A 71,221-nucleotide genomic window follows, 5' to 3' on the forward strand; every position below is an offset into this window, starting at 1 on the left:
ACAATTCAGAAACTTGCAGAGTTATAAAGGACAACTATCATCCAAAAATCTGTTGAGGGAAGGCAACCAGGAGGACTTGAAAGCCAGGCAGAATTCCAGGAAACAGGCTGCAAGAGGTAGATTGGAATCGCCTTTAAAGCACATGAAAATCGGGAGAACTGCCACAATGATGCACTTGGCCAAAGAGGGCGTATGCGTGTTTTCCAGAACATATTGAGGAAAAAACGCATACACGCTTTGTGGCCAACCAAGCAAGCGGGAAATGCAAATACGCACTAAAAAGAAGTCTCACTTCCCACCGGTCAAAAGGGATATCCAAAAAAATTGTAAAAACCAAAAAAGCAGGACAGGCCGAGGAGAACAGGGAGCCTTCTAATGCAGATGGGAGGGAGGAAAATTGCCAGCAGCCACTCCGGAGAAGTGCATGGTGTTTCCCAAAAACAACTAAACAACTCAGCTACAGAGCCTAGGGCACTTTCACTCATGGACGTATACCTTGGGAAACCTGAAAATCAACAAGACACAGCCACCCCAAAGTTAAGGGCTGCTCTGTTTACAAGCACCTCGGCTTCAGAACACCTCAAATATCGCGGGAAAGACAAACATGGATAAAGAAGTTGTGGTACTTTCGTACGATGGAATATCCCTCAGCCATGAAATCAATGTCATAAGGCCAGTAGCAACATAAAGGGTGGATTTAAGTGTGATGATTCTAAGTGAAATATGTCACACAGAAAAAGAAACTTATCCGAAGATATCACTTATGAAGGGAATGTAAAAAGGCTACACATGAACTGAAGTAGAAAACAGAACAGAGTCTCACATTTAGAAAACACTCCTATGCCTGCTCAAGGGGAAAGGTGAGGTGGAGTGATGCATAAAACCAGAGTTTGATATTAGCACACAAACCATTCCATAAACCAAATATGTAATAGACAAGACTTACTCCTTGATCACTGAACTGGACTAAACACGCCCTATTCCGCACAGAGGAATATATCTGACTAGTAAGAATCTTAAAACCTATGTACTGATATGTCTCCATAAGGGAATCAAGTGTGCCTAGAGCGGCATAACCACAGCAGTGAAAATCAGCTCAACCCCATTATAAAAATAAATTTCAAAAACAAAACACAAAACCAGCGATATTCTTACACAGTTCGTTCAGGGGCTCTGATGCAACCTGGATTGACCCCATCTACACCCACACCTGGATGAGACAGAAGGTTGGGCATTTGGGGCTGAGAGGATTGGTGAGGCTGGGTGAGCAAATGTACACCTTTAAAGCAATAATGTGTGCCACCCATGCCATGGGTCCCTACTCTCCAGGTTTAAGGGAATCTTAGTAGAATTAAAACATGCATTCGAAACCCACAGGATGGGACACCATGTGATCGGGAAAGATTTCTAAAATGCTCCTCAATTTTCCTCTCCTGGTGCTCGGGTTCGACACTCCAGTTGCTTTACTCTCAATCTCCCAACTTGGGGAGTCAGTGCCATTAAACTCCTGTTTCGCAGAGTTTGCAAGTTGTGCGGAGAATGAAAGGGAAGTGGGGGAACCAATGAGAGCCAAGCTGTAGGCATTTGGACGGGCAAAAGTCACCCTAATTTCCCATCACGAAGAAGAATTAACCAAAGTCTCAGCTTGCTGCCCCGGAACCAGACTAGGGCCTGAAGTGATCCTACGCTTTTGCGGCCAGCTCACAAAACTGTGTGTTGACAAATGGAGCTGAGGGAGCACAACAATTCAGAAACATGCAGAGTTCTAAAGGACAACTATCATCCAGTAATCTGTTGAGGGAAGGCAACCAGGAGGACTTGAAAGCGAGGCAAAATTCCAGGAAACACACTTCAAGATGTAGAATGGAATCGCCTTTAAAGCACATGAAAATCGGGAGAACTGCCACAATGATGCACTTGGACAAAGAGGGCGTATGCGTGTTTTCCAGAACATATTGAGGAAAAAACGCATACACGCTTTGTGGCCAACTAAGCAAGCGGGCAATGCAAGTACGCACTAAAAAGTAGTCTCACTTCCCACCGCTCAAAAGGGACATCCAAAAAATTGTAAAAACCAGAAAAGCAGGACAGGCCGTGGAGAACAGGAAGCCTTCTTATGCACATGGGAGGGAGGAATATTGCCAGCAGCCACTCCGGAGAAGTGCATGGTGTTTCCCAAAAACAACTAAACAACTCAGCTACAGAGCCTAGGGCACTTTCACTCATGGACGTATACCTTGGGAAACCTGAAAATCAAACACACACAGCCACCCCAAATTTAACGGCTGCACTGTTTACAAGCACCTCGACTTCAGAACACCTCAAATATCGCAGAAAAGACAAAAATGGATAAAGAAGTTGAGGTACTTTCGTACGATGGAATATCCCTCAGCCATGAAATCAATGTCATAAGGCCAGTAGCAGCATAATGGGTGGATTTAGGTACGATGATTCTAAGTCAAATAAGTCACACAGAAAAAGAAACTTATCCTAAGATATCACTTATGAAGGGAATGTAAAAAGGCTACACATGAACTAAAGTAGAAAACAGAACAGAGTCTCACATTTAGAAAACACTCCTATGCCTGCTGAAGGGGAAAGGTGAGGTGGGTTGATGCATAAAATCAGAGTTTGATATTAGCACAGGTCCCATTCCATAAACCAAATTGTAATAGACAAGACCTACTCCTTGATCAGTGAACTGGACTCAACACCCCCTATTCCGCACAGAGGAATATATCTGACTAGTAAGAATCTTAAAACCTATGTACTGATATGTCTCCGTAAGGGATTCAAGTGTGCCTAGAGCGGCATAAACACGGCAGTGAAAATCATCTCAAACCCATTAAAAAATAAATTTCAAAAACAAATCAGGGGCTTCCCTGGTGGCGCAGTGGTTAAGAGTCCGCCTGCCGATGCAGGGGACACGGGTTCGTGCCCCGGTCTGGGAAGATCCCACATGCCGCGGAGCGGTTGGTCCCGTGAGCCATGGCCGTTGAGCCTGCGCATCCAGAGCCTGTGCTCCGCAACGGGAGAGGCCACAACAGTGAGAGGCCCACGTACAGCAAAAAAAAAAAAAAAAAAAAAATCACAAAAACAGTGTAATTCTTACACAATTCGTTCAGGGGCTCTGATGCAACCTGGATTGACCCCATCTACACCCACACCTGGATGAGACAAAAGGCTGGGCACTTGGGGCTGAGAGGATTGGTGAGGTTGGGTGAGCAAATGTACACCTTTAAAGCAATAATGCTTGCCACCCATGCCATGGGGCCCTACTCTGCACTTTTAAGGGAATGTTAGTACAGTTAAATCATGCATGGGAAACCCACAGGATGCGACACCTTGTGATGGGGAAAGATTTCTTAAACGCTCCTCAGTTTTCCTCTCCTGGTGCTCGGGTTCGACATTCCAGGCGCTTTACTCTCAATCTCCCAACTTGGGGAGTCAGTGCCTTTAACCTCCTGTTTCTCACACTTTGCAACTTGTGTGGAGGATGAAAGGGAAGAGGAGGAACCAATGACAGCCAAGCTGTAGGCATTTGGACGGGCACATGTCACTCTCGTTTCCCGGCAGGAAGAAGAATTAACCAAAGTCTCAGCCTGCCACCCTGGAACCAGAATAGGGCCTGAAGCAATCCTGTGGTTTTGCAGCCAGCTCACAAAAATGTGTGTTGACAAATGGAGCTCATGGGCACAACAATTCAGAAACTTGCAGAGTTATAAAGGACAACTATCATCCAAAAATCTGTTGAGGGAAGGCAACCAGGAGGACTTGAAAGCAAGGAAGAATTCCAGGAAACAGACTTCAAGAGGTAGATTGGAATCGCCTTTAAAGCACATGAAAATAGGCAGGACTCGAGATTCAAGATGGCGGAAGAGTAAGACGCGGAGATCACCTTCCTCCCCACAGATACACCAGAAATACAGCTACACATGGAACAACTCCTACAGAACACCTACTGAACGGGACAGAAGACCTCAGACCTCCCAAAAGGCAGGAAACTCCCCACGTACCTGGGTAGGGCCAAGCGGAGAGATTCCCGCACAGAGGATCGGTGCCGACTGGCACTCACCAGCCCAAGAGGCTTGTCTGCTCGCCTGCTGGGGCGGGCGCCACTGGAAGCTGACGCTCAGGCTTCGGTCAGAGCACAGGGAGAGGACTGGGGCTGGCGGTGAGAACTCAGCCTGAAGGGGGCTAATGCGCCACAGCTAGCCGGGAGGGAGTCCAGGAAAACTCCGGAGCAGCCGAAGAGCCAAGAGACTTTTTCTTCCCTCTTGGTTTCCTCGTGCGCGAGGAGAGGGGATTAAGAGCGCTGCTTAAAGGAGCTCCAGAGACGGGCGCGAGCCGGGCTAAAAGCAGGGACCCCAGAGACGGGCGTGGGACGCTGGGGCTGCTGCTGCCGCCGCCGCCAACAGGCCTGTGTGCGAGCGCAGGTCACTGTCCACACCGCGCTTCTGGGAGCCTGTGCAGGCCGCCATTGCCGGGGTCCCGGGATCCAGGGAAGTCTTCCCTGGGAGAACGCACGGCGCACCTCGGGCTGGTGCAACGTCACACCGGCCTCTGCTGCTGCAGGCTCGCCCCGCACCCCGTGCCCCTCCCTCCCCCCCGGACTGAGTGAGCCAGAGTCCCTGAAGCGGCTGCTCCTTTAACCCTGTCGTGTCTGAGCGAAGAACAGATGCCCTCCGGCGACCTACACGCAGAGGCGGGGCCAAATCCAAAGCTGAGACCCGGGAGCTGTGAGAACAAAGAGAAAGGGAAATCTCTCCCAGCAGCCTCAGAAGCAGCGGATTAAAGCTCCACAATCAACTTGATGTACCCTGCATCTGTGGAATACATGAATAGACAACAAATCATCCCAAATTGAGGAGCCAGGAGTCAGTGCTGTGCCTCTGAGGTGGGAGAGCCAACTTCAGGACACGGGTCCACAAGAGACCTCCCAGCTCCACATAATATCAAACGGCGAAAATCTTCCAGAGATCTCCATCTCAACACCAACACTCAGCTTCACTCAACGACCAGCAAGCCACAGTGCTGGACAGCCTATGCCAAACAACTAGCAAGACAGGCACACAAGCCCACCCATTAGCAGAGAGGTGGCCTAAAATCATAAAAAGTCCACAGACACCCCAAAACACACCACCAGACGTGGACCTGCCCACCAGAAAGACAAGATCCAGCCTCATCCACCAGAACACAGGCACTAGTCCCCTTCACCAGGAAGCCTACACAACCCACTAAACCAACCTTAGCCACTGGGGACAGACACCAAAAACAACGGGAACTACGAACCTGCAGCCTGCAAAAAGGAGACCCCAAACACAATAACATAAGCAAAATGAGAAGACAGAAAAACACACAGCAGGAGAAGGAGCAAGATAAAAACCCACCAGACCTAACAAATGAAGAGGTAATAGGCAGTCTACCTGAAAAAGAATTCAGAATAATGATGGTAAAGATGATCCAAGATTCTATTTCCAAGATCCAAAATCTTGGAAATAGAATAGACAAAATGCAAGAAACAGTTAACAAGGACCTAGAAGAACTAAAGGTGAATCAAGCATCGATTAAAAACACAATAAATGAAATAAAAAATACTCTAGATGGGATCAATGGCAGAATAACTGAGGCAGAAGAACGGATAAGTGAGGTGGAAGATAAAATAGTGGAAATAACTGCTGCAGACCAAAATAAAGAAAAAAGAATGAAAAGAACAGAGGACAGTCTCAGAGACCTCTGGGACAACATTAAACGCACCAACATTCGAATTATAGGGGTTCCAGAAGAAGAAGAGAAAAGGAAAGGGACTGAAAAAATATTTGAAGAGATTATAGTTGAAAACTTCCCTAATATGGGAAAGGAAATAGTTAGTCAAGTCCAGGAGGCACAGAGAGTCCCACATAGAATAAATCCAAGGAGAAATACGCCAAGACACATATTAATCAAACTGTCAAAAATTAAACACAAAGAAATCATATTAAAAGCAGCAAGGCAAAAACAACAAATAACACACAAGGGAATCCCCATCAGGATAACAGCTGATCTCTCAGCAGAAACTCTACAAGCCAGAAGGGAGTGGCAGGACATAATTAAAGTGATGAAGGAGAAAAACCTGCAACCAAGATTACTCTACCCAGCAAGGATGTCATTCAGATTTGATGGAGAAATTAAAACGTTTACAGACAAGCAAAAGCTCAGAGAGTTCAGCACCACCAAACCAGCTTTACAACAAATGCTAAAGGAACTTCTCTAGGCAAGAAACACAACAGAAGGAAAAGACCTACAATAACGAACCCAAAACAATTAAGAAAATGGGAATAGGAACATACATATCGATAATTACCTTCAATGTAAATGGACTAAATGCTCCCACCAAAAGACACAGATTGGCTGAATGGATACAAAAATAAGACCCATATATATGCTGTCTACAAGAGACCCACTTCAGACCTAGAGACACATACAGACTGAAAGTAAGGGGATGGAAAGAGATATTCCATGCAAATGGAAACCAAAAGAAAGCTGGAGTAGCAATTCTCATATAAGACAATATAGACTTTAAAATAAAGACCACTAGAAGAGACAAAGAAGGACACTACATAATGATCAAGGGATCGATCCAAGAAGAAGATATAACAATTGTAAATATTTATGCACCAAACATAGGAGCATCTCAATACATAAGGCAAATACTAACAGCCATAAAAGGAGAAATCGACAGTAACACAATCATAGTAGGGGACTTTAACACCCCACTTTCACCAATGGACAGATCATCCAAAATGAAAATAAATAAGGAAACACAAACTTTAAATTATACATTAAACAAGATGGACTTAATTGATATTTATAGGACATTCCATTCAAAAACAACAGAATACACATTTTTCTCAAGTGCTCATGGAACATTCTACAGGATAGAGCATATCTTGGGTCACAAATCAAGCCTTGCTAAATTTAAGAAAATTGAAATTGTATCAAGTATCTTTTCCGACCACAATGCTATGAGACTAGATATCAATTACAGGAAAAGAGCTGTAAAAAATACAAACACATGGAGGCTAAACAATACACTACTTAATAACGAAGTAATCACTGAAGAAATCAAAGAGGAAATTAAAAAATACCTAGAAACAAATGACAATGGAGACACGAAGACCTAAAACCGATGGGATGCAGCAAAAGCAGTTCTAAGAGGGAAGTTTATAGCAATACAATCCCACCTTAAGAAAGAGGAAACATCTCGAATAAACAACCTAACCTGGCACCTAAAGCAATTAGAGAAAGAAGAACAAAAACATCCCAAAGTTAGCAGAAGGAAAGAAATCATAAAAATCAGATCTGAAATAAATGAAAAAGAAATGAAGGAAATGATAGCAAAGGTCAATAAAACTAAAAGCTGGTTCTTTGAGAAGATAAACAAAATTGATAAACCATTAGCCAGACTCATCAAGAAAAAAAGGGAGAAGACTCAAATCAATAGAATTAGAAATGAAAAAGGAGAAGTAACAACTGACACTGCAGAAATACAGAAGATCGTGAGAGATTACTACAAGCAACTCTATGCCAATAAAATGGACAACCTGGAAGAAATGGACAAATTCTTAGAAATGCACAACCTGCCAAGACTGAATCAGGAAGAAATAGAAAATATTAACAGACCAATCACAAGCACTGAAATTGAAACTGTGATTAAAAATCTTCCAACAAACAAAAGCCCAGGACCAGATGGCTTCACAGGCGAATTCTATCAAGCATTTAGAGAAGAGCTAACACCTATCCTTCTCAAACTCTTCCAAAATATAGCAGAGGGAGGAACACTCCCAAACTCATTCTACGAGGCCACCATCACCTTGATACCAAAACCAGACAAGGATGTCACAAAGAAAGAAAACTACAGGCCAATATCACTGATGAACATAGATGCAAAAATCCTCAACAAAATACTAGCAAACAGAATCCAACAGCACATTAAAAGGATCATACACCATGATCAAGTGGGGTTTATTCCAGGAATGCAAGGATTCTTCAATATATGCAAATCAATCAACGTGATACACCATATTAACAAATTGAAGGAGAAAAACCATATGATCATCTCAATAGATGCAGAGAAAGCTTTCGACAAAATTCAACACCCATTTATGATAAAAACCCTGCAGAAAGTAGGCATAGAGGGAACTTTCCTCAACATAATAAAGGCCATATATGACAAACCCACAGCCAGCATCATCCTCAATGGTGAAAAACTGAAACCATTTCGACTAAGATCAGGAACAAGACAAGGTTGCCCACTCTCACCACTCTTATTCAACATAGTTTTGGAAGTTTTAGCCACAGCAATCAGAGAAGAAAAGGAAATAAAAGGAATCCAAATCGGAAAAGAAGTGAAGCTGTCACTGTTTGCAGATGACATGATACTATACATAGAGAATCCTAAAGATGCTACCAGAAAACTACTAGAGCTAATCAATGAATTTGGTAAAGTAGCAGGATACAAAATTAATGCACAGAAATCTCTGGCATTCCCATATACTAACGATGAAAAATCTGAAAGTGAAATCAAGGAAACACTCCCATTTACCATTGCAACAAAAAGAATAAAATATCTAGGAATAAACCTACCTAAGGAGACAAAAGACCTGTATGCAGAAAATTATAAGACACTGATGAAAGAAATTAAAGATGATACAAATAGATGGAGAGATGTACCATGTTCTTGGATTGGAAGAATCAACATTGTGAAAATGACTCTACTACCCAAAGCAATCTACAGATTCAATGCAATCCCTATCAAACTACCACTGGCATTTTTCACAGAACTAGAACAAAAAATTTCACAATTTGTATGGAAACACAAAAGACCCCGAATAGCCAAAGCAATCTTGAGAACGAAAAATGGAGCTGGAGGAATCAGGCTCCCTGACTTCAGACTATACTAGAAAGCTACAGTAATCAAGACAGTGTGGTACTGGCACAAAAACAGAAAGATAGATCAATGGAACAGGATAGAAAGCCCAGAGATAAACCCAAGCACATATGGTCACCTTATCTTTGATAAAGGAGGCAGGAATATACAGTGGAGAAAGGACCGTCTCTTCAATAAGTGGTGCTGGGAAAACTGGATAGGGACATGTAAAAGTATGGGATTAGATCACTTCCTAGCACCATACACAAAAATAAGCTTCAAAATGGATTAAAGACCTAAATGTAAGGCCAGACACGATCAAACTCTTAGAGGAAAACATAGGCAGAACACTCTATGACATAAATCACAGCAAGATCCTTTTTGACCCACCTCCTAGAGAAATGGAAATAAAGACAGAAATAAACACATGGGACCTAATGAAACTTCAAAGCTTTTGCACAGCAAAGGAAACCATAAACAAGACCAAAAGACAACCCTCAGAATGGGAGAAAATATTTACAAATGAAGCACGTGACAAAGGATTAATCTCCAAAATTTATAAGCAGCTCATGCAGCTCAATAACAAAAAAACAAACAACCCAATCCAAAAATGGGCAGAATACCTAAATAGACATTTCTCCACAGAAGATATACAGATTGCCAACAAACACATGAAAGGATGCTCAACATCTTTAGTCATTAGAGAAATGCAAATCAAAACTACAATGAGATATCATCTCACACCAGTCAGAATGGCCATCATCAAAAAATCTAGAAACAATAAATGCTGGAGAGGGTGTGCGAAAAAGGGAACACTCCTGCACTGCTGGTGGGAATGTGAATTGGTACATCCGCTATGGAGAACGGTATGGAGGTTCCTTTAAAAACTACAAATAGAACTACCATATGACCCAGCAATCCCACTACTGGGCATATACCCTGAGAAAACCATAATTCAAAAAGAGACATGTACCAAAATGTTCATAGCAGCCCTATTTACAATAGCCCGGAGATGGAAAAAACCTAAGTGTCCATCATTGGATGAATGGATAAAGAAGATGTGGCACATATATACAATGGAATATTACTCAGCCATAAAAAGAAACGAAATTGAGCTATCTGTAATGAAGTGGATGGACCTAGAGTCTGTCATACAGAGTGAAGCAAGTCAGAAAGAGAAAGACAAATACTGTATGCTGACACATATATATGGAATTTAAGAAAAAAAAATGTCATGAAGAACATAGGGGTAAGACAGGAATAAAGACACAGATCTACTAGAGAATGGACTTGAGGATATGGGGAAGGGGAAGGGGAAGCTGTGACAAAGCGGAAGAGCAGCATGGACATATATACACTACCAAACGTAAGGTAGATAGCTAGTGGGAAGCAGCCGCATAGCACAGGGAGATCAGCTCGGTGCTTTGTGACCGTCTGGAGGGGTGGGATAGGGAGGGCGGGAGGGAGATGCAAAAGGGAGGGGATATGGGAACATATGTATATGTATAACTGATTAAATTTGTTAAATTAAAAAAATATTTAAAAAATATTATGACATAGTATGAGTGTGTTTCGTGTTTGGTAATTGCAATCATTGTTGCTTTTGTTGTGGTCATCCATTTACAATGCTTGGTGTCAGTTTATTTATCTCTTGTAAAAATAAAACACTGTGTGTGTGTGTGTGTGTGTGTGTGAAAAAATAAAAATACAAAATAAATTTTTAAAAGTTATAAATATGTTGAAGAATTTAAAAAACAAACAAACAAACACAATGAGCATGGAACTCGAAGATATATAAAAATATCAATTGGAATCCTGGAGCTAAAAATTATAATATCAGAAATGAAAAATTCATTGGAAGGGTTAAATAACAAATTAGCAGAAGGAAAAACCAGGGATCTTGAAAAACAACAATAGAAACTATCCAACTGAAACACACTAGAAAAAAAAGGCTAAAGGAAAAAAAAAACCCCAATTTTTAAAGTGGGCAAAAGACTTGAATAGACATTTCTCCAGTGATGTACAAATGGCCAATAAGTACAAGAAAAGATGCTCAGCATCACTAACCATGAGGGAACTGCAAATCACAATGACAAGAAGATACTGTCTCACACACATTAAGCATGGATACTATCAGGGGGAAAAAAAGAAATAACAAGTATAGACGAGGATGCAGAGAAATTGGAAGCCTTGCACACTGTTGGTAGGTGTGTAAAATGGTGCAGCTGCTATGGAAACAGTATGAAAGTTCCTTTAAATATTAAAAATAGGATTATCATAGGATCCAGCAATTCCTTTAGGAATTTAAATCAGGGACTCATATATATATATATATATATATATATATATATATATATATATATATATCTTTGATATATATGTTCCAGTGATCCCACTCCTGGGCATATATCTGGACAAAACTATAATCCAAAAAGATACATGCACCCCAATGTTCATAGCAGCACTATTTACAACATGGATGGACCTAGAGATTATCATACTAAGTGAAGTAAGTCAGGCAGAGAAAGACAAATATCATATGATATCGCTTATAAAGGGAATCTAAAAAAATGACACAAATGAACTTATTTACAAAACAGAAGTAGACTCACAGACATAGAAAACAATATTAAGGTTACCAAGGGGAAAAGGGGGAGGGATAAATTAGGAGTTTAGGATTCAAATATACACACTACTATATATAAAATAAATAACCAACAAGGACTTACTGTACAACACAGGGAAGTATACTCAATATCTTGTAATAGCCTATAATAGAAAAGAATCTAAAAGAGAAAAAAATATATATATATATACAGATCACTTTGCTGTACACCTGAAACTAACACAACATGGTAAATCAACTGTATTTCAATAAAAATATTTTTAAATAAAAATTGAAAAAAATTCTAAGTTTTCTGTTTAGTGTATTTTACCACAATTTAAGAAAAATAAAATGGTTAAAAAATAATGGAGAGGCTCTCAGGAAAGTATGGGATAATAACAAGTTGTTAATATTCATAATATTCATATCATCAGAGTCCCAGAATAGAGAAGAAGAAATAAAGACTTTTCAGACATACCAAAGCTGAAAGAATTCATCACTAACAAACCCAGAGTAAAAGAAGTGTTAAAAGAAGTCCTCCAGGCAGAAGGAAATTGATACCTGATGATACCTGATGAAAATATGAGATCATAAATAATAAATATGTAATATTTTTCTTTCTATTTAAATGTCTTTAAAAGGTAAGTGACTAGCTTATACAAAAGTAATGACAATATATTGTGGGGTTTATGATACATACAAATAAAATGAATGACAACAATAGCATAAAGGCTGAGAGGGAAGAATGGAGGTAAACGGTTGTAAGGTTTTTGTATTATACATGAAGTGGTGTATTTATCAGTTTAATGTAGACCACTATGAGTTAAAGATGTATACCATAAACCCTAAACTCAGAAAACAAAGAGATGCACAGCAATAATAACCAGAACAATAATAACGAGAACTGGCAAAGGACTCATATCCAAAATATATAAAGAACTACAAATAAATAAGAAAAAGGTAGTACTAAGAAGCAAAAGACATGAAATCCAAATGGACCATTGTAAAAATGTGCTCAAACTCAACATTAATTAAGGAAAAGCTAGCGAAAATCATAAAGAGATGCCACTACAAACCAACTAGAATGGCTAAATTTAAAAATTAAAACTGACAACAAGTGTCGGCGAAGATGTGGGGCACAGGGAGCTAGTTGTACTGCTGTGGAGCGCAAAATGATACAAATAATGAAAAAGATAGTTGGTACCGTCTACAAAGTTGAAGATACATATACTACGACCTAATAGTGTCACTCCTAGACACATAACTTAGAGAAGAGGGCACATGTACAGCAAGAAACATATAAAAGCAAGCTTGTAGCAGCAAAAGTTGGAAACTGATAACAACTCAAGCTTCCATCAACAGTAGATGGACAAGTGAACTATGCTGTATCACACAGAAGACTATGCAGCAATGAAAATGAGTGAAGTATAGGTCTTCACAGCAGTACACATTAATCTCACAAAAGATGCGGAGCAAAAGAATATATGTGTGATGAATTTATTTAAGTAAGGTTAAAAAACAAGCAAAACATATTTGGGCAATAAAATGATAAAGAAAAGCAGGGAAATGATAAAGCCAGGATTTGGGGGTTAGGGAGGGGAAAGGGAGGGCTTCTGGAAAGCTAGTGCCATTCTATATACCTTGATCTGGAGGGTTGAAACATAGGTGTTTGCTTTAAAATTTACATTTATAATACATTGATATATACTTTCCATATGTTAAAACTAAACAAAAAATGAAAGAAAATCAATATATGGTTGAGGAAAAAAAATCTAACTTCATTTATTTGGTTGCCTGCTTTCCCCAACATTACTTATTAAACCATCTATATGTGATTACAACTTAATATATTCCATTCTTACTTGCACTTGAGATTTGGTAACTGTTGTTATCAACAATAGTTTTTGGCAAGGATGAATGGACTTTTGCGAGGGGTGGGTAAAGGGGAAGGATAGTAAAAGTGTGAATAAAAAAAGCAGGAGAGGGAGATAGTCATCCTCACGGGATTTGTTTTTAAATAGGAAAATTCTAGAGACAGAACCGAAAAGAGAGAGGAAGTCTGTGAGAGGTTTGCCAAGTCAGAGAGCAAAATGTCACCTGATAAAAGGACTTATGAATGAGCTCAGAGCAAAACTATTTGGAGGAAATCTAAAGAGGACATGCCTGCAGGATGGAGGTTGGTTATACTGGGTGCCTGGCCCAAGGGTACAGCCTCCATCTACACCACGTAGACGGTAACATAAAGTTTGCCGAATGTTCTCAAATATTTGATATATTGCTATTTTAAAATATGGTTATTGCTCATTTTTTCTTACTTTAAACATAGTATTTATTTTTTAACATCTTTATTGGAGTATAACTGCCCTACAGTGGTGTGTTAGTTTCTGCTTTATAACAAAGTGAATCAGCTATACATACACATATGTCCCCATATCTCTTCCCTCTTGCGTCTCCCTCCCACCCACCCTCCTCATCCCACCCCTCCGGCTGGTCACAAAGCAGGCGCCGATCTCCCTGTGCTATGCGGCTGCAAGTGGCATGGACATATATACACTACCAAACGTAAAATAGATAGCTAGTGGTAAACGTAGCATTTATTGATGGAAGAAAATTACAGAAAAATACGTAGTGCCACATTTTGTCCAACCTTGACGGCGGAATTCATTCCTTTTTTTAGCGCACAATGAAGGACTGGCCGGAGCAGCCCCAGGGCCCGCATGAAGGGCTGCGGTGGATTTGGAAGTGGGGCTCGGACCAGCCTTCCCTCCACAGTGCAAAGCCAGCAACCCTCCAGTCTAGGCGGGATTCTCCCTAGGCGGCAGGGCGGGACTGAGAGGTGCGAGGGCTGCTTTAGATGCCAGGCTCTTTCCAGGGAGCCCCGCCCAGGCCCCGCCCCGCCCCGGCCGCAGCCCCGCCCCGGCCCCGCCCGCGCCTTGCCGCGCGCCCACACTCAGAGCCCGAGCCGCGGTCGCTCATCTGACCCGAGCCACAGCGGCCGGAGATGCAGCGGGGTGCCGCGCTGTGCCTGCGCCTGTGGCTTTGCCTCGGACTGCTCGACAGCGAGCGTGGTGAGCCCTCCGCCTGCCCCAGTGTACAGCTGGCCACGAGGGGGGACGTTTTCCCTGGGCAAATGGTGGGACCTCACCGATGGGAGACGGGCGGGGGACAGGGCCCGCGGGACCCTCCGGCACGACACAGGGTCGGGAGCCAGGGATTCAGACACCGGAAGGAGCACGGCGAGTCGGGCCGGGCTTGCCGGGATGAGGAAAGGGCGGGGACGGGGCGCGGGGCTGCACCGCAGCTTAGAGGTGGTGCTCAGTCCCCGACTGCGCTCCACGGTCTGTGGCTCAGCTCCCTCGGACCTGGGCCCCTTCGCGCTGCACCCTCAGCCTGGATCCTTCGCTTGCTTACACGCTTTCCCGCGGAGTCCAGGCACCGCACTGCTCTGTCCTCGGACCCGGGAGCACTGGGCATTGTCCCCCCGCGCAGAGGCTGCAATCCCCGCCGGGTCGTAGACCTGGGTGCGCACTTCCCGACACCTCTAGTCTGCGCTCGAGATCGGTCCTCCAGAGGGAACTAACTTCCCAAGGCCAAGGACTGCGGGGGCAGGGGCTCGGGATCCTGGGAGATAGGTGCCGTGGGGCGGATTGGGCGCAGGTGCCTGTTGGAACTTGAGGCGAATCTTGAGTCGGCACCTCGTAAGTGATCAGCATGGCAGAAGAGGCAGGGGCCGGCCCTCGCCGTATCTGATGGGGGGTAGGACCCTGGAAGGCCAAGCTAAGGATCTTGGATCATAAGGCAGGGGCCGACAAGGACGGGTCTTAAACACAGGACAGGCAAGGTCTGGTTTCTGATGGGAACATGACCGGAGGTTGCTGCTGAGGGATTGGAGGGAAGAGAGTGTGGGGGATGAGGGAGGGAGCAGGGGGTATGGTTGTTCGGAGATGTCAGTATAAAGCATCAGGAATGAGGGGAGGATGAGCTGGAAGCTGATGCAAGATCTGGTGACCCTGGAAATCAGAGGGTGGAGGGAGGAGTTCTGGGAGGTCTGAAGGGAGAGATGGGGACCTCGCTATTTTTAAACACCATGGGCATTGAATAGTGGCTTTACATGCTTCATTCCTTTTAATCCTCACAAGGGAGTGTTAGACCCATTTTACAGATGGGAACACTTAGACCAATGACACTTATAACTTCCCCCGAAGTCCCCGGGAAGCCAGTAATAAGGGAAATGGTCAACCCAGGTCTTTGGAATAACAGAGCTCTGTTCTCTGTGCCTATATGGGCTGAAGAGCTGGGGATAGTGGAGGTGAGGAAGGCGTGGGTGGACCTAGGGGGAGGAGGAGGGAGGAAGACATCTGTCTGGCCTCCAAGTCAGGGCAGGTCTTAGCAGAGGGGCTGCCACTTGGCCCTTCCTCGCCCCCCTGCACCCTGCCCAGGACCAGGCTCTCACAGGTGCTCAGCATGTGTTAAGTGACTGAATGAGTGTGGGGAAAGAGTTGAATGGCGCCGTGGCTGGGCTTTGGGGCAGAGGAGTGGGAGATCCCACCTTGAGGTGACATCCAGCAAGCACTAGGTGTAGTGGCCAAGGCTCAGGAGAGAGGCTGGGCTGGAGAGCTGGAGAGGAAACAGAGCAAAGGGTCTAGGATGGGACCCTCTCCCCTAAGGAGGGGACCAGAGAGGGAGAGGCTTCCAGGGAGACGGGGAATATTCGGCATGCAGGGTTTGAGGAAAACCAGGAGAGGCTTGTGTCCGGGTGCTCCTGAGTGCAGCAGAGTGGGAGGTGGAGGAGGTGGGTGGGATGAGGTCAGTCTTACAGTGAGTGCAGGTGATTCTTACCAAAGCTGGGCAATGAAGGGCAAGAGAGAGAATGAAGCTCAGGGGCCCATGGAAGGGGGGTGGACTAGGTCATGGCTCGTGGGGAGAAGTCCCATGGAGAACAGACCATTGCTGCTGTCCCTGAGCCTTGCATTTGCACCACCCATATCTGGGCTGAGGAGGGCCTGAGGAGGGCCCGAGGAGCTGCCGGCCTGATGGGGGATACTGGAGCAGAAGCAGAAACACTCCAGTGCAGCCAAGTGTCAGTGCAGCCAGAGTGGGAGGCCAAGTGCCAGCAGGTGAGCAGCCTGGCCATGAAGCTGACCCTCAAAGGTGTGATGTTGGTCCCAGAACGAGACTCTTGTCCTAGCTCTACCCCTAAATTCCTTGCTGTATTACCTGGGCCCCTCTCTTCCTTTCCTTGTGCCTCAGTTTCCCCATGCATAGGAGTGCAGCAAGCTGGCAAGCACTGAGGGGCTGTGCTTGGAGTTGGGCTTTTTGCCCCAGTAGTGTCCCTGTAGAGAAGGTAGGTGGCGGAGGTCACCTCCAACAGACTTTGTCTCTTGGAGCTTAGTCTAGAGTGAGGCTGTTTGTGCCTCTGAACAGTGGGCAGTCAGCTCAGGGACACGTGGGGGAAGGAGGCAACTGCTGGGAAGCTTGGTTGGCCCAGCCTGAGGATGCTGGCTCCTGCCATGGGCTGAGGCACACGTGACCGTCCCAGCCCTTCGCTGTCCCTGCTCCTCAGCCCTGAGCCAGACCCAGGTGTGGACAGAGGTGTGGGGGTGGGGGGTGGGGATGCAAGTCAGTGCAGGCAGAATGTGGGGGCTGGGCCCATCTTACTTGGTGCCTGTGGATCAGTGGCTCAGTGCTCTGAGGACTCAAGTGTAGGTGCTGCTCACATCCCCAGCATGCCGGAGGTACCAGGTCAGTGAGGCTGAAGGCTCTCTGCCTCCCCAGAGCCCAGTGCCCACGTGGCCAGGCACCAGACTGGGCACGAGGTATAACAAGGGGACTGTCTGGCCAGCTCCTTGCTCTACCATCCCCACCCTGACCCCCAGGCAGTGGCACCCCAACCCGGGGAAGGGGACTGCAGTTCTGTGCAAGTTGAAAGGTATAGTGTCCGGGCAGTCTAGGGAGGATTTGGACCAAGCGCATCCTGCAGGGGTTTCCTGAGCGCCAGACTAGCAGGAACACAAACGTGGTATCGTAGCCCAGGGGCGAAAGTGCTCAGTGACCCAGTGGGCCCCAGCTGGTGGCTGTGGGCTGCACAGGGTTGCTTCTAGCTTGGGGCTTCCTGGAGGGGTCTGCAGACTCCAGGGAAAGGGATTCCAGGTAGGGCAAAGACCCCCTCAAAGGCCCAGAGGCAGAAGAGTCAGATGGTGATCAGATGAGGCTAGACTCCTAGGGGCGGAAGGATGGGATGGAGGAGACAGGCAAGTGGAGGTGGCAGGAGCCAGCAGCACACCCGGAAAGGGGAGGTCTGAGCAGGGAGTCACCTGGTCAGATTCCCCTGAAGGCATCACCAGAGGGGTAAGACCAGATGCAAGTCCACAGCAAGGAGGCTGTGGGTGAACCCAGGAGATACGCCAGGGAAGGAGGCAGCAGGGGATGGTGGAGAGAGAGGGACAAGTGCCAGTCTCTGGCTTAAGCAACAGAACAGGTCATGAAATTGTTTACCAGCTGGGGACCCTGAGAAGAGGAGGAAATGTGGGGAAAGGTGAGACACTCCACTAGGGAGGCAGGGCCTCAAGTCGAAGGCAGGGAGGAGGAAAGTTGGGAGCACTCGAGTGTGATGAGGCAGAGGGGGGTCGGGGAACCCAGGGAAACTAAGTGGGGTCTCAGCCATGAGGGGAAGTTCTTCTCTATGTCTAGCTTATACCCCTCCCGCTGCCGCTTGGGTGTCTCCCCACCGCCCTGCCATTGTAGATTTCTCTCCACTAGGGCCTAGCCTGTGCCCCACAGCCCTGAGATACCCCTCAGAGAGGGGGGATGGATGGGGAGAGGGATCCGGACAGCCTCTCACACTCCTTGCACCGACCTCTGAGCAAGACACAGCCGACGTGTCCAGCTGGAGCCAGGCATTCCTGAGTTTCGATCCTTTGCAGACACTGGCTTCCTCTGGGATCTCGGTTTTCCGGTCACGCCAAAGGGAGAAGCCTGGGAGCAGGAAGATGCGGGCTTTGGCGCTGGCTGCTGCTGAGGCTGGGTGTGGCCGACAGCAGGCACGCTGCTGCCTGGCTCTGGTGCCCCAGGCCACCCCCATCCCCGAGGCCTGGCTGGGGTGTGGTGGCCCAGTGAGCAGGCACAGGTTTCAGGGTGGCAAGTGGGGGAGCCCCGCCACGTGGCCAGCGAGGTCAGCATGGGTTCATGGGAAAGGACTTGTCAGCCACAGGAGAGGACATCCTGCCTGCATTTCCCTCTTCCTGCAGCAGGAGCCCATGGCCCAGATTTAGCAGCGCTGGGGGGCCACCTCTGAGCCAGCTGGGCTGTCTGATAACACCACCCGTCCCGCTGCCACAGAGCAGAGCCCTGATCCCAGAAAGGCCAGGGCAACTGCCTGGCACAGTTGGCTGCACCCACAGCTATGCTGCACTGGGAGCTTCACATCTACCAGGGTGCCCTTCCTCCCCATCTCACCTCCAGAGGGTACTCAGGCAGCCCACGGTCCCACTCAGCCTCTCCAACACTCCCTGCCTCCCAAAATTGCCTCTCTGCTGCTTCAGCAGGACCACTCTAAAACACAGATCTGAGCCTTCCTCGGGCCACCCGCCCCTGCCGGCCCCTCTTGGGCTGATAGTACAGGCCCTCCTGCTAGGGTCCCAAGGGCAGCCGTATTTAGCCTGACATCCACCTAGCCTGCACCCATCACATACCCCAGCCTCAGCACATGACCTTTCTCCTGCTCCAGATACGTGCAGAAGGCTGCTGAGAATTCCAGGCAGAAGGTGATGCCGCTCCAAGTGAGAGGGGTCTACTAGGGCGGGAGGGGGGCTTCATTCCCACTCCCTGTGTGCCCCAGGAGCACAGAACCTAGGCTTTCAGGTAGGTTCAGGGGAGGCTCTTATCCTTATCCAACCTAAAGCACCATCCTCAAAGCTAGCCTGAATTCTGCCAAATGGAGTTTCGTTTGTATGAAGCAGCACTTATGTGCACACATGCACGCACACACACTTGGAGTGTCTACCAGTGAGCCACACCTCGGTCTGAAATGCTTAACCAAATTTCTTCACACTAGCGTGTGTGAAGATTTTAACCTTGTGACATAGGCTATTGTGCCCATTTTAGAGATTAGAAAATTAAGGCCAGAGGAATGAAATGGCTCATTAGATGCCAGAGCAGCTTTGAGAGAAGTGACAAGTGTCTGGTGCCTGGTGCCAGATGGCATAGGGTCTGGGGGGCAAGAAGGGGCAGACATGGCAGGTGTTGTCCACATTCCCCAGGGAAAGCACTAGAGAGGTGGGCATGTGGGGTCCTAAATTTCTGACCGCCTCATGGACATTTTCACCTTGATGTCCTGTACAGCTTTCAAAGGCAGCATGCCACTAGACACATTGCTTTTCCCCAGGCCTACGCCTGGCAGATGTGCCTACTTCAGGGCAGGACATCTGCACCTCCATCCCTTGCCTCCACACGTGCCCACACACTGTGTGCTGTCGCTTTGTTCCCTGGATCCTCAAAGCCAGTCAAGAGCAATCCAGGGTAAAGTCCATGCTGGGGATGCCACCCTGGAAAGCCTCTCATCCTTCCACTGAGGACCTGTCAAGTGCAGTGGGTCAAGCCGCTGCATGAAGCTGTGGAAACATGCAGAGAGGCCCCCAGGAGGGGACTAAAATTGCGACCCTGGGGCTGGAGCAGGCACCAGGCAGGTGACGAGAGTGACTGGTGAGTCCCTTGAGAAGATCAGGTTCCATCCCTAAGCAGCGGAGAGGCAGGAAGTTGTTTTAGGCAGAAGAGGGATTTGTGCCCTAGAAGGCTCCTCTGACCACTGGGAAAAGCCTGGACCAGTGGGGAGACACTGGTGTGCTGAGCCAGAGGAGGGATTTTGAGGTTAGCCAGGCAGGGGGGTGGCAAAGAAGGGGACTGGAAAGGGCAGCCCCAGAATGTCTAGGGGTGGCACTCGGGCTGGAAGGCATCTACTGCTAAGCGTCTGAGCTCTGCGAGTGCAAAGCACTTTGCCAAGTGGCAGGGAGACGAGAGGGGCAGGCCTGGTGCTTGCAGCCACGCTGCCGTTGGTGCTGGTTCTGAGGAAGTAGAGAGTAAATAGCAGCTTCCCATAATCCTGTCCCCCAAAGATAACCTCTGACTAGCAAGTTAACCTCTGTGCCTTAGTTTTCTCATCTGCAAAGTGGTAAGAATAGTACCCACCTCAGGGGGGCAATAGAGGGGTGTGGTATGCACAAGTGCATAGGCTGTGCTGGCATACAGAAAATGTTTGCTCTTGTTGTCTGTTGTTGTAACAGGGTGTATTGGGGTAAGCAGAATTTGGGGGTCAGAGTATATGAGCATTTTTTTTATTACTGTGAGTGCCTGTCTGTCCATATCCTTGCCAGCACTGGGAATCCTCTATACTTTTAACACTTGCTCATCTGGGCTGGGGATATTTCTGTGCCCTGTGGCTCGCTGTCCTCCTCCGTGGCTGGTGTGGTATGAGGGCTGGGGGCGCCTGGCAGGAGACATCTGGGAAGCAGAGTCCCCTGGGGCTGGAGCTCAGGAGAGCTGCCAGGGAGGGTGGGGGGCTCAGAGGTAGGCTTGAAGCCCTGGGATTGTGCCACCTCCAGGGGGAACGAGCGCACCTTGAGCAGCTCCAGTTAAATGAGCCACCAAGAGCCTAAGGCTGGGCCTGTGACCCGGGGCCCTTCTCTGGGGGCTCATTCCTCCACACCATGCTCCATCTGTTCCACCTCCCTGACAGTCCAAGGTCACCCGCACTCTGGTCTTTGCACGTGTCCCTCTGCCCTCTATGCCCTCCTCCTGGGCCAGCAAGCTCCTGTTCAGTCTACAAAGCCTATTTCAACTCACAGGAACACTCCCTCCCACTGGCAAGGCTTTCTCTGACTGCACCCCACCTTGGCACTGTGACCAAAGCACAGAGTCACAGTGAGATGCAACTGCTGTGACATGCAAAACAGTGGACAGGCAGTGACAGTGAAGATCTCAGTGTGCCTGAGCAGGCAACAGTTTAGCCTTACAGTGGTTCTTAGTGTGGTATTATGGTGGTCTGTTGTTCCCAATAATCTTGGGGACAATTCTCATTTCATAAGTTTGGAGCAGGGGAAGTGACTTGCCCTGGGTCATACAGTCAGAATGACATTGTAGGGCGTGCAGCTGGGTTCACGGGGCTTCGGGCACTCTCTCTCGGTACAGCCCCTCCCACCTCAGCCCTTTCAGTCCTGCAGGGTGGGAGGTGGGAGGACTCATGGACTATTGACCTCACCCTTGACCTCTGGAGGCACAGAGGCTGCCATCCAGGTGGGGGTGGGGGGACTCCAAGACAGAACACCCCTGAGCCTTCTTCCAAGGTCTATGCACAAGACTGGCCCCAAGAATGAAGGGAGAGGGCCTTAGAGCCGGCTCCCCGACTCAGCCCAGCCCTGGGATTGATGCGTGGTGACCCCAACCTGGCCTCACCTGCCCCCAGTGCTTTCCCCTCAGCCTGGCTTCAGTCTGCAGCCATGGGCCTGGCCCTGGCTGCCTCTGTCCTCCAGGGCACAGGTGCTAAGGAGAGTGTGGACCAGACTAGCAGGACTGCAGTACAGCGCCTGTCACCCACCGGGTGACCATGACATTTCCTTGAAATAAGGAATTGCAAATGCAAAACCCACTACTGCTACACTCTGCCAGAGTATGTAGGGGCACCCCTGAGCTTACGCACCATCCTGACATCATCCCTGGGTTGGTTGTGCTCGACGTGAGGACAGAGCCATGGGCCAATGACATCCTGGCCCCCAGGAGCCACCCAAAGGTACAAACCTTCCCCGTGTGGTGGGTGAAGGCCTGGTGTGCTCAGCAGGTGGAGACTGGGTGTGGCTGGTGTCTTGACTGTGTGGCAGAAGCATTGGGAGGTGAAGCTGGTTAGAAGGGGGGGGCCTGTTGGGCAGGGCATCGCCCTGGAGGCCGGGCCAAGGGCATTCACAGCTCCAGAGGGCCACAAGGAGCCAGTGAAGGTGTCCGCTGGGCTGAGCGACAAACTGGAGGCCAGGAAGGAGACTGCTAGGGAGCAGAGAGGTAGGGAGACTGGCACTCGGGGTGGCAGTGGGAGAGAAGGAGATGGAGAGGTGTGAGGGCTGAGTCCCAGGCAGGGACGGGCCTGGACTTGGCCAGGCTTGGGCTCCTGCACAGCTGCTGGTCATCACTGATGTGGAGCCTGGAGCCTCAGTTTCCTCATTGCTGACTGGACTCGTGATCCCTCCCTCCCTCCCAGGCTACGTGAGGATCAAATGAGGCAGTGACTGCTGGGCTGTGGTTCAGTGCCTGACCCACAGGACTTCCCACCCCTCCTGCCTACCCCTCACCCAGGATCCCGGTGTGCTGCTTCCACAGCCAGCGCCTGTGGCTGACCCCAGGGTCCCACTGCCCAAGGCTGCTGACAGCACAGAGAAGAGGAGGTATGCTCTCTGGCCTCCCTGACCTCGGCCTGGCGCCTGCCCGGATTGCTCTGCTCAGGCTAGGGGGCCAGGGCTGCTGGCCAGGGGAAGGAAGAAGCCAGTTCCTGGGTCAGGAACAGGAAGGCAGGGGGAGTGCGGCAGAAGCCAGGATGACAGTGCTTCCTGCTTCGGGAAGGGAAGGACAGCGGGGACAGACAACAGCCAGGCAGGAAGGATGCGCCTTCTTTGGGGTTTCAGGTGGGGGCTGGGCAGCACAGAGCCTCTGGGCATGGCAAACTAGGCCTGAATCTGCCCCCGCTGCTGAGCAGCCTGGGGTACAGATGGTCACCAGGGAGCCTGGCCTTTAAAACCAGAAACAGCTTTTCCAAAGGAACAACAAGGTTTGACAGAGTTCCAGCCCAAAGAAAGACCTCAGAGGTTTGTTTAGCCAACCAGTCAGCCATTCATCCCTCCTTCCATCCACCTATTCTTCCATCCATCCATCTATCCATCCTTCTGTCCGTCTGCCTGTCCATCCACCTATCTGTCCATCTGTCCTTCCCTCTAGCCTTTCGTTCTTTCTTCCACCTTTCCATCCTTCCATCCATCCATCCGTCTGTCCATTCAGCTAACCATCTTTCCTGCCATCATCCATCCACTCAACCTTCCATTCACGCACTCATCCATCCATCCATCCATTCGTCCATCTGTCCATGCATTTATTCATTCAGCAAGGATCTGTGGAGCCTTGACTCTCTGTCAGGTGAAGTGCTAGGCATGGAGTGGGGTAGAAAAGAGGACTGTTCGGGTCCTTACCCCACTGAAACTTACTGTCTAGTAGAGGAAATGAAAAACCATAACTTAAATAAAAAAGTACATAACAAAATTCCATATTGTGATAAGAAGAATGAAATAAGCAACCAGGAGCTTAAGGTGAAGCTTAAGGAGGACTTTTAGGTTTTGGAGGGGGCGAGGAGGTCACGTCTGGGCTGAGGCCTGAAGATGGGAAGAAGCCAGCTGTGCAAGGCCTGTGAGAGGAGACAAATCAGGAGGAGAGGTGTATGTAAAGGCCCTGGGGTAGGAAGGAGCGTAGCATGTCATAGAACAGCCTGGAGGCCATGGTGGCTGGAGGACAAGAATAGGACGTGAGAGTGGACCAAGAGGGTGCGGAGAGGGGGCGGGGGCCAGGCCACAGTCAGAAGTTTGGATTTTCTTTAAAGTGTAGTGGAAAGTCACTGATGAAATTTACGCAGGAGCCTGATTTGGCCCCTTCGCAGTATTAAACTATCACTATCAACTGTGTGAAGGATTGGAGGAGGGCAAGAGTGGGCCAGGGGCTACCGTGGGGGCGACTGCAGTTGGGTAGGCTCCAGCAGGAGAGTGGGGGCTGGCTCTGGGATGCTTTGGTGGTGGGTGGATGGGCCGGGGTGGGAGAGGTGGGCATCCACAGGAGCTCCCCTTTGGGGAGATGGGAGCTATCGAGGAGATAGCTTTGGCAGGGGTGGAGAGGGTGTGAGTCTGGAGTTCAGCATCAGAAATGTGGAACTCAAGGTGTCCGTGGGGTGGCCCAGTGAAGTAGCAGCTGGATACCTAAGGCTGGAGTTGAGCGGAGGGGTCTGGGCTGGAGGTAGAGATTTCGGAAGTATATGGGCGCTTAGGAGAGAGACTGGTGGAGAAGAGACAGTGAGGAGCAGCAGCACTTGGTGTTGGGCAGAGGGGACGGAAGACGAGGGGAGAGGGAGCTCACGGAAGCTAGCAGAAGAGGGAACAGCTCTGATGCCTGCCCTGGAGGGCCTCCCACAGCAGCATGGAGGTCACAGGATACCTTGACCACTGGCTCCATGAAGCAGGGGTGGGGGCTGCACCCTGTGGGAAGATGAGCGAATGTTAGAGCAAGGCGTCAGCGAGCAGAGCTTTTGCTAGGAATGGGAATAGAAAAGAGGAAGGGGATATAGGATCAAGGAATTGAGGAGTTTTTGTTTGTTTATAAGATGGGAGATGATTCCATAGAGAAAAATTGGTAATCAGGAAAGAAAGAAATTATCTACAGTGGTCAGATCTGGGGGGTTGGGATCCCCAGCTTGATGGAGGGCTTTGCCTTGGGAGCAGGAACGGCAGAGAGTTTCAGGGCCTAGGGCAAGGGTGTGGGATTTAGATGTGGGAACATGAGGTGTCTCCATCTGATGGTTCTACTTCATTGGTGCTGAGAGTGAGAGAGAAGGGAACACCCTGAACTGCAGCCCGGGGCTCATTTAGAGTCTGCCAGAAGGAAAAGAAAGGGGAGGCAGCAGCCTGGGGCTCTGGCTTTGTGCTGCAAGCTGAGCCACTGAGGGACATGGGTGCTGCAGGGTTGCAATGGACAGCAGGGGCAAGGGAGCATTCAGAATGATGGGCCGTGGGGCATGCAGTGCCAAAAGAGAGGCGAGGCCAGGAGGAGGTAGCAGTGCAGAGGGGTCCTTGGCCTCCGAGTTTTGATGAGGTTGAAGTGGCACCTGGCAGGAGGCAGAGGAGGCAAGGAGAGAAGTGCAAGAAGATAGGCACTCAGTGATGGCACAGCTTCTGGTGGGGACCAAGTCCAGGGTACGCCCAGGAAGTGAGGGGCTGAGGGGAGGAGGGAGGACAATGAAGATGAGGACTGCAAAGGCCAGGGTGCTGGTGACTCACCCGTGTGGATATCGAAGTTATGAGGAATGGCCTGAGTTGGGGTGGAGGGGCCTGAAGAGCCCGGAGCAGAGAATGAGGGGAAGTGACCAGGACAGCAGCTGATGACAGCTTTAGTGGGGAGTGGCTGGTGCTGCTGGAAAAGGGGAAGTGACCTCAAGGAGTTCTCTGATGTGTGCAATGGGAGCAATAATCACCCCAGGGGCAGTGGTGTCCTCAGAAAGCCAGGTTTCAGTTAAGGCAGGAAGGATGGAGGAGGTCAGTGATGTCTACAGTGAAGACTACTGATCACACAGGGTCCAGTGGAAGTGACTGAAGAAAGAGAAGCACTGGGGAAATTCAGGGCACGTGGCCACAAAGGAAAGGCTCTCTCAGATGGGTGAAATGGTTGGCAAACACTATGGATCTTCCCGTTTAGCACACGGATGGAGATGCTTCCTTTGGTGGTATGGTGGCCTCTAGGGAGGAAGCTCCTATAGGCTCCATCCCCCATCCATCCACTCAACCCACCCACCTTCCCACATATCCATCCATTTATTCATCTGATCATCCATCTTCCATCCTACCACCCTTCTATCCATCCCCTCAATCTTTGGTGTGCACCTCTTTTGTACTAAGGTTAGAAAGATGAATAACATACAGCCTCTGTTCAGATGTGACCAGAAAACCACAGTTCAGTCCAATAAGTGTTCTAACACCATGAGCCTAGGAGGCCAACACTGCCTGAGTAACAGTGACTGCCCCATAGAGAAGGGACTCATGAACTAGACCCTAAAGAGGGAGCTCCACAGGAGGGAAGGAAGTGCAAATGTCCAGGGCACAAAAAATGAGCAGACAGAGACTTCAAGATATGAACACCTTTGCACTTTGGGACAACGGTGAGAGGTCTGTTCCTCTCAGATGTGTCAGGAGTTGAAGCTGGAGAGAAGCGGAGTGGGCAGAAGGGAGAGGGCTGGGGTCCCCCACTTTATCCTGGAGGCAACGAGGAGTTGCACAAGGAAGCTGGGCTGACAAATGCCCTAGCTCTGTTGCCAGGGTGCCAGGTGTGTGCCCTGGAGGAGCACCCCAGAGAAGGGGACCCTTGCTTGGCCTCCCCAGGGGCCCCTGGGCAACGCTGCAGGCCTCACCATGGAGCATACATAACCCAGGGCAGGTGGGTCCTGGCCGCTGCAACTCTCCTCTGGTGCCCACATGCCAGCCTCAGGCCTGACTCCTGACTGGTCCACAGGGACAGCCAGTTCTTTCATCCCCTCACAGGTCCAAACCCAAGTCCCTCATTCTCCTCTCCCCCCACTTACGTAGCTCAGAGGCCAGTTTGCCTGGCATGGCTTTATTCACTTTCCACTGCCTGGAAAATCCTACTTCTCTTTCACAGCCCATCTTAGTGGTGTCCGCCTCGGATTCCTTCCTGGCCCCTCACCACCAGAGCAGGGCCTCCCCACAGTGGGACTCCTCCACCCCAGCAGCCCTGGGGGTACATGGTGGGGAGGTGTGATGGGGGGACTGGCCCCACCCTGGGGAGGAGTGGACCTGGTGGCAGAGCCCAGGGCTACTTTCCCATCTCGGGGCCCCAGGGTGGGGCCACTGTCCTGAGTGCCAGGAGTGGGTGCACTGGATTCGAGTTAAGGAGAGACTTCAGTGTTCACAGCAGCTGGCTAGATGAAGGGCTGCCTTCTTAGGGCTGTGCTGTAGTCCAGCTGGAGGGTCTCAGTTTCCCTGGCTGTACTGGATACTAGTGGGATTAGATGCTGGATGAGGGCCGTCTGCCTCTGACCTACGGTGGTGTGGTACCTAGAAAAGTTCGGCCAGCAGGAGGCACAGAAGGGAGAGGTCAGCCGGGCCCTGGCAGCCAACTTGTCCGGGTGATGCTGAAATGAGACCTTGGGGTGCAGAGTGTGCCGTCCTGGTGGCTCTTCCTAGGGCAGCTTGGGGTCAGGGTGGTGTAGAACCAACTACGGTGGGGGTTCCCCCAGCCTCTGCCTCCCACAGTTAGCTGCCAGGGCAAGACCCCGAGCCTCAGGGAGCTGGGCTGGGAAGGGCAGAGGAGCTGAACCTGTAGGACTGGGGGCTGGGGCAGGATGGTGGGCTGTGCCCCCCAGGAGGACAGGGACTTGGGGGAGGGACAGGACGCGGCCCTGGGCCTCCGGCCACACAGTCCTCTCTTCCTGTTGTCTCAGGATGGTCCTGGCAGGATGCATCTGCTAGAGTTCCAGGTCCAGACCTCCCCTGGGGCCTGCTCCCACCCTCCCCCAGGATCACACACACACGCGCGCACACACACACACACACACAAGTTCACGTGCGTGCACACGTGAACAGACATGGCAGACATGTCAATGACACACACACAAAGTCACACACAACGCTCACATATCAGTCCTATAAACACAGATCTACGCACACACAGAGACAACACACGCGCGCACGTGCACACACACAAGCACACACTACACACACTATCCTGCTGGGAGGAGGATGGGGAGTAAGGAGCTGCGTGGGCAGCAGGGCCAAGGCCCTGGAGGGCCACAGGAGGGTGTTTAACCAGGCGAGGCAGTCATCTGTTTGGGGATTTAGCCCTTTTGGAGGAATGGGGAGCTGAGGCAGCGGGAACAGGGAGAGGAGCGCTGGGGCAGCCAGAGGGCGCCTTGGGGCTGAAGAGAAACTGATGGAACCAAGGACCTGCGAGCTGGACTCCATGGAACATGGGAGGGTGAGGTCACAGGCAGAATTCCAGGGAGAAACCGAGGCCTGAGTTCCGGGCATGTTTGGTGGTCTGCACTGTGCAGGTCTCCCTCACAAGCAGTAACTGTGCATCTGGGGGGAGGAGCCTTCAGGCAGAAATGTGAGGGTCGCAATGCCGAGGTGATGTGCTCCAGGCCTCGCCCAATGCAGGACGAGGCCTGTGGTCTCCCCTATTGACTTCACGTTGGCAGCTCTGCTCATGCGGGGCTAGAGGTTCAGTCCAGGCCTCAATCAGGGCTCACTTGGGGCTGAGCCCAGTCTGCGGCCAGGGGGCAACCTGAGGTGGAGGGTACCAGTTGTCTTGGGGCCTTATGGGTACTGCTCAGGGCTGAGAGCCTAGGCAGCCCCTGTCCGGGGAGGGGCCCATCAGCACCGGCTGGATGTCATCATGTGAACTCATGACCCAGTCCCATGCTAACCCTATCTCCCACCCCAGGCCTGGCGAGTGGCTACTCCATGACCCCCCCAACCCTGAACATCACGGAGGAGACACACATCATCGACTCCAGTGACAGCCTGTCCATCTCCTGCAGGTATTCAGCCCTCAGCCAGGAGGGCAGGGGACTGGGTCCCTCCTACCTGGCAGGCCAAGGAGACTACAGAAGGCCGAGCAGATGGTGGCGGAGCACCCAGAAGGCAGCCTCTCCCCAGGGCAGAGGCCTCAAGGCTTAGGGTCGCTTCCAAGTGGCTTGAGTTGTAGGTGCCTGGGGGCATAGACCATCCCCTGCTCTGCAGACACAGGCACCCTGTACCCACCCCCACTTCACCCATACCCACCCCTCATAATTTCATATGGACCACAGATCAGTCACCCTGCATCCACCCTTGGGTCACCCCACACTGACCCCAGGCCACCCCATGCCCATGCCCAGGTCATCCTGCATGGACCCCAGGTTGCCTGCACCCACCCTCAGCCACCCTTCACTGGCCCCAGGCCCACCCACACAGACCCCAGACCTGTTATCTTCCCTGCAGCCCCAGCTATAATCTGAGGCTCAGGCTTTTCTGCAGGACAGCCTGCCACATGCAGGCCCAGGAGCCAGGCAGAGGCCCCAAGGGGCTCAGGGAGCACCCTGCCCCAGGTTCATGGTATGTGCCCAAACGCTGGTCTGCCCTGACCTCTGGGTGAGATAAGCTATGGGCCAGGCTTGGCTCCTGAGGAGGTTCCACGGGGACTGTCCCCCAGGGCTGCAGCCTGGGCCCCTCTTGATGTCCTGCATCCTCTGCCAGGGGGCAGCACCCCCTGGAGTGGGCCTGGCCAGGGGCTCAGGATGCACCAGTCACAGGGGAGAAGGACGGCGAGGACATGGGGATCGTGCGAGACTGTGAGGGCACAGATGCCCGGCCCTACTGCAAGGTTCTGCTGCTGCAGGAGGCCCACGCCAATGACACGGGCAGCTACCGCTGCTACTACAAGTATATCAAGGCTCGCATTGAGGGCACCACTGCAGCCAGCACCTATGTATTTGTGAGAGGTGAGAGGGGTCCAGCACTCACCCCTGCGGCCACTCAGGAGCCACAGGCAGGGTCCTGGGTCCTGGAGGGGCGGCTGGCACCTGCACCCCCAACCCCAGCCTTTGAACCCCATGGGGCTGTCCTGCGGCCCCAGACCTGGGCAGAGACTCCCTGAGCCCCGCCTTCCCCTCCCACAACATGCCCCCTCTCCTCAGACTTGGAGCAGCCATTCATCAACAAGCCGGACACACTCCTGGTCAACAGGAAGGACTCCATGTGGGTGCCCTGCCTGGTGTCCATCCCTGGCCTCAACGTCACGCTGCGCTCGGTACAACCCCACGCCAACACCCGCCCTGGATCTGGCCCTCCAGTCCTGTCCCTGGGAAAACTGATGCTTCTCTGGCCAAGAGGAAGGGGGCAGCTGGGCGCTGACAGCCACCATGTCTCTACAGCAAAGCTCAGCACTGTGGCCTGATGGGCAGGAGGTGGTGTGGGACGACCGCCGGGGCATGCGTGTGCCCACTCCCCTGCTGCGTGATGCCCTGTACCTGCAGTGTGAGACCACTTGGGGCGGCCAGGCCTTCCTATCCAACCCCTTCCTCGTGCATATCACAGGTAGGGGCTGCCTAGGGCTGTAGGGCCCTCCCCAAGCAACCACTCTCCGTGTCCTGGGAGGAGAACCGCAGGAAGAGGACAGGGACCCCCCAATTCACAGTAGTGAGGCTGTAGGTGCCATGATTTGGCTGGTCTCAGTGGGTGCCCTGTACTCTGTGCACGTTGTCCCATGAGGGACATGGGGGTCACTGTGTGTGTGTCACCAGGAAATGAGCTCTATGACATCCAGCTGTTCCCCAAGAAATCCCTGGAGCTGCTGGTTGGGGAAAAGCTGGTCCTGAACTGCACTGTGTGGGCCGAGTTCAATTCGGGTGTCACCTTCGACTGGGACTATCCAGGGAAGCAGGTGAGGTCAGCAGCCCTGCCAGAGGCTGTGACTGAATCATCCCCAGGAATCCCCACCACTACCCACACTCACCCTGGTCAGGCACACACTTACCTCTGTGTAGAAGAGGTGCAGACTCAGTCCTGCCCCAGGAGCCCCTGTCTGATACAGAAGTTTTCCTATCCCGTGGAAAACTCTGGGTCTGGGTCCAAGGCTTCTGGAGCTATTGCTGGCTGGGCTGGGGTGTGTGCCTATGGGGGTTAGTTGTCAGAGCCAGCCGGCTCTGACCCTATGCTTCCCCTGGTCCTGGGCAGGCAGAGCGGGGTAAGTGGGTGCCGGAGCGGCGATCCCAGCAGACTCACACAGAGCTCTCCAGCATCCTCACCATCCACAACGTCAGCCAGCACGACTTGGGCCCATATGTGTGCCTGGCCAACAATGGCATCCAGCAATTCCAGGAGAGCACTGAGGTCATTGTGCATGGTACGGCCTGTCAGGTCATTGTGCCCAGCATGGCCTGGGCTAGGTCAGTTGTCAAGCCTGGGGAACAAGCGTTCTTGTGCAGTGTGGGCCCAGGGTCATAGGTCATGGTGCACCTGAGCAGTGTGGCATCCAGCCAGAGGGAAGGGAGGGCCGTGAGTGGACGGACTGCCTGGTTCCCACACGCCAGAAAGCAAGGCATCTGGCCACTGGGGGTGGCTGTGAATACCTGGGTGGTTGTGGGTCAGCGATGCTGGCCCCAGCTTTACCCTGATGCCTCCTGTCTGGCAGAAAAGCCCTTCATCAGCGTCGAGTGGCTCAAGGGTCCCGTCCTGGAGGCCACGGCAGGAGACGAGCTGGTGAAACTGCCCGTGAAGCTGGCAGCATACCCCCCGCCGGAGTTCCAATGGTACCTCCCTCACTCCTGCCCCTCACTACCCACCAGGTCCAATGCAGAAAATAACCACAGGGAGGGCAGGGCAGCCTTCTCCCCATCGCGGCCCACTCCTTGAGACCAGGGTGGGGAACTGTCCCCACCATCAGGGCCTGCACTCTGGGCGGGGAACCCCTCTGAAGATTCTAAGGAATATGCACATAATGCAATATTTTGGCTAGAGGAAATGTTGGCCTGAATTGCCGCTAAACTGTGAAAGAGTGTAAATACCAGTCTCCTGTTTTGTGTGTCTGTGTGTGGGCACAGCATAGGGCTTTATCTAACTGTTTCCTGCACCCACTCAGCCTCTCTGAGGGCCCCCGCTGGAGGGTGTCATAGAGGGATGACTTCAGGTTTCCTAGGCCCCTCTCCAAACAGGTTGCCACCCCCAGGAGCCTTCTAACCAGAATTTTGGAGATGTCACAGGGGTTTCACAAATTATTATGGGGCTGGGCCTGATCTGTGTGGCAGTGAGCTAGAACTTCCGGAAGGCCTTCAGGCTCCAGATCCCCAGTTCTGGTGTGTGACCTGAGAGTATGGTCTCCCTTGCAGGGTATGCCAAGGGTCAGTGAGGGGTCCCTCACTGGTGGCTTCACCCTCACCGGGCGCTCCCCGAGAGCTCCCGGAGAGCTCAGGAAGGCATAGCACCCCACCAGGCACCCTTCGGCCATCTGAGCAGTCCACCTGGCCTGACCCTGGGAGGTCACACTCTAGCCTGACCCTTATCGTACACATGAGGAAAACAGGCCAGGAAAGGGGGAAGGCATTCCTGCCCAAGCCCTGAGCCTCCTGGGAGGAGTCTGGTCCATTCTTTCACAGTTGGCCAGAGGAGCCTTGCCTTCCCAGCCAGGAGCACCTCCCACCAGGCAGGATGACATTTGCTGAAAGCCTGAAGCTGGGCAAGCAGAAGCCCAGACATTCTCAGCCAGCATCCCACTTCACTGGCCATAGGCTGGAAGCAGCCTTCTCCTGGGAGATCCCCCAGATGCCCTGGGCCTGCGCCTTCTGTGACCCTACCACTGAGGCCACAGGCTTTGGGGTCCATCAGGGGCATCTGGTGCAGGACCAGGACCCTTGAGACAGGGTCCGGAAGGGCGCTGATGCAGTCTGGAGCCTCCCTCACAGGTACGGTCTCCTGGAGATGCCTAGAGCCCAGTACCCTACCCTCCAAGGCCAGTAGTACTGACCCTGTCTAGGAGGGTGGCCAGCTCTGTTGCATCAGAGATCTGGCCAGGGCCTGATCCTCTGGCAGCTAACTGCTTCTCACCATTCCCACCACATCTGGCCTTTCTTTTCTCTCTTGGCCAATACCTGCCTCCAAGAAGTGCTCAGCTGGGCCCACTGTTCACTGAGACACCTGCCCCAGGGCATTAATGGTGACCATAGCTCCACAGGGGCCAACTCTTCCAGGTAATCATGTGATGATTTTGAGTAAGTGAATGGATGGAGATCTAGTGGACAAACAGATAGGCTGGTCCTGGTTCCCAAAGCAGCCTCTGTGTGTCCGGCATTGGATTGACCCTAAAGGCCATATCTTGGGTAGGCCTGACAACACCTGCAAGAAGGTTCATTTGGTTTCCCTGGTTTTCAGATGAGGACACAGGGGCTTGGGGCAGTGAAGCAGTTCACCTAGGATCACAAATGCGGCAGGTGGCAACCAGGATTCTGCACCAGAGCCCAGCAGGCCTCACAGCCTGGGTCCTGCTCTGCCCTGTTGTGTGACTCCTGGCAAGCCATGTCTCTTCTGACTGGGCTGTGGTGTTGCAGCTGAGGGTCAGACCCCCGCATCCCCCTCACTGTTACTCTCTGCCCCGAGGGCTGTGCTTCTCCTGGTGTCTCTCTGGCTTAGTAAACCAGGGTAAGGCACCTGCCTAAGGGAGGGCAGCTTCCAGGCAAAGTCCAGAGCTTGGGTTGCAGGAGCACTGCCTGCAGCACCCCCAGCTCAGTACTGGGGAGGAGTCTCCTTTGGGGTGTGAGTTTATTTATTCATTCACATGTGTGTCGAGCACCTACGTGTGCCGGGCGCTGCTCTACGTGTAGGGGATATGGCAGGGAGGGGACAGTCCCTGTACAGCTCAGTAGGGGAGACGGACAGTCAACAGACATACGTGTGAACACTAGTCTGCAGATGAGCCGGCACAGGCCCGAGCGCCGGCTCCCGGCTCACACAGCTTCTCTGACGAGTGGGTGATATGAATTTAGGAGAGAGGGAGGCTTGCAGGTGTCTAGCATCCAAGCAAGGCAGGACAGTGAGTTGCATAGCCCTGGGGAGGGGGCAAGGCAACAAGAAGCCCCATATCTGGAGAGTTCCAAAAAGGGCAGGGCCAGGGTCAGGGCTCCTGGACCCCCATGTGGTTAGGAGCTGCGCCCCTCGGGGACTGCACCCCCAGCCCTTCACAGCACACACCGGTGAAGCCTATGAGAGACAGACAAGGCCCCCTGGGGACTGCAGTTGGCCCTGAGCCTATAGGTGTTGTGAGACCCGGTAGGTTGAGCCCGGAGACCACCCCCACAGCCTTTAGGCCATCTGTTCCCCAGTCCAGAGTCAGCTGCCGCAGCCCACACCCCTACTACCCTTCCCAGCAGCCTGGTCTGGTGCCTCTTGCTCCTGGCCCCTCCTGCCTCCTGACAGTATATCCCAGTGGTAGGGGCTGGGGTGCTTCCTGGAAGGAGTGCCAGGGCAGGGCCGAGGTGGGGTCCGCACAGCCCCCTGAGCTCCCTTCCTGGTCCAGGTACAAGGACAGAAAGGCAGTGTCAGGGCGCCATAGTCCACACGTTCTGGTGCTCAAGGAGGTGACGGAAGCCAGTGCGGGCATTTACACCCTTGCCCTGTGGAACTCCGCGGCCAGCCTGAGGCGCAACATCAGCCTGGAGCTGGTGGTAAATGGTATGTGTGGGCAGGACAGGAGAGGAGGTGGTGGATAGGCGGGTGTGGCGGGGGAGGCTGACTGACGGGCTGTCTGCCTGTGTCCCCAGTGCCTCCCCACATCCACGAGAAGGAGGCCTCCTCCCCCAGCATCTACTCCCGCCATAGTCGCCAGGCCCTCACCTGTACTGCCTATGGGGTGCCCCCTCCTCTCAGCATCCAGTGGCACTGGCGGCCGTGGACGCCCTGCAAGACCTTCACCCAGCGCAGCCTGTAAGTGTGGCTCCACCCTGTCTCCCCCTACTTCCCAGCCCAATCTCCAACCTCAATCATAACCCCCACTCACTGTCCACAGCCCTCCCCAGACCCCTGCTCTAACCCCGAACCCTATCGCGATTCGGAGATTGTAGCCAATCCCTGACCTCACGTCGCCTGAGCAAGGCTCACTTATATCAGTCAGGCAGGGCTGGACACTGGGGATGGTCCAGCCCACCCACCTCCCTTGAAAGCAAAGCCCTCCCGACACACAACTGCATATCCGGAGAGGACCTCTGGGCACCAGGGAGGACACCTCTCACCAAACAGGCAGACCTAGGCTAGTTTTGTGACACTTGTACCAAGCCCCAAGGCACACTAAGCATGTCCAATGCTCATCACCTCATCTGTGCAGCGCTCACCATGACCCCTTAGAGAGGAGAAAAGCGAGGTCAGAGAAGGGATGTGACTTTCCTAAGGTCACGGCAATCAGCAGCAGATCTTGCCCAACTGCTGGGCCACGCTGCCCTACCTGACTGGGAGCCAACCGGACAGACAGTCTGGGAGAACAGAGAAAACTTGGACAAACAAGGGCCCGGAATGGAGGGGCCAAGGTGGTCAGTGGTCTGGAAGGCACTAGAGAATCAGTGAATGGTGTTGAGCCGGGGAGTAACTAGTCACATTTGCCTAAAAGGCAGGAGATCCTAACGGGCAGGGTGCAGGGTCACAGGCTGGGGAGAGGCAGGAGCTGGGAACCCAAGGGAGACAGGGTGGCTATACTGGCAAAGGGGCTGTGGCCCTGGCATGGTCAGTTAGGAAGGTTCAGTCAGGGTAGCCAGGCCACAACATTCAAGGCTCATAAGAGATTCTTCTAGACCACGAGGCTGCAGGTCACTGGCGCCTCCAAATGTGCTTCCCTCTTACGCTCTACCATTATGCTCTGCATGAGCACAGAGCCCTGGGGCCAAATGTACTCCATTAGGGGCAGACAAGAGCCTCCCTTGGGCCACCCCTTCCCCCCAGAGCCCCATCCCAGCAGGAGACCAAAGGTGCTGGGATGCACAGCCAGCCCAGGGAGGGGCTGCAGTTCTAGAAGGGGTAAGGAGGGAGAGGGCTTCCTGTAACAGGATTGGTGACTTTGCTGCCCTAGGAGATCTGGGGGGACTTTGCAGGAAGGGACACATGCAGGTAGAAGCAGGAGGCACAGCAGACTAGAGGATGACCGCAGAGCCACGGGCTTGTGGTTCTCTGCAGGCGCGGGTCCTGGCTTACTGGGGGAGGCTGTGTCTGGCAGCTCGTGCAGGATGGGTCGCCAGGCCCTGAACAGTGTTCCAGAAACAGAGCCCCCAAGCCCCTCTCTCACTTCAGCCCAAGGGCCAGCCTTACCCACCATGATGTGAGATGAATCTGAGTAGGGTTAAGCTTGACCCCACCCCCAGTGTGGGCCCTCTCTGCCTGTATCCCTGACCTGCCCTTGCTGCTCCTTGTCTTTAGCAGCCAGCGGCGGCAGCAGCGAGACCAAATACCACAGTGCCAGGACTGGAGGGAGGTGACCATGCAGGATGCTGTGAACCCCATTGAGAGCCTGGACACCTGGACTGAATTTGTGGAGGGCAAAAATAAGGTATGGGCCAACCAGGTCACTGAGCGGCTGGGGGAGAAGACGAAAGGAGGCAGGGTGGGGCCCTCTCCTGGCCTTCTAGGTTTCCACTGGGCTTGCAGAGCTCTTCCGATAGTAGCTGAGAGTCAGTAACCTTTCTGCAGTGTCTCTGGGCATCAGTTTCCCTGCCTGCATGTAGACTGTGGGGGCCAAACCTCCAACTGCTTCCCAGACAGGGAAGCTGAGATTCAAGGCCATGGGCCCCCAAGCCACCCAGGGCTGGGAGGGTTGGGGCTGGGGGCCGGCTCCATCCTTACCAAAGGCTGCTGAGCTGCTGGCTCAGGCTGGGGGCAATGCCTAGAAGAGGCCAGGCAGGGGAAGGACTGAACAAAGGCACCCACTTCCTACAGTCACTTCCTGTTTTCCTACACACCTCCAGAGCCTCTTCCTGTTCCAGGCTGGCCAGGAAGTACCCGGCTTGGGGGTGGGGGGTGGGGTCTTTGGATGGTAGGCAGGGCCTAGGGCCCTCTCTCCTCCTCTGCTTCCAAGCTTCCTACTCCCCCAGGCCAGAGTCCTTCTGGAGCCCTGGGACCCAGCCTCTCCCCTTGCCACTACCCAGGGCACTTGTGGGCACATCACAAAAGCCCTGGGGCATTTATGGGCACATCACAAGGATCTCACACAGTGACCAGCTTCTCCGCTTGGACCACAGGCTGACCCTTGATGTGACCAGAGCATGAATCCTAACTCTGGCTTGGACCATCCCAGTACTACCAGGCCCCTGTCCCCTCCTCGATATGGCCATAGCCTGAGCCCATCCACAGCCAGAGGTCTCTCTGGTCCTGCCTAATGCTGCCCTCTGACCTCAGCCACAGTTGAGGCCTACTGTCCATAGTGCTGTTCCTCGGGTTTTCTGGGGAGCCACCCCTTGCTGCTGCCCAAGGGCCTCACCACCTTCTCCCTGCCTCACCATTCCTGGTACTGTCTCTGAGCTTTGGTCATCTCCAGCTCAGAGCCTCAGTTTTCCCCATTACTCTGGTGGGCACAGCAACCTCCATGCAGAAAAGGAGGTTGGGGTAGGGGAACTCATGCAGGAAATGGATGCTTATGCCTGACACATGTCCTGTCCAGACGGTGAGCAAGCTGGTGATCCAGGACGCCAATGTGTCTGCCATGTACAAGTGTGTGGTCTTCAACAAGGTGGGCCAGGATGAGCGGTTCATCTACTTCTACGTGACCAGTGAGTGGCCTGGGCACGCCTGGATGGAGGTCAGGAGCCAGATGGGCACAGGAGGCGAACAGGCCTGGGAGAAGACGATATGCCTAGATTGGGGCCCATTGAGTTCTGGTGACCTTGAGGCACCCAGGAGAGATATCCAGGGTCCACTGGGCCCCTGGGTCTGGGCAGGAGGGATAGATTTGGAGGTCATAGGCATATGGACTGGGGTGGTAATCCACTGGGATGGATTGGCACCATCTGCCCCCAGACCTGGAGTGCCTCCCCTACGGGTGCCCTCTTGTTCCCCACAGCTCCACCTGACTCCACTTCCCTCCCACCCCCTTCCTAAGCCCTGGATCCTGCACAGCAGCTGGTTCCTATGTGCGTTTTGCCCTGGGGAAAAGGTCCATAGTTTCCTCAGATTTTCAAACTTGTTAGTGACCTCAGAAAAGCTAAGAAGATCATGGAAGGACAGTCCCTGGGCCCAGAGGTGTAGACGAGGGCATGTGGAAGAAAGATGGATCCAAAGAGAGCACTTTGGAGGGGAGAGGAGCCCGTAGGAACTTGACAATGAATGGCCAGAGAGACAAAAGGAAATTGGGAGGCATTGCCCAAAGCTGATGAAACCAGATTGTTTCAAGGACAGGACAGTGGTGGGGAGTGTGGTCAGCAGTGAGGGAGAATGGGGACTTAGGCCCCTGCTGAGCCTGGTAGCAGGGAACTCAGTGATGATCTGGGATCCTGGGAGAGGTGGGGGCAGCAGCTAGTTGGGGCTTGTCTAGGAAAAAGCTAGAGGGAGGCAAGGCCGGAGGAGACCCTGGTGGAAGTGACTTCAGAGAGCTGGTCTCTTGTAAGTGAGAGGGAGAAAAGGGCTCCAGAGTGGTGTCCCTGCCCCAGATACATGCGATGTACCCCCTTAGTTGAGAGCTCAGTGAGTCCAAAGGCCAATGAAAAAGGGAGAGAGAGACCCTGGGCAAGGGTTAAGTGAGCCAACACTGTGACACAGCTTCATAGTGGTTCCTCCTCCCTCCCCAGCCATCCCCGATGGCTTCAGCATAGAATCGGAGCCATCAGAAGATCCTCTAGAGGGACAGGCCGTGCGCCTGAGCTGCCGGGCCGACAACTACACTTATCAGCATTTGCGCTGGTACCGCCTCAACCTGTCCACGTTGCATGACGCTCACGGGAACCCACTGCTGCTTGACTGCAAGAACGTGCACCTATTCGCCACGCCGCTGGCCGCCAGCCTGGAGGAGGCAGCGCCCGGGGCGCGCCACACCACGCTCAGCCTGACCATCCCCAGCGTGGCACCCGAACACGAAGGCGACTACGTGTGCGAGGTGCAGGACCGGCGCAGCCACGACAAGCACTGCCACAAGAAGTACCTGTCAGTGCAGGGTGAGGCGGGCAGGGCCTGAGGGCAGGGCAGGGCGGCGCTTCCCAAGGAGCCTTCACCCTCAGCCCAGCACGCGCCTGGGCGGTCCATTCCCGAGCCCGAGCCTGCAAAGCGTCACCCTCCCCAGCCCTTCTGTGGAGGCGCGCAGCCCGACCCACCCCCGAACTCAAATCCTGACCCTTCAGCTTCGAGAGTTCCCAGCCCTGGAGGGCCCCTTCCTGGAGTGCCCTCCCGCTTTCTGCAGCTCCACTTAGCTCCGTCTCCACCCACTCCCCCCCAGCCCTGGAAGTCCCGCGGCTCACGCAGAACTTGACCGACCTCCTGGTGAATGTGAGCGATTCCTTGGAGATGAGGTGCCCGGTGGCCGGGGCGCACATGCCCAGCATCGTGTGGTACAAAGATGAGAGGCCGCTGGAGGAAGAGTCCGGTAGGGGGGTGGACGTGGGTAAGGTGGGGGGGAGGTCCGGAAGCTGGCGAGGCCAAGGCCCCAGACCTACCTGAACTCGGACCTGCACCCCAACTCGCTGCAGGAATCGACCTGGCGGACTCGAACCAGAGGCTGAGCATCCAGCGCGTACGCGAGGAGGATGCCGGGCGCTATCTGTGCAGCGTGTGCAACGCCAAGGGCTGCGTCAACTCCTCCGCCAGCGTGGCCGTGGAAGGTCCGGCCTCCCCTTCACACCCCTCCACCCGCCCTCCGCCCGCCCTTGGCGCCGTCTTCTCGTGGCCACCTCATTGCTACTTGTGCCCACCAGAAGGGGTACTTCCCGCAGGGTGCGCCCTCTTCCCCCCTCACAACACGCACACACTAGCCTCTTTCTGCCCACTCAGGCTCCGAGGATAAAGGCAACATGGAGATCGTGATCCTTATTGGCACCGGGGTCATCGCTGTCTTCTTCTGGGTCCTCCTCCTCCTCATCTTCTGTAACATGAGGAGGGTGAGCGCTCCTCCCCCCAGCTGAGTCTCTCCCCAGCTCCTCATGGGGTCTCTCTCCACCCTGGCTAGCCCTTAAGTTAAGGAACATCGTTCCACGTGGAAGCCTTGTATCCTGGGAGGCCTCCCTGACCCCTCCATGCCGGGCTCTTACAGGACCACAGGTTGTCTGTCCATCTGTCCCCGTCCTATATTGAAAGTCCTTAAGGAGCTCCCATCTGTCCCAGGCAAAGTTTCACCCAAGCCAGGGTGGTACGGCCAAGTCAATGAGCTGTCCCCATCCACACCCCCAGCCAACCCATGCAGACATCAAGACCGGCTACTTGTCCATCATCATGGACCCTGGCGAAGTGCCTTTGGAGGAGCAGTGTGAATACCTGTCCTATGATGCCAGTCAGTGGGAGTTCCCCAGGGAACGGCTGCACCTCGGTGAGACCCCGCACCCAGCCTACTTCACCCACCCTGTACTGCTGGGCAGAGACAGCTTCAGCTGCTGTGGGACTGGGCAGGCTAGAGCCTTGAAATCCCTCTATTCTCAGAACTCATGCCAGAAGGTCCCACCTAGCCCCCACCTGGCCCGACCTGTCCATCTAGGCATGCATCCCCAGAACAATGATTGGGGCTCTCAATTCCCAGGCCCCCGAGGTCACTTCCTGCTGCTCTAAGCAGGGTGGGCCCATCGCACCTGCTGGGAGAGGATGCAGGCCTTCCTGTCTGCCTCTCCTCTCCCTCTCTTCCCACTCCCGCTCCCCATGCACTTCCTGTTTGGCAGAGGGGAGCCTGACTGTCCTCCGCCTCCTGGGCCTTCCTTCCTGGCCCTCCACAGGGGTTGTCCCTTCTGCCCAATCCTCTCCACCCTAACCCCCATACAGCTCACCTGGAACCGGCTCCCTGCTTCCACAGGGAGAGTCCTCGGCCATGGGGCCTTTGGGAAGGTGGTGGAAGCCTCGGCCTTTGGCATCAGCAAGGGCAGCAGCTGTGACACTGTGGCCGTGAAAATGCTGAAAGGTGCGGGCTCAGCTGGTAGAAGGGGTGGCTGAGCTGGTGAGGATCAGCAGCTCTGGGTGGGCTGGTGGGTCTGTGGTACAGGAGGGGAAACTGAGGTTCAGAACAGATTCTTAGCCTAGGTTCTACAGGGAGTCCGTGGGAATCAGAGCCGAGCCTGGGGCTCATCTCTGAGTAATACTTACAAGTTCCACCTAAACCCTTTGCCTCAGAGAGGCAGGTGGGATGTGCTGCGCCCACGCCAGCAAGAGCACTGGCCACGCCTCAGCTAAGCTAGTGGCGTGGAAAGAGAGTCGTGCAGGGGCTGGGTGGTGGGCTGGGCACCACGCGAAGCCCCCACGTTCCCTCCAGAGGGCGCCACAGCCAGCGAGCACCGTGCCCTGATGTCAGAGCTCAAAATCCTCATCCACATCGGTAACCACCTCAACGTGGTCAACCTCCTGGGGGCGTGCACCAAGCCCAACGGTAAAGAGCTCGGGTGCCCTGGCGGGAGGGTGAGTCCCCCAGGGTGCTGTCTTTGCGGGTGCGAAGGGCCAGCCGGGCTGGGAATGGGCGGGGATGAGGAGGGACGCAGGAGGGCTCTGGGGCAGGGCTGTGGCTGTGGTGCTTGCCCTCCAGCGTACCCTCAGTCACCAAGCGCCTGGCTCCTGCCCTGCCCCAGGCCCCCTCATGGTGATCGTGGAGTTTTGCAAGTACGGCAACCTCTCCAACTTCTTGCGCGCCAAGCGGGAGGCCTTCAACCCCTACGCGGTAGGTAGGCGCCCCACCAGGGGCCAGAGCTCTGCTGGTGAGCAGGCAAGGCTCTTAGATGGGCTGGGGAGAAGGCGTGGGGAGTGCTTTTGCAGTAGATGGCCAGCCTCCTCCCCCTCGGTCCTGCTTTGTGCATCTCAGGAGAAGTCCCCTGAGCAGCGAAGGCGCTTCTGCTCCATGGTGGAGGGTGCCAAGGCTGACCGGAGGAGGCCAGGGAGCAGTGACAGGGCCCTCCTCACAAGGCTCCTAATGGGCAAGGGAGGGGCAGGACGAGCCCCTCCGGTCCAAGAAGGTAAGAGTCTGGCTTCCCCTTGCCTGAGTTGGCTGGCACACTCATACCTCATGATCAGGGACCCTGGGAGAAGCCAGCCTGGGGCCCTCCTGGAGAGACTTATGTGGGAGAACATGTAACGCACTCTGCCTTAGGAAGGGAGGACACCTCAGGACCAGTTTGCACAGAGACTTTTGATGTTTGATTTGGACATCTAGAGATGAACAGGAGTTTGCCCTGCAAACATGGTGGGGAGCAGTCCAGGCAGAAGTAGCAGGAACAGAGGTCTAGTGTGGCAACAGTATTCACTGCTCTGGAAGCGGTTAGTGGGTGCCACAGAGAGAATGGAAGCTGAGGGGCCGGAGAGGGGGCCAACATGCTTGTTAAGCCTGGCCAGGGGGGGATGCAGCCAGGTTCAGTGAACAAATGCTCCCTTTGGGGCTGGGTGGAAGATGGGAGTCACGGATGAGGACCCTCCTGAGCCAGCCTCACTTCTTTGTGCAGCTGAGGACCTGTGGCTGAGCCCACTGACCATGGAAGACCTTGTCTGCTACAGCTTCCAGGTGGCCCGAGGGATGGAGTTCCTGGCCTCTCGCAAGGTGACTGCCCCGGCAGGCTCTTCAGAGGGGAAAAAGGCCAAAACTCACCAGCATGTCAAGCTTGGTCCCAGCTCACCCCACAGCACAGCTATGATCAAGGCGCATCTCTCCCACTTCGCAGAGTTATAAGCTGAGCCCAAAGGGTGGAATTGACTTCCCAAGATCTCCAGCTAGTCAGAGGCAGAACTAGATATAGAATCAGCCTGTCCCTCTTGCATAGCCTCTTCTGCTGTCCGCACGGTTCCACAGGCTCTCTCCATGGCAAGTCCTGGGGGCACACAGAAATCTGTTCTCAAAGAGCAGGGCTCAGGTGGGGCACCCTGGAGCTCTAGGTGTGGGTGTGGCCCCAGGGGCCTGCACTGATCACTGCATTGCACCTCATTGCACCCCTAGTGCATCCACAGAGACCTGGCTGCTCGGAACATCTTGCTGTCAGAAAGTGATGTGGTGAAGATCTGTGACTTCGGCCTGGCCCGGGACATCTACAAAGACCCTGACTACGTGCGCAAGGGCAGTGTGAGTGCAGACCACAGAGGAAGGATGGGGGTTGGGGGCCATGGAGCAGGGTGGTGGACTCACTGCCATCCACATGGAAGGTCTGAGGGCCTGCGCCTACGCGGATGCTGGTGACCTTGCTGAGGCACCTGGAGCAAGTGAGTGGAGACAGGAGCTGACAAACAGGGACCACAGCGCTCCAACTGGAGCTTGTGTTTGGCCCCGTACCTTGGTCCATTAGGTGGGCACTGACTCCCCATGCCTGCCCACTAGGGGCTGGGCATGCAGAGGTGGACCCTACATGGTGTCTGTCTTGGAGGTGGACAGACCTGGTGTAGCAGGGTCACAGCAAAGTACATGGGTGCTAGGTGCAACTTGTGTCTCATTGGTGGTGCTCAGAGGCAGGCATCTGAGCATCTATAGCTGATTAGAGTTTTGCCCCAGGGGAGGAAGGAAGAGGCTTAGAGGGAGGTCAACAGGCAAAATGGGTCCAGGCAATGAGAGGCCCACCGTGAAGGCTTTTGTCCTTCATTCTAACTGGCAGGTGTGTGGAGGTGAGAGTCAGGTGTGCGGTCCAGAAGCACCCTCTCTGCAGGCTGTGAGGAGAGGAGAGTGGGGGTGCTGGGGTGGAGGCAGAGGCGATTCTGGAAGGGCCATGGCCCTCAGGGCTCCCAGGTAGAAGCCATAGGAGGAAAGGCACATCAGAAGCCACAGGAGGAGGGGTCAGGAATGATGCCATGCTTCCAGCTTGGGGACCAAGTGAGTGGAGAAAGGTGGAGCTGGTGAGGGTGTGCAGGGATACAGGTGTTCCTCAGGATGCTGGGCCGAGGGGCCTGGAGCTGGAGGAGGCCTGCAAGTTTTCCCTGGGTGAGCACAGAGGAAGAGAGGGGCCCAGATGGACCCAGGAGAACAGTAGCAGGGCAGAAGCCTTCAAGGGAGGACTGAAGGCTTCTGCATCCTACCTGCAGGCTGGGGGTGGGGGAACAGGGCAAGTTGCAAGAGCCATCCGAATACACACGAGGTGGATGTAGCCAAAAAGCCTTTCTTGGGATGTGACTCCACAGAGTCCTGGGGAGACTGGGGGCAGGAGGAGGGCTGCCCAAGTGTTTGGCCTCTTCCCTCTCTTCCCTACCCCGCTGGGGACACATGTTCCTCCCACAGGCCCGACTGCCCCTGAAGTGGATGGCCCCCGAGAGCATCTTCGACAAGGTGTACACCACACAGAGCGATGTGTGGTCCTTTGGGGTGCTGCTCTGGGAGATCTTCTCCCTGGGTGAGTGCAGGGCAGGGTGCAGGGAGCGGGCAGGCAGGATCACAGGTTGCAGGTCACTCCACCAGCCCCTCTGCACAGGGCGCTGAGCAGCCCAGAGGTGCACACCTGGAGGGAGCAGCCCAGGTCATTCTGAGGCAGGTGGTTGGAGAGCCCCTTACCTCTCCTCTTCACCTCCAGCCTGTGCCAGGGCAGAACCCTGTGTTCACTCAGCAGCCCCTGGGTTCAACACAGGTCACAGAGGGTAACACCATCCGAGTTCCCCCAGATCTCTCCCTCCCTGGCTGACCCCCTTCCTCACCTGCCATTGGGGATGCTGCTCCTGCTTTTGCAGGGCTGGGAGCAGCTGGGAGGAGACTGGGTGCTCACTCAATGACCACACCTGCAAGAACCTCACATGGGAACCTGGGCCCTGCTGGGACCAAGGTGAAGCCCCCCTCCACCAGGGTAGGGATGAGGCAGTAAACAAGTGGGAACGTGAAAACACGCAGTGGCGGCCGTGACTGATGCTGTTACTACAAATAAAAGAGCAGGAAGGACAGCACTGTGTGTGAGCCAGAGGGGCCAGGAGGGCCCAGGCTGGGGAAGGTGGGTGGCGTAGAGGCAGGTGGGCCTGGGAGGATAGCAGTCCAGGGTGAGGGGTTAGCCATGGCCATGGTCCCCACGTGGTGGAGGTGGGCAGGGTGTAAGCAGGTGGCACTGGGAGATGCAGTGAGAGCTAGGAGACGTGGCTCGTGCAGCCTCTGCAGGCCCGCTGGGATGAGGACCTGGCATTTAAGTCTACTGGGAGCCATGCAGGGCTTTGAGAGAGGGATAGAGCCGTCTGACTCTTGTCTGAAAAGTGTCATTCCACTGCTGTATGGCTTGCAGGAGCTGTTTTTCCCCTGGTCAGGAGAGAGGCAAGGAGGGAGCTAGGAGGGGTTAGGTCCTGTTGGCTGGTACAGCCACGGGACTTAAGGAAGCATTAGAGAAAGCTTCTCCTAAGAGGGGTCACTGTGACAGGGCCGCTCAACGGGCTCGTCGAAGCTCTACTGACCCTGATGATCCCAGGATGGGACATGTTTTCGCTAAGGTGCCTGTGATAAGCGGTGATGCTCGTGGCAGCTCTAGCAAGCGGATGCCACCGTCCTCTTAACCAGATGAAGAACTAGCAGTCGGGGAGGGGAACAGCAGGCCGAGCCCTCCGCCATGGGGGGCCAGGACAGAGGCGACTTGGGGTCTGGGCTGAACGGTAGTAGCCTGCTCCCCACCCACCCACCCATCCTGTTCCTGCCCTCAGGGGCCTCCCCATACCCTGGGGTGCAGATCAATGAGGAGTTCTGCCAACGGCTGAAAGAAGGCACCCGGATGAGGGCCCCAGAGCTGGCCACTCCTGCCATGTGAGTCTCTTGGGAAGCCGTGACGCACTGGGGGGCCAGAGGGGTGGATGGGCATCGGGGAAGGGGAAGAGGGGTTGTGTACGGGCACGGGAAGGGCGGCATGCAGGCAAGGGTGGGAGGTGGGAGGTTGGAGGTCGTTCAGTCACAGGGGTGGGGGTGGAGGCCTGCAGACACAGTGTCTCACTCCACCACTGGTCCATTGACAGCTCTCCTCCCTGCAGGCAGGATGGACAGCCCTACCTAAGCCCTGGGGAGGGAGGGAGGGAGGGAGAGCAGGTGTGAGGGATCGTTAGGCAGGGGGTTTGGGTTAGCAGTGGGGTAGGGTGAGGGGTGCGCTCAGAGCACAATCCAGCATCCGGCTGTACCCGCAGACGCCGCATCATGCTGAGCTGCTGGGCCGGAGACCCCAAAGAGAGGCCTGCATTCTCAGACCTGGTGGAGATCCTGGGGGACCTGCTTCAGGGCAGGGGCCATCAGGTGAGCCCCCACTCTCCCTGTCCTGCTACAGCAACCTCTGGCTCCAACCCAGGGACCATCACGTGGAGGGTCAGAGCCCAACTTTGCCCATGAAGAGCCCCAGGCTGGTCCTCGGGGAGCCTATAAGGAGCCCTGTCTCCCAGCAGAAGAGTGATGTGTTTCTCTACCTCCCTCTCTGCCCCTGTGCCCGCTTCACCTGCCTTTGACTTGTACCTCCCCCCACAGGGGTGGGGAACAAAGGCAGCTCAGGGCAGCTCAGGGCCTCAGCAAGTGCCCTGGGACCTGGAGGAGGGAGCCGGGAGCTGTCTGCTGCCCCAGCCTCAGGAGCTGGAGAAAGGCACTTGGGGTCCACTTCTGCCCAGGAAGAGGGTGGGAAGCACTAGTGCTGGTTCTTGAGGCTGTGGAGCAGCTGGGGCTCTGGAGTGAGGATGCTCTTGTTGTGCCTACCTCCTCCTTAGATGGGGCACCTGGGAGGGCTGTGGAGAGAATTTGCCTGCTCCTTTAGTCTTTGGTGCCCTTGAGCACAGCACGTGCAGGGTGAGGAACTCCAGCAGTCCTGAGTGCAGGGGTGGGGCTAAGGGGGCACAGGGGCCTCTGACCCTGGCCATCTGTGCCATTCCTGCCAGGAAGAGGAGGACTGCATGGTTTCCTGTGGCTCTCAGAGCTCAGAGGAGGGCAGCTTCTTGCAGGCGTCCACCACGGCCCTGCATGTCACGGAGACTGATGCTGACATGGAGGACAGCCCACCGAGCCTGCACCGGCACAGCCTGGCTGCCAGGTCAGCCACCCTCTCCGGGTCCAGGGGTCCCCCAGGCAAGGGGAACATAGTATGTTTTATCCTCATCAGTCATCAAGGAAAAGTGAACTACAAGGACTTGAGAGGCCATCGTATACCAACTCAACAAAGTGACATTAAATGACAGTGCCAGTGTCGGTGATGCCCTGGTGGTCCTGGTCAGTCTCGGGACCCCTCCAAGGCCATGTAGCCTTGCGACTTTGCTTTTCTTCACACCCCCTCAGTTCTTCCCTCTGACATCCCCTGCTTGCCCGCACTCCTAGCCCCTCAGAGGCCCTCCCCCTGCCAATTTCAAGGAAGTGCCCATCTCAGGCACAATGCCCTGGCCAGCTCCACACTGCAGGGAAAGAAAGCAGAGCAGGTAGGGAGAGGGGCGAATCCCAAGGGCCACTGTTAGGGACCCTGGGAACAGGGCAGGTCACTCACTAACCTTTATTTAGGATTTAGAATGCAGCCTAAGTTCCCAGAGTTTGGGGTCAGAGGTCTCTTGCCAGTGTACGTCTATAAGCCAAGAAAGTCGTGTATCCACATTCCCATTGATGTTGCTGAGAGAAGGGCTCTGAGACTCCCCACCCCATCTTTCCCAGCATAGAGCAAAGCCAGGCCTGGGGGACAGGAACACCCAGCTGGTTCTTGCCAGGCTCCTTCCACCAGCCCCCGAACAGGCACTCAAATGTGCACACACAAACACACACGTGCAGGTCAGGCAGTAGCTTGCAGCACCGGCACCGCCTGCCTTGTACAGGGTGGCCCATCCTGGGGTGAAGTCCTCCCCCAGTCTCTCTCCAGTTCCATGTGACGCATAAGCTGGGTGCCCTCCACTCACCTTCCACACCCTCCCCACTGGAGAGGGGTGCAGAACGAGAGGTGGGAAGAGCTTTCAGGAAGGGTGCTGGAGTGCATTTCTCAGCACTTTACATTTTCTCCCCACAGGTATTATAATTGTGTGTCCTTTCCGGGATGCCTTGCCAGGGGGACTCAGACCCAGGGTCCCTTCAGGATGAAAACGTTCGAAGAATTTCCCATGACCCTGACAACATACAAGGCCTCAGTGGTAAGTGGGAGTGGGTGCACCTGTGCGCCCCAGGTCAGGGCCACTGGGCTCTTTCCACTGGGAGTCAGAAGTCAGGAAGTCCTGAGGCCAGCAGCAGAAACCAGCTTGAAAATGTCAAGTCCGGGTTGTGCCTCAGGCATGGTGGGGTCTGGGCACCCATGCAGTGCCACCGTGTCTCTGCTGCTTTCACCTGTGCCCTCCTCACTCACAGAGGGGCTCGCCTCCCTAGCACCCCCTTTTTCTCCCAGCAAGGTAGAAACCCCAGTAGGAACCCAGCGGAAAGATGACTCCTTCTAGATGGTTCTCCTGGGATCAGCCTCAGTCAGGACCCCCCTTTGGTGGTCATCAAGCCGCATGGCCAGAGAGGAGGATATTGTGTCCCTAGAGGAGGAGGCTGGGGTGAGCGGCACGGAAACCCACCTGTGTTCTCAGGTGCGGTCAAGCAGAGTACATCTCTTACAGCTCCGTGAGGCTGAAGGCACAGACAGCCTCCCAGCCTCCCTCCAGATGGGGTTGGTGAGTGAGCGCAGGCCCAGGGGAGGCTGGGTGCAGAGGCGGCAGTGGGTGCCCTGGACCAGAGCCATGCAGACCCAGGCTCCCATTCCCAGGGCCAGATGAAAACACTGGGAGCCCCCCATCTTTGACAAGAGTGCAGTTCCCCTCCACGGAAATCAAAATGAAAACAATGCCAAGTCAGGCTAAAGGTGACCTAGGCCCGCTAAACCTGGGATGTGTCTAAGAATCATTTTTCTGTACTATGAGCTGCCAGATCCTTTTGATACTTTCCCTGTTTCTCCTGGTGCTCCTGCTCTGCCTGTGCCTTGAGCATGTGTATAGCCACATTTTATGTCTCCCAGTGGGGTGCTCCACTTTTGCCACCCTCCTGAGTAGTGAGGCATGGCCCTGCCAGGCCTCAGTTTCTCCCTCTGTGGTGGGGGCATGTGACCCTAACCTACAGGCTCTGGTGATGGAACGGATGCCTGTTTCCCGCACACTTCACGCAGGATGAGTGTCAGGTTGACAGCGGGGCAGGTCCTTGGGGCCCACAGCCTTGGCTTGTTTTCTCTGCACAGGATAGCCAGACGGACAGTGGGATGGTGCTGGCCTCCGAGGAATTTGAGCGGCTGGAGAGCAGGCACAGACAAGAAAGTGGGCTCAGGTAGGGCTTCTGGAGCCTCCTCTCCTGGAAGGGGCCAGGGAAGGGAGGCCAGGCTGGCATGTGCCTGTCACTCTCTTACCTAAAACCTTTCATGGCTCCATAGTGCTTTTCTGTGTGTTCAAGGCAGGCCACTCTGGGACTTGAGGCCTTTGTCCACCAGCCTTACCAAAGGCCTCCTCTCCCCCACCACTGTCCTGACCCAGTACGCCTGGTGCTGGTCCCCAAACCTCCCTGCCATTCGACAGATGCTCAGACAACATCTCTTTGTGAAACCAGGAAAGATCCACCATGCCCAATGCGTGTAACACCCTTCCCCCAGCCAGGGGAGGCTGCCCAATGCGTGTAACACCCTTCTCCCAGCCAGGGGAGGCCACAGATCATGTGACCTAGAGCTGGCTGGTGTCCTACTTTGATAAGAATATGGTTACAGAGAAATCCTCCTGTGTGCTTGCATAGGGGGGTGACCTGCATAAACAGTGACCTCCATTTGCCCAAGAAGATAGCCCCCGTCTCTAAAAAAAAAAAAAAAAAAAAAACCTGAATATTTAAACTTTTAAGGGTATATATAAAGTAGTTAAACGTCTACTTATCCACTTTACTAGTTGACTTGCTCATAGCTGTTTAAATGACAGGACCTACAATATTATTTAAAACTGCTCTTTTCTGCTTTCTTCAGATCCTTGTGTTCAGACAGTTCACTTCCACCTTTGACACCTGTGTCTGTCAGGGTCCCCTTTTTGGGTCATCTGACAGTTTTTCAGAGCAAATCTTGGCTTCTGCCTAGGCTGTTTTTCAATCATAGATGTTGTCTATGAATATTTTACCCTAGTCCACAGGTGTTAATTTGTATCACATTAGTATAGTTGATGCCATTTTTCGCCTTTCTGATAGGTATAGTTAAGACCTCTACAACTTAGCCAAATATCTGTTATTTTCCCAGAAGCTTACAAAGGGCATGTTTGCAGCACTGTGGACACTGGTGGTTGTGGGCTCATATGCCTAGGGATAATTACTGCATCTGTATCATGCATCTTGGCATTTTTTGTTTTTGTTGATTCTATCAGGTGATCCCTATTACTAACCTAGGTTTGGAAAATTAATGCTAATTTCTTTGACGGAAAGAGCTTCTGGCTGTTTCTTTACAGAACAGTTTGTTTATCTCCCCAGAAAGTAATTCAGTAAGAGGGTGAGCCAGAGGATGGTAGCTAGTTAAATTCAAATGTCCACAGATCTTCCTAAAAACAACACATGGAACAAGGCCTCTCAGAGCCCATGCCTATGATATAACCAGGGGAGAGACTCCAGCTATGTGTGGGTATAGAACTCAGCAGCAGAACCAGCAGAGCCATGCCCAAGCCCTGGCAGAAGGAGGGCAGAATGGGGACTGCCCCATGAGAAGGGACTGTAAAGGTCCTTGGGACGGTGGCCATGCAGACTGGGGAGATAACGGAGTATGAGCACTAGAACAACTTTCTTGGGAAGGCACTGCTTCTGAAAGGGCAGTGAGCATGAAGTGAGTGTACACCTCAGGTGCCTGGTGGTGAAGGAAAAAGAAAGTTGCAGAAGATTCTTTTTTTTTTTTTTTTTTTTTTTTTTTTTTGCGGTACGCAGGCCTCTCACTGTTGTGGTCTCTCCCGTTGCGGAGCACAGACTCCGGACGCGCAGGCTCAGCGGCCATGGCTCACGGGCCCAGCCGCTCCGCGGCATGTGGGATCTTCCCGGACCGGGGCACGAACCCGTGTCCCCTGCATCGACAGGCGGACTCTCAACCACTGCACCACCAGGGAAGCCCGCAGAAGATTCTTATGGAAGCAAGATTGTATTAAGAATCCAGAAGACAGATACCCAAGGATCTGTTCATTACAGAAACTGCACCTCATGATAGAGGCAACAAAGTGCACTATTCTCTTCCCAGGTCCCCTTAGAAACACATTGTGATGAGCCACAGAGAGGTGTAGCAGGTGACTTCGCAGGTGCATTCACTTGACATATGGACCATTCTGCAAACAGGTGCAAGGATGGAATGTGCCTTGGAGGCATCTGTCAGGGAGAAGGAGAGAGTTTATCTGCCCAGTTCTTTCCTATCTCCTCTTAACCACTGGTTAGTACTCACCCTATGGGAAGTTAACTCACCCTCACTTCCAGGTGGTTCACCCAGCCCTTTCAATGGCCACTCAGGATGCCAGATCTCATTCCCTGTGGTGTGGTGTTTCATCCAAGTCTGTAGGTGAAAGGAAGATCTGGAAACCCTGGGCTTGTGGTTGGTCAGTATGGATGAAGGGCAGCAGCCACTCCCTGCTAAGTGACTGGCTGGTCCCCAGTGGTGATACAGCATGGGACACAAATGGAGCCTTTGGAAAGAGGGATGCAGTTGAAGGAATTCAAGGTGATGTGGATCTGATACAGCACTCCTGAATGAGGAAACCTAGGGAGACACCCACATTCCTGACCCCCCTTCCATAGGGTAATCTCAGCGTGAATAATCATGAACAGAAAAAATAAGCACTATCCATATAAGAATAAAAAAGAAAATTAGAATTAAAAGTTTTCAGTAGCTGTAAACACTCCAAAAAAAAAAAGCATGGAAAAACTGTGATACAACACATCAACATGAACTAAATTTATAATTAAATAAGCAGCTGCACAATGAATCATAAATTCAAAAATTCAGAATAGAAATGGATGAACAGTGTGAAGATATCAAATGGGAGCTGACTAAATTCATGGAAGAAATTGAAATAAAAGACAAATCCTCTCAAAAATGAAGAGCAGAGTGCCCAAAGGACAATTAGATATGATCAGACTTATAGTGGAGGGCACATTTGATAGACATGAAAAGAAGTCAAGAAATTAAAACTGAAATAAGTAAAGAGGTAAAAAAGTGTCAGAAGGAACGTGAAAAATTTAGGAGTTGAGTAGAAAAGATCCAACATATGTACAATTGGTGTCTCTGAGGAAGAAGAATGCCAACATTGAAATAGAACTAATATTTTAAATATGTAATTCAAGATAACTCTTAAATAAAAGGAGACCTGAATCTACATATTGGAAGGGTACCTGGGAAAACTGGTCCAAGAAGAGTAAACTCTGAGGCATATCCTAGTTGAACTATTTGACTTTAGAGATAAACATTCTGGGAATTCAGGCAAAAAGACCAAGTCACTTTTAAAAAAAGAGAGAGAGAGCTTGGCATCAGGCTTTTCAATAGCACCATGCAAAGCCAAAACAGAAGCAAAAGCAGAGAAACAAATTTTCAAAAATCTCAAAGAAAATGAGTGCTAAGGAGGGAGAATCATAGGGCCATCAGTGAGGCAGGTGGGGACTGGATGCAGTAAGGCCTCCTGGGCCAGGGGGAGAAGCTTGGATTTTATTCTGAGGGTGATGGGAAGCCACTGAAGGGTGTATCAAGAGGAGAAGGACACCATCTAACTTGAAGGATCTCTGAAGACTGGCCTATAGGGAGGCATGAGTGGGAGAAGAGAGATGTGCTAGGGCAGCCCAGAGCATGCAGTGATGGCAGCTCACTCTAAAGTAGGGGAAGAGCATGGATTGAGGGGCATGGATGCATTTTGGAATAGACAGGACAGGACTTCTGGGTGGGCTGGATATAAGGGATGAGGGAAAGGGAGGAAGAAAGGATGACACCCAGGTGCTTGAGTCATTGAATCAGCGTTGGTGTCATTTACAGAGATGGGCAAGACTGGGAGAAAAGCAGGTTTGGGGGGATGAAGTTGGGCTTTCTCCATTGTCCCACACCCAGGCTTGGGACAAAGAAAGCTCTGGTGTTTGCCAACAGTCACATCGGTTTGCTTTTGTATTTAAGTCAAGTCTGTGTGTGCTTCCATTGGCTTTTCTTATTGCTCCGGTTGTGCCTGGTGATTCCTATAAGACCCAACATGGTTTCAATCACTCTTCTCTTCTTTTCTTACTGACGTCACCTTCCCTGTCTCAGCAGCTGTAAAGGACCAGGCAGGAATATGGACGGGACCATGGCACACCCTGACCCCCCAGGGAGGCGGCAGAGGCCAGACCCAGGGGCCCAGGGCCAGGTGTTCTACAACAGCGAGTACGGGGAGCTGGCAGGGCCACCAGAGGAGAGCGACGGCATCCCATCTGCCCAAGTGCCCTTCACAGACAGCAGCTACTAAAGCAGCTTTGGGCAAGGCCCACTGGACCCTGGGCTCCAACAGTTGGTGGGGACCGTGCCTGGCCAGCGAGCAGAAGGCTGGAGGCCCAGGCTGGGAACTCATCTCATTCAGTCTGGGGAAGAGCAAAACCCAGGCTCCAGGGCTCTCTTGACCTCCACCACCATGCCTGCCCAGGACCACCCTGCTGACCCCTGGGGCCCTTCTCCCCTTCAGATTCAGATTCCACTTAGCTCAGCATCCACAGGGGCCAGCCCTGGGTCGGGCACTCTCATGGGAAATATCTCTTTGGGTGCCTCCTCTCAGCATGGTGGGTGGTGTGATCCCTGATTTCTGATGAGGAATATGAGGGTCTGAGAATCACATAGTAATCAAGGTTCAGCTGTGGTCTCCCAGCACCCACCCAAAATGCTGCCCCCTCCATGCAGCCTCTCTTCCCGTGGGAATGGCTTTCTTCACTTGCCACTCCAAGGCTCAGGAGAAGATGCATATGGCTCAAAGATGCATTCCAGCTCAAAGCAACAAATGAGAAATTTGTGGGGGGAATGGGGGTGTCCTCTCCTGAGCCTGGCCAAAACAGCTCAGAGTAGCCATCTCCGCAGTGCCGAGCCAGTTACAGCAAGCCTTCTTCTCCTGCGTGTTGAGAAGTACTATTCAACATTGTTTTTTTCCTTAGAACTTCAGAGACTATTTGAGCTGCTGTGAAGAATTTACTTTTTAAAACTTCAGTCTGAAGGGAGCCCAGGGAAGGTTTTTCTGAATCTGGACGATCCTTGCCTCTGACACCCAGTCAAGTGCTGTCATAACAGACCCCACTGTGGCCACCTCTTTCCGGAGAAAGTCCCCAGCCTCACCTGCCTAGCCCAGAACTGGAAGAATCACCCGATGGTCTAGAGCTGCCCCATCTGACAATCACCTGGTTCTTCCCTCTGGGACCTAGATCTGCCACCCAAGGCACCATCCAAGCTGTGAACATCCTTGTGAGAGGCAAACACTGTGGGTTCCACCGAGGAAGGCTTTGGGCCTGGCCCAGAGGACCCACCAGCATAGCTCTGTACCAGGAGGCAATCAGTGGATGTCCCTGTGGCCCCAGGGAGGCCCTGTCTTCTGCCCTCTGATGTGTACCTGACATCAGTGCCCTGGAGAGTGAGTCAGGCAGGTCAAGCCTCTGCTCTCACAGAACAGCAGAGGACCATCTGGAGGCTGGAGCCATCATGCCCAGGGCACCACCCCCCCCAGCCCAGTTCACACTCCCTAGCTACCCTCACCCCTAGCAGGAGAAAGACCCTCATCCCAGTTAGCACCACAATGTTTGACACCCCACCCCCACCCCATGAGACGCTTGCAGGACAGGCGGCCGTGCAGCGAGCAGGGGCTTGCCCGGCAGGAACCCCGCCCCCCACATTGTGTATTGTTCCTTTAAGATATGGCGAATGCAGGTATGACTGTCCCCAGTGGACCTCTCCCTCTGATGTCACCTGCCTGTGAGATTTGGGTCTCAGGTTTACCTGGTTGGAAGTCCAGAGGCTGTTTTCAATCAGAGGAGCAACTCATGATTTGCGTGCAGGGGCCCAGTCCTGAGACCCCTCTCACATGTGTACCACCTGTTTGTGTCACTTATTCTCCTGTCACATAACTGCACACACAAAAATGTACTGGGAAGAAAATCTAGCCCCACCCCCCTTGTAGAACATATGCTCTGAAAATATAAAATATTTAACAAAAGATAATAATAAATTTGATGCCAGTCCTGAGTTACAGTGAATGGGTTCTCAGCTAAATCCCAGGTCTCTGTGATCAGCCTTCCTCCTGCTGATCATCAGCCCCACAAGGTCACAGGACTGGCCACGCAAAGGAAAGGGCAGCAGAGGCAGCTCAGCCCCCCTTCTCTGCCCAGTGGGCTGTGGAGTCTCCCAAAGCCACCAGCAGAGGATGCTGGAAGCACCAGGACGCAGGGTTCCACTCTGAGCTGGGAAGCGCCCAGCTTGGCTCCCGAGAGAGCTAAGAACGCACTCCCCTAATGTTCACTTTATGAATAAAGTGACAGTGCTTTGTCCCCACCTACTAGAACCAAATGCTGCCTCAGGCCCTAAGCACCGGTGGCCCATGGGCCTGAGAGCACAGCCCAGGCTGGGTCCCTGCCATCAACTCCCCAAGTCTCACCCTCCCCCCCAGAAAGAGCCTATGACCACCTCCATCACAGACCACAGACGGGGACAGGACAAGAGGGGTTCAGCGTGCACCCAGGGTCACCTCCATGACTGAGTGCACTCCTGGACTCCAAGATCAGGGGGTTCTGAGCAAAGACCCTTACTTCAATCCCCACCCAGAGAGATGAGCTCCAGCCAGGAGAGTGTGGCAGGGCCCTGCCCTGGGATGTTTGTATGCCTTCCCTTCACAAGTGAGTGGCTGGCATAGAGGTGGTTTTAGATTGGAGTGTGACACTTGCCCTCTGGACACAGCCTCAGCAGGCTTCCCAGGAGGGCTAGCCCAGGAGCAGTCCCAGGGACTCAGGAAGGAAATCAGGCCATGTCACATGGACCCAGCTGTCAGCACAGCACAGCGGGCACCTCACCCAAGTGAGCAGACAGAAGCCCAGCAAAGGTCAGGAGCCAGAGGCCACTTTGTGGCCAGGCCCTGTGCCTACCCTGTTCAGGCCTCTCTCACTCCTCGGGCACCTGCTGTGTTGCCTATATCCCGCGGCTGCAACGCCCACTGTCCCGGCCTCGTTTTCAACTTTCATGGGCAGAGTCCCTCCCGACAAAGGCAGCTTTTGGCGGCAGTGGGTTTGCTGTTATTTTTACCTCTATAATAATTCTAAATGTGAATACGGAAAAGACCCCCACAGAGTTTGGACATTTTAACTTTACAATATCACTGGTTGAATTTAACCACTTTCCCTTGGCGAATGTCTCAACCCAGGTGTCAGCCATCCGGATGCCTGCCTGTTCACCCAGCCCAAAGTGCACCCACATGTTGTGGGAACCAGTGCCCCCACTGTGCCCAGTTCCAAGTGGGACTGCCCTTCTGGGCTACTCTGGTCCTGCCTGGGCTGGATACTCAGGGCTGCACTGAATGTCCCCACCTGCCCTCACTCCCCAGAGCACCAGAGACTCCAGGTGTGAATAGGAACTCGGCCAGCGAGGGCACCATCCAGGAGCATCTTACCAGGCAACAGTGTATTCCCACCTCAGGGTCCCTCAGCCCCTCCCACATCCCAGGAACCTTCTCTTCTCTCCTCCTCCCAGGCCCCAGCCCTTCACAGGGTGCCCACTCACCCCGTCGTCCCACCTCCCCTCCTTCCCAGTCTCACACTCCTATTCATTTCTACCAGAGAGCCATGAGTTACCTCCTTTAGAAGGAATCAGGCCAAGGGAACACTTGAGTGTCCCTTGATTCTGTCCTAATGTCACCACTGCCCCTTGGCATCGGGCCCTGCTCTGAGCCACGCATTGTCCTGGGCCCTGGGACATGGCAGAGCCCCTGTCCACAGTTCCCATTGTAAGTAGTGACATGTGGGTGGAGCCCTGCACAGGAGGAAGACTGGTGTGGAAGGCCTTGGGCCAGAAGGAAGGAGGAACCTGGGGGGGTGGCTGGAGGTAAAGAGGAGAGGCTGGCAAGAGCCCATCCTATGGGTCCTGGGAGCCCAAAATTAGGAGTTGGTTTCTTGTTTTAAGGTGAAGTTTCGAGAAAGTGGTGATGAGCTCTGACTTACATTTATGCTCTGAGAAACACACCTCTTGAAGGAGCAGAACAGGACCTCCTGGGAGCTGGGTGAGGCCTGGGTGGGGAGAGTCTGGGCTGCACCAGGGTGGGCTGTGAGGGGCAGAAGAGGACAGCTTTGGAAGACGCCGGAAAGGCAGAGCAGTTCTGTTCTTAGTGGGGTCCTTATCCAGGTTAGATATGTGGGAAAATCCCTTTTCCTAAGTGGTCTTCTACAAGAGCCAGTCCTAAGACCCGCTCCACCCACATTGGCTGAGGCCCAGGGTGTTCTCAGTCCAGGAGGAGGGTCCAGGCGCCTAAGTACCAAGGGAAGAGCCCAGAGGATGAGCAGAGGATGGGGACACAGAGCCTGACCCGCACCCAAGGAAGGGTCTTCCTGGCTTCCTCAGTGGGGGAAAGTCCAAATGGAGGAAGAAATAGTTCAAAAGAGAGGAGAGAGCCAGCACTGGAAGCACCCAGGATCTTCTGGATGAGTGCTGATGTCCTGGGGGAAGACAGAGGGGCGGGTCAGGACTCCAGCCCTGTCAAGCTGGGCTACAGAGTCCCTGACCTTGATGTTCACTGTCAGTAGGGGGAACCCAGGAAACAGCTTCCAGCACAGACACTGGCCTCCCCCACCCCCATGGTGGATCCTCCAGGCCACTTGTCCCTAGGAGGCCCGGGTCAACTCTTGAGGCTGGGCACCTCAGCCCAGATAATCAGCTACAGAGAGTGTCCGAGGTGCCGGCCAGTGCCCATGTCATGGGGTCCACCCCACCAGATGTCCACATGCAAGTTCAGAGAGGGAACTGCAGCATCACCAAGAAGGAGGCCTGCCCTGTGGACTCCTGAGCGAGGTCTGGGTGCCATGAGCCACCAGGCAGAGAACCTGGGCCAGGTTGTGCTCTGAAAGCTGTTCACAGCTGAGAGTGGAGAATGTGGCACCCTGAGGCTGGGTGGCCCTGGGCCAGGCACTGCCCCTTAGGGCCTTAGTTTCTCATTTGTGACTTGCCACCTTGATGATTAGATAAAAATTGAAATGCCCCTAGGAGTGACCATACTAAGGAGGAAGCCCTGCCCTCACCAAGTCATGTCCTTCAAAAGCAACATTAAAAGTCAACTGGGAAAGACACTGTCTGCAGTGGTATCCAACCCCGACACCTCCCCTCCATGGGCTCACCCACCTACCTATCCCCCAGATACCCACTGCTCCATCCACCCACCCATCCATCCACCCACCCATCCATTCATCTGTGGCTGAATAAACGGGAACTCAACCCACCCACAAATGCCCCTTTCAGGAATCCCAGAGACCTTTTGGGGTTTCAGCCAGGGAGGATGGGGACAGAGTTTTTCTCGGCTAATCAGTGAGGGCTTCAGGGAAGAGAACAGACAGGGGAGGTGGAAAGCCTGTTTTTAGAAGGATTAGAGTCAACCCGATATTAAAAGAAGAAAATGTATCCCTTGTATGAGACCAAACTGGGGAGTTCAAGAAGTCAGTGAGCAGCCTCTGAGGATCTGCTGGAGCAACTGGCTGCAGGCACCACTGCAGGGCAAGTGAGTCGTTCCTGTCCTGGACCACAGTGCAGTGGGTGTACCTCTGACTCTTCAGAGCCAGATAGGAAGCTCTTTACTTCCCAGCTGGAGCCATAGGTGGCAAAGTTTGTCATAAGCCACATGTGGGAGGCAGGAGGGATAATGGAGGAGCTGAGGGAGGAGCTCAGAGAGGTTGGGGAGAGAGAATTGAGGGCTTTGGAAGGTGGTGGGGCAGCATCTTTGAAGGCCTCGGTCACCCTCCATGGGACACGGGGTCCAGTTAGGCAGGTCAGAATGGCTCCCAGGGTGATATCTCTGGGCTGCTCTGGGCTATTGCCAGAAGTCCATCAGAGCTGGTTTCCATGCAGCAAGACAGCCAGGTGTGGACCACCTGGAAGGAGGCTGCTCCCTCTCCCCAGAATGGAAGGCCTGGCCCCCTTGGGCACAGATAGGTATCATGGTTCCCTCTATGGCCTGGAGAGATAGGAGTAACAGAAGGGATTGCTATTAAACCCTTGGGTTTTAACCTGTTGAATCAGCTTCAAAGAGTCCTCACTTTGGGATGGCAGGGAGCATTTCTGTCTGTAGGTTGGGCCTTGATCTGGAATCTGGGCTGGGACATCCCCTGGGGTTTGATCCACCAGCTCCCATTCCTCACCTGGCAGGCAGCTGCTCCCAGTCCCAGTGTGTGGAGGCAGCACAAGGTGCTGGTCCAGTGGGGGACCTTCCAGTCCTGAGGGGCAGTAGAAGGCATGGGAAGAGAACCAGGTGTGCAGACACACCTGGAACTGGCTTGGGGACCCCTGGCAGGTCACTGACTTTCTCTGAGCTGCCTTTCTTCTGACTCGTAAGGGTGATACCATTCCATTTAAGGAATGACTGCTGGCTACACCTTCAGTCCATGGATAGTAGGGCCCCACTCTAGCCCAGGGTGAAACAGGTGGGCTGGACTTAATTATACAGGACACAACTTGGCCACAGCTACTGCAGTCAGCACAGCCACTTAGAGCAGTGCAATCTGGAGGAATCTCATGGGAGACCCCTGATTCATGCTGGTATGGGGAAGAGGAAGGTGGGGAAAGACAGAATCTCCTCAGTTTGAAACTGGGAGGAAACTCTCAGCTGTGTCCACATTTTCCTTACCCGCCTTGGGCTATCGTCCCCACTTACTCCAGAACCAGTCTCCGCTTTGGGGAGCCCTCAGGTCTTGGTTCATGGCACCTCGCCATGGGCCCCTGACAGTGGTTCTGCTTGTCAAACTCTTCCACTCCAGCCGGTCCTGACCCTGCTGCCTCTGCACCTGGGGCACCAGGCTCCTCATGCTTGTCCATCTAGTGCCCTGGAGGAACCAGGACATTCCTCTGCTTACCACCTCCCAGGGCTCCCCATCCCTCTGCGCAGGAAGTCTTGCTCATCCCTAAGGTCTTCAAGCCCTCTGGGGACTGCCCCACCTGAGCCCTCAGGCCTCCTCTCATGACCCTGCCCACCCCAGTTTCTTTTCTTTACCCACCAACACCAGGCTCTCCCACCCTTAAGCTCGTGCAAGCACGAGCCCTAGTCTGGGAACATTCGTCTGCTCTCTGCTTCATTCTTTAAGGCACAGCCCAGATGTCCCTTCCTCTGGGAAGCCTGCCCTTGCTTGCACAGAGGTCACCTTCTCTCCCTCCACTCTTAAGCCACCTCCTATGTCCTTCTGTCCAGCCACCTCCTTGCTGGACCCCAGCTCTCTGCTTATACAGCTGCCTCTCCCAACCGGCCAGGGCTGCCTGGACGCAGCACAGGCCAGCTGTCAACAAGGGAGGGAGTGGGTGGCCAGGGGTGCTGGTTAGGCTGTAAAGGCGCCCTGGGCACCTCCTATAGGAGACACGCCTTCAGCAGGCCTTCTTGGGGCCCCAGGTCCCGGGGGGCAGTTCATCTTGTGGACTTAAAAAATTATTCACAACCTAAAAGTTGAGAGCTATGCTTCATTCAGCGGAAATTTTTAGGACTTAAGCCCTGGAGGCAGCATCTCACGTAGCCCTGAGAAAACTGCTCCGAGGAGGCGAGGGAGGAAACCTGGTTATATAGAAGTTTTGCAACAAAGGGCAGGTGGTCTGACCATCAAAATTTATTGTAAATTAAAGAAAACCAGATATCCCAAGTTGAGGAATTTAGTGCTTTTCTATATATGGGAAGATGCAAGGGTCTGGGCTCACTGAAATCATTCCTTTGATATGTGCCTCAGCTCTCTGGGGCCAGTATCCTGTGTTTTCACATCCTGAGTTTCCTCAGCGCTCACAGCAGGCAGTGGCTGCAGTCTGATGGCTGCTAGATGGCAGGTATTCTTTCCTTCCTGCGTTTCCTCAGCGCTCACAGCAGGGAGTGGCTACAGTCTGATGGCTGCTAGATGGCAGGTATTCTTTCCTTCCTGATTTTCCTCAGGGCTCACCAGCTCACATTCCTCCTGGTGGCCGCATTTGCTGATGACTGTGACATCTTTTGTTTAATGATAGGGCAGGAAATATTCCATTTCTCAATCTCTACTTGTGTTTGCAGCTGCTGCTTTCTTCGAGAACTTCATAGCCAAGCCTGTGGCTCCACCTTCGGCTGCCCTCACCCCTGCCGTGGAGGCCAGGGCTGGGGCTGCGGCCAACCCCTTTCTCAAAGGCTTCAACCCTCTGAAGTTCATCCTGGCCAGGCTGGGAAACCCAGTGGAGCATCTCGTGGAGGGCTCCAGAAAGTGTGTGGCTGAGCTGGACCCTGAGGCCATGGGGGCCCTGAAGGCTCTGCTGGTAACGTGGGCACCCTCCTCGTGCCAGCAGCCCCCTCCAGCCACCCTCCAGCAGAGTGGAAGTACTTCACTCCTCAAAATCCTACAAGAGGCATCTGGGTCCTATGTCAAGGAAACCTCATTTCCCACTCCCAGGAGAAGCTAGCTGTTCCTGGGCAGGAATCAGGATGATGGTCATATCTGAACGGCAGGGGGGGCTGTGGAGGTCAGGAGGAGTAAGGTACTGGACGTACCTGTCACAGGGATGCCGCCCATGCCTGTCCCAGCACAAAGTATGTGTCATGACCCACCTGGGAACCCTCCCCAGAGTTGCAGCAGTACCCTCCTGCCTGAGGTCCTTCAGGCGTCTGTGGCCTCGCCTCACTCTCCCAGTGGCAGTGGCTGGAGGGGGAGCACACTCAAGCTTGGCTTCTCCTTTTCAGGGTGCCCTGATGTGCTCTGGCTGAGCTGAGGCTGGACTATCCCAGCCTGGGGACAAGATGCTGCCACCTACAGGCTGGGGACCTGCTGCCCAGCCCTGAGCATTCGTACCCTTCCCCTATTCTCTCAATAAACATGGATAAGAGCAGCTTTGGGGTTGATGTCTTCTCACCTTTATGCTAATTCCAGTTCCTCTCCCTGCTGTGAGCAATAGTGAAGGAAGAGGGGCCTCAGCCTGGGGCTAAGGCTGGGTTGGTCCCTACACCTCAGGAGGTACACCATGCCCTCAGATTATGTGTGTGTGTGTGTGTGTGTGTGTGAGAGAGAGAGAGAGAGAGAGAGAGAGAATTATAATTGACATGTGGTAGGTGGCATAGAGCCAATAATGAAAGCTGACAGGGATCAGGCAAGCATCTGTGTTAAACTGATTTGAAAATTAACGAGGAGCCTTTTTCCCTGTTAGGCTCATTATTTTTTAAATTAATTAATTTATTTTTATTGGAGTATAATTGTGTACAATATTGCATTAGTCTCTGCTGTACAGTGAAGTGAATCAGCTATACGTATACATATATCCCCTCCCTCTTGGGCCTCCATCCCACCCCACCCCACCCCGATCCCACCCATCTAGGTTGTCACAGAGCACCGAGCTGAGCTACCTGTGCTTTATGGCAGATTCCCACTAGCTATCTATTTTACACATGGTAGTGTATTTATGTCAAACCTAATCTTCCAATTCATCTCACCCTCCTCTTCCCCACTGTGTCCACAAGTCCATTCTCTACATCTGCGTCTCTATTCCTGCCCTGCAAACAGGTTCATCTGTACCATTTTTCTAGATTCCACATACATGCATTAATATATGATATTTGTTTTTCTCTTTCTGACTTACTTCACTATGTATGACAGTCTCGAGATCCATCCACATCTCTAAAAATGACCCAGTTTTGTTCCTTTTTAAGGCTGAGTAATATTCCATTGTATATATGTACAACACCTTTATCCATTCATCTGTCGATGGGCCTTTAGGTTATTCTGTGACCTGGCTATTGTAAGTAGTGCTGCAATGAATATTGGGGTGCATGTGTTTTTTGAATTACAGTTTTCTCTGGGTATATGCTCAGTAGTGGGATTGCTGGGTCATATGGTAATTCTATTTTTAGGTTTTCTTTGTTTGTTTGTTTTTGTGGGGTTTTTTGTGGTACACAGGCCTCTCACTGTTGTGGCCTCTCCTATTGCAGAGCACAGGCTCCAGAAGCGCAGGCTCAGCAACCATGGCTCACGGGCCCAGCCACTCCGTGGCATGTGGGATCTTCCCGGACCGGGGCACGAACCCGTGTCCCCTGCATTGGCAGGCGGACTCTCAACAACTGCGCCACCAGGGAAGCCCCTATTTTTAGGTTTTTAAGGAACCTCCATAATGTGCTCCATAGTGGCTGTATCAATTTACATTCCCATCAACAGTGCAAGAGGGTTCCCTTTTCTCCACAACCTCTCCAGCATTTGTTGTTTGTGGATTTTCTGATGATACCCATTCCAACTGGTGTGAGGTGATACCTCATTGTAGTTTTGATTTGCATTTCCCTAGTAATTAGTGATGTTGAGCAGCTTTTCGTGTGCTTCATGGCCATCTGTATGTCTTCTTTGAAGAAATGTCTATTTAGGTCTTCTGCCCATTTTTTGATTGGGCTGAATGAAATGTTTTGAGCTGAATGAATATTGAGCTGAATGAAATGTTTATATATTTTGGAGATTAATCCTTTGTCCGCTGATTGATTTGCAAATATTTTCTCCCATTCTAAGCGTTGTCTTTTCATCTTGTTTATAGTTTCCTTTGCTGTGCAAATGCTTTTAAGTTTCATTAGGTCCCATTTGTGTATTTTTATTTTTATTTCCATTACTCTAGGAGGTGGGTCAAAAAAGGTCTTGCTGTGATTTATGTCAGTATTCTTCCTATGTTTTCCTCTAAGAGTTTTATAGTGTCCGGTCTTACATTTAGGTCTTTAATCCATTTTGAGTTTATCTTTGTGTATGGTGTTGGGGAGTGTTCTAATTTCATTCTTTTATATGTAGCTGTTCAGTTTTCCCAGCACCGCTTATCAAAGAGACTGCATTTTCTCCACTGTATATTCTTGCCTCCTTTTTCATAGATTAGGTGACCATAGGTGCGTGTGTTTTATCTCTGGACTTCCTATCTTGTTCCATTGATCTGTATTTCTGTTTTCCTGCCAGTACCATGCTGTCTTGGAATACTGTTGCTTTGCAGTATAGTCTGAAGTCAGGGAGCCTGATTCCACCAGCTCCATTTTTCTATCTCAAGATTGCTTTGGCTATTCGTGGTCTTTTGTGTTTCCATACAAATTGTAAAATTTTTTGTTCTCATTCTGTGGGAAGTGCCATTGGTAATTTGATAGGGATTGTATTGAATCTGTAGATTGCTTTGGGTAGTATAGTCATTTTCACAATATTGATTCTTCCAATCCAAGAACATGATCTATCTCTCCATCTGTTTGTGTCATCTTTGATTTCTTTCATTAGTGTCTTATAGTTTTCTGAGTACAGGTCTTTTGCCTCCTTAGGTAGGTTTATTCCTAGGTATATTAGTCTTTCTGTTGCAATGGTAAATGGGAGTGTTTCCTTAATTTCTTTTCTGATCTTTTGTTTTTAGTGTATAGGAATGCAAGAGATTTCTGTGCATCAATTCTGTATCCTGAAATTTTACCAAATTCATTGATGAGTTCTAGTAGTTTTCTGGTAGCATCTTTAGGATTTTCTATGTATAATGTCATGTCATCTGCAAACAGTGACAGTTTAACTTCTTCTTTTCCAATTTTTATTTCTTTTTCTCCTCTGATTGCCATAGCTAGGACTTCCAAAACTATCTTGAATAAAAGGGGAGAGAGTGGATATCCTTGTCTTGTTCCTGATCTTAGAGGAAATGCTTTCAGATTTTCACCATTGCAAATGATGTTTGCTGTGGGTTTGTCATATATGGTCTTTCTTATGTTGACCTAGTTTCCCTCACTGACCACTTTCTGGAGAGTTTTTAACATAGATTTTGGATTTTGTCAAAAGTTTTTTCTACATCTATCGAGATGATCATAATGGTTTTTATTCTTTAATTTGTTAATATGGTTTATCATATTGATTGATTTGTGTGTAGTTAAAAATGCTTGCATCCCTGGGATAAATCTCACTTGATCATGGTGTATGATTCTTTTAATGTGTTGTTGGATTTTGTTTGCTAGTATTTTATTGAGGATTTTTCCATCTATGTTCATCAGTGATACTGGTCTGTAATTTTCTTTTTTTGTAGTATCTGTCTGGTTTTTGTATCAGGGTAATTGTGGCCTCATAGAATGAGCTTGGGAGTTTTCCTTCAGCTGCAATTTTTTGGAAGAGTTTAAGAAGGATGGTTGTTAGCCCTTCTCTAAATGTTTGATAGAATTCGCCTGTGAAGCCATCTGGTCTTGGACTTTCATTTGTTGGAAGATTTTCAATGGCAGTTTCAATTTCACTACTTGTGATGTTTGCTCATATTTTGTATTTCTTCCTGGTTCAGTCTTGGAAGGTTATACCTTTCTAAGAATTTGTCCATTTCTTCCAGGTTGTCCATTTTATTGGCATGTAATTGCTTGTAGTAATTTCTTATGATCCTTTGTATTTCTGAAGTGTCCTTTATAATTTCTCCTTTTTCATTTCAAATTTTATTGATTTGAATCCTCTCCCCTTTTTTCTTGATGTGTCTGGTTAAAGGTTTATCAATTTTGTTTATCTTCTCAAAGAACCAGCTTTTATTTTCATTGATTTTTTGCAATTATTTTCTTCATTTCTATTTCATTTATTTCTGCTTTGATCTTTATGTGTTCTTTCCTTCTACTAACTTTGGGTTTTGTTTGTTCTTCTTTCTCTAGTTGCTTTAAGTGTAAGGTTAGGTTGTTTATTTGAGATCTTTCTTGTTTCTTGAGGTAGGATTAAATTGCTATAAACTTCCCTCTTAGAACTGCTTTTGCTGCACCCCATATGTTTTGGGTTGTTGTGTTTTTGTTGTCATTTGTTTCTATGTATTTTTTTGAGTTCCTCTTTGATTTCTTCAGTGATCTCTTGGTTATTTAGTAGCATATTGTTTAGCCTCCATGTGTTTATGTTTTTTACAGTTTTTTTTCCTGTAATTGATTTCTAATCTCATAGTGTTTGTTGTTGTCAGAAAAGATGTTTGATATGATTTCAATTTTCTTAAATTTACTAAGGCTTGATTGTGACCCAGGATGTAATCTATCCTAGAGAATGTTTCGTGTCCACTTGAGAAGAAAGTGTATTCTAATGCTTTTAGATGGAATGTCCTATAAATATCAATTAAGTCCATCTGGTCTAATGTGTCTTTTAAGGTTTGTGTTTCCTTATTAATTTTCTGTCTGAATGATCTATCCATTGGTGTAAAGTGGAGTGTTAAAGACTCCCACTATTATTGTGTTACTGTTGATTTCCCCTTTTATGGCTGTCAGTATTTGCCTTTTGTATTGAGGCTCTCCTCTGTTGGGTGCATAAATATTTACAATTGTTATGTTTTTCTTGGACTGATCCCTTGATCATTATGTAGCATCCTTTCTTGTCTCTTGTAATGGTTATTTTAAAGTCTGTCTTGTCTGATATGAGTATTGCTATTCCAACTTTCTTTTGATTCCCATTTGCATGGAAAATCTTTTTCCATCCCCTCACTTTCAGTCTGTATGTGTTCCTAAGTCTGAAGTGGACAGAATATATACGAGTCTTGTTTTTGTATCTATCCAGCTAGTCTGTGTCTTTTGGTTGGGGCATTTAATCCACTTACATTTAAGGTAACTATCAATATGTATGTTCCTAGTACCATTTTCTTAATTGTTTTGGGCTTGTTTTTGTAGGTCTTTTTTGTCTCTTGTGTTTCCCACCTAGAGAATTTCCTTTAGCATTTGTTTTAAAGCTGGTTTTGTGGTGTTGAATTCTCTTAGCTTTTGCTTGTCTGTAATGCTTTTGATTTCTCCATCGAATAGGAATGAGATCCTTGCTGGGTAGAGTAATCTTGGTTGTAGCTTTTTCCCTTTCATCACTTTAAATATGTCCTGCCACTCCCTTCTGGCTTGCAGAGTTTCTGCTGAAAAGTCAGCTGATAACCTTATGGGGATTCCTTTGTATGTTATTTGTGCCTTTTCCCTTGCAGCTTTTAATATTTTTTCTTTGTATTTAATTTTTGTTAGTTTGATTAACATGTGTCTCAGCATGTTTCTCCTTGGGTTTATCCTGTATGGGACTGTCTGTGCTTCCTGGACTTGATTGACTATTTCCTTTCCCATGTTAGGGAAATTTTTGACTATAATCTCTTCAAATATTTTCTCAGGCCCATTCCCTTTCTCTTCTTCTTCTGGGAGCCCTATAATTCAAATGTTGGTGTGTTTCACGTTGTCCCAGAGCTGAGACTGTCCTCATTTCTTTTTTCTTTATTTTGCTCCACAGTTTTATCCACCATTATATCTTCCAGCTCACTTATTGTTTCTTCTGTCTCAGTTATTCTGCTATTGTTTCCTTCTAGTGTATTTTTCATTTCAGTTATTGTGTTGTTCATCACTGTTTGTTTGTTCTTTAGTTCTTTGAGGTCCTTGTTAAACATTTCTTGTATCTTCTTGAGCAGTGCCTCCATGCTATTTCCGAGATCTTGGATCATCTTTACTATCATTACTCTGAATTCTTTTTTGGGTAGATTGCCTATTTCCTCTTCATTTATTTGACCTTGTGGGATTTTACCTTGCTCCTTCATCTGCAACATATTTCTCTGTTGTCTTATTTTGTCTAACCTACTCTGTTTATGTTCTCCTTTCTGCAGGCTGCTGAGTCATGGTTCCTCTTGTTTCTGTTGTCTGCCCCCTGGTGAGTGAGGTTGGTTCAGGGGTTTGTGTAGGCTTCCTGGTGTGAGGGACTTGTGCCCATGCTCTGGTGGGTGGAGCTGAGTCTTTTCCCTCTGATGGGCAGGGCCACATCAGGTGGTGTGATTTCAGGTGTCAGTGAGCTTAGTATGAGTTTAGGTGGCCTGTCTGCTGATGGGTGGGGCTGTGTTCCTGTCTTGCTTGTTGTTTGGCCTGAGGCATCCAGCACTGGAGTTTGCAGGCCATTGGGTGGAGTTGGTTCTTGATGTCGAGATGAGGACCTCCAGGAGACCTCACATTGATTAATATTCCCTGGGACCTGAAGTTCTCTGTTAGTCCAGTGGCTTGGACCCTACAATCCCACCACAGATACTCAGGCAGAAAGAAAAGAAAAAAAAAAAAGCAACAAACAGAAAGGAGCAGAACAATAACGAAGAATAAAAAATAAAATAAAATTGGAAAAATAAAAAATATATTAAGAAAAATAACAATAAAAATGGAACAAGAACAAAACAAAACAGAGCCACAATAGCAAAAAAAGAAAATAAAGAAACTTTTAAAATAAAAAATAAATTAAAAGATAAGAATAAAAAAATAAAAATAAAATAAAATAAAATAATAAAAGATAAAAAAAATTAAAACTCCCTGGTGCCTCCTGTATAAGTGTCCTTGCCCCCACAGTGAGCTACAGCCAACCAACACCTGCCTCCTCAGTAGGCCTCCAAGACCTCTAGGTGGGTTTCTGCAACCACTGTGTCAGCTCCACCTCTGCATGTGTTTCTCTCACCAGCATCTATTCCTGAAGTTGGACTGGAGCACATGTGTCTGCGCAGGACAGCTGAGACACAGGCCTCCACAGGCATACCTGCAGGGGCTGATGAAGCCGGACTAGGACTTCGAGGGGGACAGCCTTCAGCCCGCCGGGACCCACATGGCCAGAGACCCTGTCAGGGGCATCACTCGGGCTGCCAGTTCCCACAAAGCCAGAGGAGGCTTTGGTGGGGGTGGGGCTCAGGCCCAGGACCCACTCTGCCAGAAGAGGGTTTGTCGGGGTGGTGTGTGGGCTCTTGGGACCTGCACAGCTAACAGCAGCTTTGTGGGGGCTGGTACTCAGGTCCACCAGGACCCATGTAGCTGGAAGAGGCCCCAGCTGGTGCAGGACTCAGGCCTGGAACCCACGCAGCTGGAGGGGACCCAGGGGGTGGGGCTCCAGCTGGAAGAGGCCTTGTGGGAGTGGGGCTCAGACCTGGGATTCATGTGGCTGGAAGTGGCCTTAGTGGGGCGGGGCGAGGGGTGGTGTTCAGGCCCTGATCTCCATCAGGCTCACCAGGGCCCGAGTGGGCAGGGGAGATGCTGGCTGCATCCTCTCAGATCCCCCAGTCCCCCAAAAGTCCCTCTCCATCCCCGCTGATACCCCACCACGAGTGGGCCCTTCCGATCATGGGAACTTCTCCTCTCCCCCAGCGCCACCTCAGGGGTGCTGGTCCTGTCCCACCTCCACTTTTCTTCCCCTCCTCTTCCTCTCCCATGTCCTACCTGGTCACGCACGGATTCCTCCCATCCCCTAGGATGTTCGAGGTCCCCCACCAGCACCTAGTAGGTGCTCTACTTGTGAGGAGATGTGAACTCCACATCCTCTTACTCCACCATCTTGACTCTGCCCCTGCATTCTGTAATAACTTTAAAACGTTAACTTTTATAATCTATAAAAATATTGCATCACTATTTCTGTACACCTGAAACTAATATTTATAATATTGTAAATCAACTATACTTCAATAAAAAAATTTTTTTAAAGAAACATATAAACCTAACTTTGTTGTCAGTGATGGTATAATCAGCAGAGAGGAACTATTTCAAGTAATACAAAAACGTAGTAATTTGGAACTCTGCATCCTGTACCCCAAGGACAAGAAGAACTGTAAAAACAGTGAAGTTTTCTGGTTGGTGTCATTGCCATACTGAGGTCATTCTTTGCATATTCTAAGTCAAATGAGTAATTATGTTAGTGTCATTGAAACCTGAGATTTCTGGCAAAGTTGAAAGAAGATGTTGATATGAGATGATTAGAGTAAAAACCTTATAGCTTAAGATTTGAACTGGAAGTATAATTTGAACTGGAAGTATAATTATCCTGATGTATTTTATCCTTAGTGGGGGAAAAACCCCTCTTATCTCTGTCTCCTAAAAGGACCAAGAAACTGACTAATCCTATAACATGACTAATGAGAATTGTGGCCTCTAGATAGCATTTCCCACTAAAGGAACCAAGAATCTTTGGAGGAATGCCTGGTTCCAGGCCTGAAGCAGGAAATGTGAAAGATGAACCTGGAACATCTTTCCATACAGAATAGAAGGAGGCTGCCAAACACTATTGGGATTGTGCCAAAAATACACAGGGACCAGTTTGAATAAAGCTCCCACTGGCCAAAGATGGGGTAACTTGAACATCAGTAGTGGTAGTAAAAACAATGGATGAAATTCACTAAATATGTTCAAATCCATATGATTTTGATACAGGGGAAAATAGTCTATGTGGTAACCATTAGAAACACAGGGAATTAACTCAATATTCTGAAAACTGATAAATATTTTTTAAAAGAATGTTTATCACTTTGAAATACGTACTGAAATATTTACAGATTAAATGATATGATGTCTGGACTTTGCTTTTAAATAACCTAGGGTGTGCACAACATGTGGGATAGTTGAAACAAGATTAGCTATGTAATGGTAATCAAAGCTTGGTGATGGGTGAATCGAGTTCATTCAGTTGTTCTCTGGACTTCAGTACACATTGGAAACATTTCAAAATACAAAGTCAAAAAAATAAAAAGATTAAAAGTGAGAGAATATACACAACACATCTAACTGATAAAAGGTAAGTATCCTGAGTATATAAAGAATTATGTATCAATCAGAAAAGGACAAAACCCTCAATAGGCATAAAATCATAAGAGGAATCTGAAATATAATTGAAACCACAATGAAATATTATATCCACAAGACTGCCAAAAATTAAAAATCAGACAAAAACAAGCATAGGCTAAGTTGTGGAACAATGAAAAAAACTCACAAAGTGCTCGTGGGAGAGTAAATGGGAACAAACACTTTGAACAGAGTTAAGCATACCTAGTATGTCAAACATGTGCATGCTCTATCACCTAACAATTCCAACCCTCAAGTTTATACTCCAGAGAAGCTCTTGTACTCCAGCACGTACCAGAATGTTCAGAGCAAAATGATTTGTAAGGGTTGGGGGAATGTGGAAGAAAATTAGAAACAACTCAAAGACACTTGCAAAGAATGAACAAATATGTTTTGGAATATTCACACAATACAATATCAGACTACAAGGAAAACAAATTAACTATAGCTATTACAACTGCATGCATTAGCATGAATTAATCTCAAAAACATAGTGACCAAAGAATTCAAGTTGCAGAAGAAATCATACAAAATGATTTCATTTATGTATTATTTTTGAGATAATTCATATACCATAAAATTCACCCCTTTAAAGTGAATTCAGAGGTTTTAGAATATTCAGTAGTGCAATCATCACCACTACCTAATCTCAGGACATTTATATCAGCCCCA

At 51.5% G+C, this 71,221-nt stretch overlaps 1 protein-coding gene across 1 annotated transcript; it reads left to right on the forward strand.

Annotated features, from left to right (window-relative positions):
* Window positions 1-14,514: 14,514 nt before the first annotated feature.
* On the forward strand, window positions 14,515-53,299 carry FLT4 (fms related receptor tyrosine kinase 4; the record flags this gene model as incomplete). Its single annotated transcript, XM_079702759.1, has 30 exons — window positions 14,515-14,578; window positions 28,755-28,851; window positions 29,549-29,793; window positions 29,989-30,101; window positions 30,226-30,388; window positions 30,595-30,734; window positions 31,028-31,196; window positions 31,485-31,602; window positions 34,359-34,513; window positions 34,603-34,765; window positions 36,245-36,371; window positions 37,479-37,587; window positions 38,602-38,964; window positions 39,243-39,389; window positions 39,493-39,624; window positions 39,794-39,900; window positions 40,190-40,325; window positions 40,800-40,904; window positions 41,253-41,366; window positions 41,563-41,651; window positions 41,793-41,943; window positions 42,427-42,521; window positions 42,915-43,037; window positions 44,178-44,289; window positions 45,566-45,665; window positions 46,037-46,142; window positions 46,769-46,920; window positions 47,872-47,992; window positions 49,066-49,151; window positions 53,107-53,299. 30 exons carry the CDS (start codon window positions 14,515-14,517, stop codon window positions 53,297-53,299), a joined length of 4,095 nt encoding a protein of 1,364 aa, XP_079558885.1.
* Window positions 53,300-71,221: the final 17,922 nt, after the last annotated feature.

The sequence above is a fragment of the Hyperoodon ampullatus genome, assembly GCF_949752795.1.
Source record: "Hyperoodon ampullatus genome assembly, chromosome: 4".
In the NCBI taxonomy this organism is placed as follows: domain Eukaryota; kingdom Metazoa; phylum Chordata; class Mammalia; order Artiodactyla; family Ziphiidae; genus Hyperoodon; species Hyperoodon ampullatus.